Below are 72,089 nucleotides of genomic sequence, written 5' to 3' on the forward strand. Positions count from 1 at the left end.
TCCGCAACAACTTGATCACACCAGAGAGGCGTTTTGTGCCGATTGCCGCGGTTTCGCATGCGTAGTTAGATATGGCAAACAAAAATAATTCTACTTGGGACCGGCCACGTCTGTGGAGGTGCAAGCTCACTCGCGTAAGGCGGTGCGGGCTGCAATGACGACCGATTTCCGCGCTTCTTCCTGAGGCACGCGACCCGTAACGGGACGCCTTTTGTACTCTTTCTGCTTTTCTGACGACGTCCTCTCCACTCCTCCTCCTCCTCTGACAAAATCCAGTGCGCTAGGTCACGTGCATGCCGTCCTTTTGCCTCTTCGGTGGTTCCACAACGGCTGGCACCACAGCTGCATGGCAACCAGCCGGGCACCACGGGATTTCTTTGCCGCTCGCTGTGGACACATCCTATCCACGCTATTCATAAGCCGTGTAAGGCTTTTGTCTTGAACATTTACGCAGAATTAACCATGGTTAAAGCAATGTTTGTCCGAAAGCGGTACGGCGTTTCGGTTAAACGGCGCGAACCGCCGTACCGCTTTCGCACGAATAGATACTTTTAGTATAGCGTACACAGACACACGCAAAGGAATAGCGTACGCCAAAAATATCGTGACAGGCACTGCGCATGCGCTATACGATAGCCGAGACCGAACTGTTTCGTACGATAGGCCAGCGTACGCTGAAACTTGAGTTTATCGTACCCAGCCCTCACGTACGATGGGAGATCAGCGTTGACAAGATGACGGCGTCCAGGCCGCCCCCTTCAGAGTGAATTTGTCTTCGTTACCGCGTTTTTGTGTGCGCTGCTGCTTATAAATGGCACATGGGGTTTTCGCTTTGCCTCGTGTAGCATTGAGCACAAATAATTAGCGAATATTTACCTCTATTTTTTATTTTGCACCGCGGCAGCGCAGTCCCTAAGCCTGACGAGTAGCGTTGCTTTGTTGGTATGGCAACGCCATGAAGTGAATCGTCTTGGCTTGACTGCTTACACGCGTGTATCCGTAAAAATATGCTTGGCAGTACGGGGCTGAAAGGAGGCCGTTATGCACCATGACGGCAATACAAGGTAAAAGTCGTCAGCGCAGGAACACCAGCGTTAGGGAGTACAACAAAACTGCCACAGCAAAGAAACTAGCTCCGGTGCGACTTTGCTAGGTTTGGGTTGCGAGTAAAAAAAAAAAAGCCCGAATGTTTTTTTATTCTAAACCTAGATGTCGCTAATGTAGTTTGCGTTCGCGCTTTCGTACGGCCAACTAAAAGCGCCGATGCAACACGCGGAGTAGCGTCCCATAATTTTCTAGCGTTTATCGTACGAAAGCGTCCATACGCTATAATAAAAGTCTTTAATAATATTACGATTACGGTCACCCTCCAGCCTTATACAGTCACTTCTTCCGGTGTTTCAGCTGCTCGTGGCATCTTCTACTTCTCTCATTTTCTCTTCAGTCCTTCTTTTCACCCGGAGATAACTTCAGGATCGTTAAAATCATTTGACGGTTTAGCTTGGCTGTTTAGAGTTAAGAGACCAGCACACAGTTTGGTAGTGTTAAACGTCTTTTTTACGTCACACAATTGGAGGCACATATGTCGCTGCGCCACGATTTTGACACGAAAGAGGCAAACTCTGGCGCCACATGGAGTTAGCGATGCCGTACCAGCAAATGGTGTAAGAAGCAGTAGAGTACAAGTACCCTGTGCATGTCGTCGTCCCATTCGCCACTTCGGTGGCTCGACAGCGGTTAGCGTTACAGTTGCTGTGGTAACCAGCGAAGCGGCTGGCGTCAAAGTTCCTATGACAATGGCTGGAGTCATAGTTGCGCACCATTTGTAGCTATAGGCGAGACACTGCCAGCCGAGCGCCTATCACACCCAAGGTGACCTTGAGGAGAGGCCTGGCTGGATGAGTACTTTTGCACTAGTGTTTGAAATTGCGGAAAGGGCAATCTTCCACACCCGTCGCCCTTATGTATAGGAGATAGCCTTTTACGATGTGGGGAACGATCTCCCATCGTCCCCTTTAAAATCGGCTTTCTTCCCAAAAAATGACGTCAACATTGGTGGTTACCATTAACTTACCTATCGAGAGATGGCGCCAGCGTCGCGGTAGCTAAGAAGTCACGAAAGCCCCCCCCCCCCCCCCCCCCCCTCCTCCCGTGCACGCCGGAAAGCGAGCTCTCTGGCTGGGGAACTCGACGCGAGCGGATGCGCCTCCGCGGTCGCCGGCGAGGCGAGGCCTGGGGTGACTTTTCCCGCCTGGTCGCCCTGTCCGGCCTCGGAGCTTATCCCCTGCCCTAGCGTGGGTGAACATTCGCCCGTAGTCTTGCTGGTTAGTCAGACGACCTGTATTTATTAGCGTGTTTTATTGCTAGCTGGCATTGTTGTTTCTGCAGCAACAAATGCCTATTTGTTGTCAGCACGTGTTCCTTTGTTCCCAAGAGCAGGGCCCGCAGTGGTCGGCGTGCGCTCGGTAGCGGACGCGATCGCTGGGTGGGGTCGACTGTTTGGACTGTCAGCCGTGATTAAGCGGGGAAAACGCATCTATCCCCCGAGTTCATCCCCACAACGAGAAGCTGGAAAAATGGGAAACAGCAAAAACTTCATCACAAACAGGAAAGAGAAAACGATGCCGCATGTAAATAAAATTCCAGACGAGCAGTGAAATTCAAATGGCATATATTCGAGGGCGTTACTTTCTTACCGTCAGGTCAAGTCAAGTCATCTTTATTTCAACATCACAAGGATGCTAGGGGCGCAGCCAAAAAGCCTATTAACGGCTTGACGAGGGGCTGCGCCCCTTACAAAAACTTGGTAACTTCGGCGTATGAGTTGACTATGCAATGAAATATAATTTTAACAGAAACAACAGGGCGAAATGGCACTTTCATATAATGTTTAACTAAATACTGTAGAAAAGGTGACATACGATTGCGGCAAGGAAGAAAAAACATACACGCAGTGTGGAAAACATATTTACAGAAATGCACACTTTCAGCGAGGTAATAAAAATAATAGCGTTATCTGCACACTGTAACTATTGAATTGTGTTTAGAAGAAGAGGCAAGGTGTAACTAATGCTCTGCCGTCCGTAATTTGTTCGGGTTTCTGGAATGACGAAATGATTTTTTGTACGAGTGCTGTAATTGTGAGACTTGCGTTCAAGTCTGTAGAGTTCCATGAATACAGAGTTCCATGAATGAAGAGAGCACATGAATAATGCCATGTCTATGTCAAGAACTGAGAGAAGCTTTATTGCTCGTTTCTGAATCATTTATTGTGCAGTGGAAATTTCTGTTAAGGGGACATAGACCTTGTTGTGAAAAAAAAAAAAAAAAAAACTCGGATTGCAAAGGTCTCAATGTTTGTCATCTGCCAGTGGCGTGATTGTGATTTTTCGAGACTGGGGTGCTTGAAACGGTCGACCCGATGTTGACGGATAGTTTTTGTATACATGAGGTTATAGTGAAGCTCTGGCACTGCAAGCATTTCAGAGGCATGCTCGTGATTTTTCGAGGCTGATGGGAAGCTTTAGAGCAATGACGCCGCAGGACAATTTTTTTCGACATGTTGTTAGTAACTCTTCCGCGTTAATATATCTACAGTACGAAATAAGGTGGTTAAGCTATGAATAACGTGACACTAGAAAGCCATCAGCATGCCTTCTACTGGAAGAAAAGGAAAATTCAAGCTCTATGAAATTAATGCTTAGAGAGATTGCAGGGTAGGCGCCGGAGCGATCTTTCGTAGAATTACCAAAAGAGAAGGATGAAGATTGTTCGTTCCACTGCGCGTGGCACGCGGTCATCTTTACAGGTCTGGTTTGGCACTGTCTCCCGTCTGCGCATTTTGCGGTGAACAAGAAACATTAGATCACTTTTTATTGTTTTGCCGCCGCTTTACTACGCTGAGAAAGCAGTTGATGGAAAGGCCATTGCAACAGCTTGGCCTTAGTTTAAGCAGCCCGACATTGTTATCATTTGGCGCCACAATCCTTGGGCACAGTCACAGGTCTGTGTTAACTGCCATGCAAAATTTTTTACTGGACTCAAATCGTTTGCCTTGCTAAATATTTAAACATCACTTGCTCTAAAATTGTAGTGTCAATCTCCCGTGAGTGTTACCACTTTTCATTTTATATTTCACTTATCTCCCGTTTTGTTTCCTTTGCTCTACCCCTCAAATCATTTTTTTTTTTTTATGCAAGTATATTAAAAAAAAAAAAAAAATCTTTGCTACCCAATTCTTGGCCGATCCCCCTCTGTGGGTATGTGCCATAAGTTATTTGGACAACAACAACAACAACAACAACGTGTCCTCGTTCGACGCTAGCCACTAGGCAAACGGGCTGTTCTTGCTTCGAAGCTCTCCCGATATCTAAGGTGTACGTCGCTGCACCGCTGGACAACAGACACTTCGTGTTGTCTTCCGACCTTCAGCAAAAAGACGGCCTTTCAACGACCTCCTAACCGCGACTGGCGGCGCAGGAAGATTTCGCGGATGGCAACTTTGTCGCCCGGCACAACAGCGGACACCTACCCGCAGTGTTCTGGGCCGATAGGCAAGCCCAGTATTGCGCTCTCGACTGTAGTGCACCTCTGCGACTGCAGCAGTCGTCACGGAGCGGCCCCTTCGCGCTCTGTGCGTAGCTGTCGCGGAGCGAATGGCTGCTTGGCTTCTACGAGATGTATACTCTTCGTACCGAAGCAGGAAGAGTTCCTCTTGTCAGCGGCGCAGTGCAAGGTGAGCATTTCGCGCCTGATCCGGACCCTGGAACGCGGCCCCAAATTTGTACTGAAAAGTTTTCTTTTTTTCATGTTTCCTGGGTCGTGACCACGACAGCAAGCATGGACATATGGGCCGGGCCGGAGTCAGCGCTGTGGACAATGCCATCACCGTCCGCACCTAGCCATCGGGACTAATACTTTCTCACGGCTCGGGTCGTGACGATCAAGACGAAGAGCTGCTGGCCGGCACCGTCTCGGTACAGACAATTTTTGCGCACCACCCCCTGGTCTTCATTGCTACAAAGAGGCAGGAGAACTCGGAGACCTATGTCAAGGCCTCGGCCAGGCTTCTGCTCGCGTCCTTCGTTGCTCTTCAGACGCGCCTGTGCAGGCCTCTGAAGCATCCGCGTCACCTAGTCTTGACGTTGCCGACACCGTGGGGGAGTTGGAAGACATGCTGAAAGACATCGTGCAGGTTGTCGCCAAATGCCTCTCTTTTGACGCATGTGGAAAGCGCGGACCATCCTGCATCCGAAGCTTCAGGCGAAACTAAGAACTTGAGGTCATCTTTCATGGTTTCGTCCTGTCCGCTTCCATTTCGCTTCCCTTAGATCACGGTGCACCTGCTGGACGTCTTCCATCTGCGGTGTCTTCAGTGTCGCTATAGGAAAGAAGCGGAAGTGCTCCCCAGCAGGAAGCACACGGTTTACAACGGCTGCCGAAGCTGGTTGCTTGGCTGAACGTCAGGTAGTTGGCATAGGTCCCTGTAATACCTGTGCCGGGAGCTGGACATGTAGTGCTCTTGCCTGGTTCATTACTGCGGTCGTCACATATCATATACGACCGACTGAAAATGCTTGCAGTTTCCTCACGCCGGTTATACATAAGGATACGCAGTTTCTGTGACCACGATGCGGTCTGCAATAGGACGTACAGTTTTTTACCTATAGTTTGCTATAGGTAGCAGAATATTATGATAGTATGTTGCGCTATAAATGACAATTTATTAAGCCCATCTGTGTGTTTCTTCCTCGTCATGTTAGTGTGTCGTTGGGAACTCACGCAGTGAAGCGTGGAAACTGGTGAAGAAATAACATCTACTAAAGGGAGATAGCTCAGATTCGGAACATGAAAGTGAAATCACTAGAGCTAGAATGGGGTGGAGCGCATTTTGCTTATACTCCCAGAACTTGAATGCCAGTTTACCAGAGCCTCTCGATGACAAGACATTTAACATCTCTATCTTACGTGTACTCACTTTTGGGGAGGATGCGTGGAGGCTTATTTGATAACTTGCTAAGGAATTCAAGAGCGGTAGAAAATATTTGACCCATTTATAAAACAAAAAAATGCAAGCGTGTTGAAAGCATACAAGCCGTTCCGCAACACACTCGAAGTTAAAATAAGATAAACGGGAGTCTATCAAAAATTCACTGCGGCTGCTGATAACTATCCCCAATAATTTGTTATTAATGGTATATTGTTCTCCGGAGCATAGCTAACCAACAAATTTAGCTCGCATTTTCTACGTTCGGGCGTATAGTGCAGCCGTGCCCTAGTCGATCCATGAGAATTCTATAACACGTTTTAACATTCCCAGCATATCTGTTTACCCAAGATGCCCAAACGAGATAGTCGATGTCATATATTCACTAACAAAAAAATGTGCAAGCGAAGCAGAAGAGATAAGCACAAAGCCGATAAAATGTGCTGCATAAGCTATGTATAGCCCCCCTTTTACATATCTACAACCTATTGACTGGCGAATTTCCTCGACTTTTGAGTACCGCGCCAGTCGCAGCGGTACATAAGGTTGGCGCAGTTGATAATCTCAAATAACTACATGTGTATTTCAGTCCTTCCTATACTTTACAAGATATCTGAACTCCTGCTAAAGTGCCGATTATTTGGACACTTGGTGATAAGACATTTGATCCTGAACCATTTATGTTTCTGATGCTAAAATCTACAGACAAGGCATTTTTTGCATGCAAAATACCACAAAATTCACAATTTATAAAAAACATATTTTAACACCTTGAGTATTTTTGCACCTTCAGAAAGCTTTAAATTCAGCTAATCACGATGTGTTGCTCAAATATTTATCGTGGTATGGTATTAGAACTGTTCCGCATACGTTAAATAAAAGCTAACTTAGCGTTCGAAGAATTTCGTTTCCCTCAGGGTCTCGTCTTAAACGATGGAGTTCTCTGGGGTCAGTCGTGGTTCCCACGTCATTTCTTTTTTACCCCTATGGCACAGTGAACAACCCAAGTTTACCTTACAGACTTTTATGCTAACGACGCCACACTTTTCTTTTCTAGAGAAAGCATAGAAGTTATTTTTAACGCGGCTAACAACCTTGATGGATCACCTCAAAAACTTTTTAGAAAACCAATCTAAATAAATAGTGATAAAACGAAGTGTGTCCGATTTACACCCAAGAGAAAATTTGCTTTGTTTTAAGAGCTTTAACATCCCTGAACATCTCAAAGGCTATGAGAGACGCCGTAGTGGAGCACTCCGGAAATTTCGACCACCTGGGGTTCTTTAACGCGCACTGACATCGCACAACACATGACTGCCTTGCTTTTCCCCTCCATGAAAAAGCGGCCGCCGCGGCCGCAATTCGACCCACATCTCGGTGCGCAGCAGTCGGTCGCAGCTGGTATCCAAGGGAAAGCAGCTGGCGAGTAACCAGAATTCAATATTCGGGTATAATGTTATTGGTAGCGCTACGTGCACCAAATCACGGAGGCCTCTTTTTTCGGTGTAGATGTCGCGGGTTTTAATCGAATGGCAGCCGACAAAACGAACGTTTATTGCCGCGAAAACTTTAGTCAAAAGAGCTCTCCTTTCCTCACTTCAATTCACTGTACTAACACTGATAAAAACGACTCAATGAACGTCGAGTGGAAATGGAGAGCAGTATGGTGTGGTGGCAAATACCAAAAGTATTGAGTATTATGGTGTACGCACTTTGATTTGTAATTGGCTATTAAAATCTGCCTGAATTTTCCGAAATCAGGAAAAAATAACTGATGTCACCCACTAGTGCAGTTTCCGGAAAGGCTGGCTGAACGGGCGCAATAACGGGCTTCGCCCCCTGCCGGTCGCAGAAGTGACTGATAGCTCAGTTGGGTTTGGTTTATGGGGCTTAGCGTTCCGAGGAGACTAATGAGGGCCGCCGTATAGTGGAGGGCTCCTGAAATTTGGACCACCTGGGGCTTTTTAACCTGCACTGGCATCGCGAAGCAGATGGGCGCCTTGTTGACTGATAGTTTAGCTCGGTGGGTGAGCAGGGGTGCGGTTCTATGAAGACGCTGTGTTGTGTGTTTGATAAAGTTCCAGTCAAGAGAAAAAGGCATCGCTGATCTAACTAAAACGCCGCAAAAATGGGATAGTATAAGCTTCAAAACGAACGCCCAGCTGTCCAACTCGCCGAGTCTTGGCTGTCTCTTTGTCCGGCATTGGGCGCAGCCAGTGACATTAGCCTTGAGTTGCTATGTCCCTATAATAACTCAGGATAAGGTTGGGGTGTCTTGATGATCAGTTCCGTTTTCAGGGTGGAGACACTGCTCTCTCCAGAGCCATATTGTGTCCCTCTATTCCGTTAGGCTGCACTGAGCCCATTGCGGTGGCGGGGGATTTTGATGACGAAACTGCCGCTGTCGCATCGAATCCCACTAATTTAGTGTTCTATCAACACAGGGTGGCACCAGAGAACATTGCAGAAGAGAATAGAAGTTAGTTACATTTAATTATATCATGTTTCATGGCCCATGTGCCGATAAACTCGGCCTGTCGTGAGCAGCGCAAGCTTCGGGCAACTAAAGTAGTAAATTCCTTCGTTATTCGTTGACCTCAGCAGTCGTAATTACGAATATTTTTCGCACATTCAGGATGATTTATTCCAGCTTAACAAAGGCGTACCCTTCTCCCTGTTTACAAGGAAAGGATTAGGGTAATTCCAGAACCCGTGAGATAAAGTAGGGGTGCCTAACTGATCTGGCGAAATATTTTTAGTTCCAGAATCATGTAGACTAACAGACTAATAATAGAAATAGGGCTTTTTCATTTTCAATGATTATTTGCGATTTAATGTATATGGCAATCCTTTGTGAATCAAAGCTTGCCTCGGCGTTTTTTTTTTGATGCGGACGGTTTGTTTACCAGTAATTAAGGTGCACATGATAAATCTCGGACGGAGCTGTGTTTGTAGAAGGAATAGCTATTGTCATTAAAATCGATTGTGGTTTGGCGCTAAATTGAGCCTGAGGGCAGGACATTCTATGGTTTGCCTTTTGATGGCAGTTCTGGAACTTCTAAATCGTCACGGTAGTCAGGACATGATATTTTCTGCAAGACACGTTCTAGATTGTGTCCTAAATGCAGTTGATAAACCTACATTGACCGAACTTCTTTAAAATGTTCAACTTTCACTCAGCCTTAACTCACACTAAACAAACAGCTAACTACGGTCGTCATGAAAAAATACTAAAGTTCTCGATTAAAACCCATTATGAACTGAATGAGGTTTAACTTTATCGTTTCTATTTTTTTCAACCTATAGGTCCAGCGTCACTTAGTTATAAACCACATGATATGGAAGAAAGCTAACGCTCGTCGGTGATGCATGGTGAAGGCTGATTTCGTCAGGTTTCTTAATCTGTCACTTTTAATAGTTGCCACCTTGTTTTTCCTTCTTTTTTTGTAGTAAACAAAAATAACGTTCGAATGAAATTTATCCTAGATTAACATGACGTTTTGTTAGAAAGCAGCAAGACGCCTTCGCATCGAATCATGAACCTACCTGTAGTTACTTCTATCTATAGTTTCGTTGTGAAATAGATAATAAAGTAAACGCCCGGAAGATAGCTGCGCATAAGTGGTTACTATTCCCAGCCCATCGTTCCTGTTACTGATGTACCTGCAGAACTTGCCCGAAGAGAAGCCGTCACGTTCATGCAGCAAGTGCAGCATAATTTATGCAATTAGATGACCTTTATGCTCCACATTACGATTGCCAAAGAAAATAAGTCAGCCAAGGCCAGTATTCAATGCAGCCAGAGCACTGAGGAGCACATCAGATCGAGTTAGCTTGTCGATTTAGTTCCACTCGGATCGACTCCATTACGCTTAAAACGGACCGCGAACCTCCAGGTTATTACTGCCACGAGGAAAACAAAATGCACGGTGTCTTTTTGAAGTTCAGTTCCACTATTGCAGTTACCACGCCACCGCAGAAGCGACGTCGCAAGCATTTCTCGCTGCACGCAACTGTTGTGTGTGACCCACGCAACATGCCTCCGCGAGGGGGAAAAGGCAAAGCGGGGTAGTAGAAAGAGTGTCCACACCCTGAAAGCGGAGGCGAAGGCATCGAGGCACACTAGATCAGCCGCTTGACCAGTCTTTGCTACAACTGTACTCGCAGTCGACAGCAGTTTCTCTTCAATTGCAAGCAATGCGGATGTGTACTAATATGAAAATGTATTTAAAGAAATGGGCTACTTTGTGAGTGATGTCTACGCTCCACCAAACGAGTAGATTGCACACAGAAATTTCTTTTAGTCCAGCCCCCAAATACGAAGTGCCTATATTTCGTTTGTGTGCCTTTTCTAGCCTATAATACCTCCGTTTTGCAGTGAAAATCGGGTATTTGTCATTACAATGCTACAAATTCAGTCACCAATGTATCGTTGTCTTCAGTGTCAATTTATTAGGATGTATAGTGACCTATTGCAAACTATCTGCGGGATCGCAACGGAATATATATATATATATATATATATATATATATATATATATATATATATATATATATATATATATATATATATATATATATATATATATATATATATATATATATATATAGGGAGCTTGCATGAAGCGATGCCTACTGGGTAATCCGCCATGTTGTTGTCGTTGGCAGTAGACGGCGGGCAGCGCAGCCAGGCTGAATGGAGTAAGTGCCTTGTCGTTTCGGCGGTCCACCGAGCAAACATGCGTCTTTTCGTACGCTGCCATTACATACGTGCAAAATCTTGCAAAATATCAGTAAGGAACATGCGCGTCGATGCTGTGTCCGAAAAATCGGGCACGCTATGAAGAAATGCAAAGCAGTGCGGCGCGGACCTGTTCACGCTACGCGCAGACGACTGGCTGCACTATGTGTCTGGACCTGTGGCCGCCCGTCGACATCGCCGACATTCATGACTTCTAGTTCTGGCGACTAGCTTGATACTTTACAGGATTGCCATCAATCTCCGTGTGTTGGCCCGTGCGAGCGATTCGCGTCGGCGTCGCTACAGGGATCCTTTGCCTTCTCGCACTCGTGCAGATGTATCTTTGCATTTGTGAAGATCCCGCAGTCGGCCTGTCCGATCGCGCCAGCATCGTCTGCGCGAACTACGCGACCATGTAGACGAGGCTAGTGTGCCAGTGATGTGCTGCGTCGTCTGCTGCCAACGACATCATCATGGCGGATTACCCAGCATGCATCGCTTCATGCGAGCTCCCTATAAGGTGTCCAAGCTAACTTCAGCCAAGGGTTTAATAATAAAACATTTGGGATAGGCAACCAGTCATCTGGCCCACCGCAGGCAATTTTTAATTTGCAATTAACTAATTAATAATTAGATAATTCTAATTTACTAAGTATTGCCTTTAGACAATAAATGTGATTTGCAAAGTTGGAGAGCACCTTCTAACCCCCATTTCATTCATTTCCGGTAAAGAAAGCCTCATGTGCATCATTTTTCCAAGCTCTAAAGAAAACCCGTGAAATAAAAATAAAAACAAAAACAATATCACGTGACTGGCGCATTCGTGCGCCACGAGTGTGGTGCTCTTGAGTGAACGAAATTAGGTGCGGCCGTGACTCGACAGCCCAGTCCCAGCTGTAGGCCGATATTTGAATGATGGTTGCAGCCAGTGGGATGAGCTTGCTGTGACTTGCATCGTCACGTGCGCTTACTGCTTGAAGCCGACGAAGAAACCACCGCACACATTATCTGCCTGCCGCTGCAACGGCGCCGTGGATCCAAGGCCGAAGCTGATTTCGTTCACTGCAATCCAGGATGAGAGCAGCACAATTGCGGCGCACGAATGCGCCGGTCACGTGACATTTCTTCTATTTCACGGGTTCTGTTTAGAGCTTGGACAAACAATACACACGAGGCTTTCTTTATATCAAACAAATGGAATGGGGGTTTTAGAAGGTGCCCTGCAACTTTCCAAATCCATTCATTGTCTGAAGGCAATCGTTAGTCAATTAGAAAAAATATCTTAAATAATAATTACTAGTTCGTTAACTTAATTGCAAAATAAAAAAAAAATTCCTGTGGTGCGCGAGATGGATGGCAGCTGTATATAAGTGGTTTCTGTGGCCACCTCAAATGTTTTTTCATTTTTTAACCCTTGGCTAAAGTTAGCTTCGACACCAAGTATATATATATATATATATATATATATATATATATATATATATATATATATATATATATATATATATATATACATACTTGCTTGGATACCCTGCCTATATATAGGGTGCTTGGACAACCTGTATATATATATATATATATATATATATATATATATATATATATATATATATATATATATATATATATATATATATATATATGAAGGAAAGAAGCCAACAGTCGGTGAGGCCAAGGAAAGCATTGGGGATTGTACTTTGTCTTTTTTTTTTAAATTTTTCTGATAATCACATAAATTAGTAATGATTATCAAAAAAAAAAAAGACGAAGTACAATCCCCAATGCTTTCCTTGGCCTCGCCGACTGTTGGCTTCTTTCCTTCATGTATTATAACGAGCACCCTCATTTCCCCTATATATATATATATATATATATATATATATATATATATATATATATATATATATAGTGCTGCTCGCTGCCGTTGTGTCTGGGCTAACCCTTCTGATATTCTTGGTATCCTATATCACCGTGTACGTGACAATATATATATATATATATATATATATATATATATATATATATATATATATATATATATATATATATATATATATATACAGGGTGTCCAAGCACCCTATATATAAGCAGGGTATCCAAGCAAGTAGGTATGTAGTGTCTAGCTTGCAGACTGCCGTTTCCATTTTGCGTTCAGACCGGAAGCCTCTTGTATCGTATAAATCGATTTGTCGTTTGTGCCCACAGCTGGCGGGACATGGAGCATCACCCTCACTCTCCCACTCACGCAGCATGCAGAGCCCGTTCCAATCTCAGCAGACCATCAACAGAAGACACGTGAGTGCACCTTTCTCTGGAACAGCTCCGTATTTACATCATCTCAGCACTCCTGACTTTTGTACGGCTGCTGACTGTCATGTGGTCCAATAGTAACTTGAGACTGCTAGTTATTTGGCGCTTTCAATATACGAGAGCTCTTTTCTAATCAACGACCGTTGGATTAGAATACTCATAACTAGCGATCCTGTGCGGGAGAAAATGAAGTCGGTGCGCAAATCAACATGCACCCCCTGCCCCCCACCCCCTTAAGGAAAGCGAAATAAAACATCACACAGGCACCAAAGTAACCCGAAGTGGCTGTGCCATGGTACCTTGCATTTTTTTCTGCCGTGTAACCACGCGAAGTCAATTGCCTTTTCTCTGCCTATGCACAGCGGCAGAACATCCTCCTCGCATGCAAGAGGACCGGGGTTCGAATCCCGGTGCCGCGCAATTCTTCACCGGAAAAAAATATCCGCGTGTCGATGGAATTGCATAAACAGTTTTGGGGTGCGACCTGATGCCGGTGAACACCTCCGACAACGCACTCCCTCACCAGAACAGGAGTTGGCCACCCTGGTGCAGTAATTGGCCGCAACCTTCCATGATTAGTCCCATAAAACCCCGGCCCTCAGTCACCAGCGGCTGCGGAACAACTGACCAAGGCGGCGGTCAGACCTGTGACGCAGCAGGGGGTGCTAAGAATTCCTGGCTCCGCTGGACAGGCCGCTATTGCAAACTGACCCTGGCAACGTTTAACGCTAGAACCCTAGCTAGTGAAGCTAGTTTAGCAGTGCTGTTAGAGGAACTAGAGGGTATGAAATGGGATGTCATAGGGCTTAGTGAGGTTAGGAGGCCGAATGAGGCATATACTGTACTGAAGGATGGGCATGTATTGTGTTATCGAGGTTTACCGGAGAGGCGAGAAATACGAGTAGATTTCCTTATCAATAAATATAGCGGGTAATATAGATGAATTCTATAGTATTAATGAGAGGGTGGCAGGCATCGTAATAAGGCTTAATAAGCGGTGTAAAATGAAGGTTGTACAGACCTGTGCACCTACATGTAGGTATGATGACCAGACAGTTGAAAGCTTCTACGAAGATGTAGAATCGGCAATGCGAAAAGTAAAGACGCAGTATACTGTACTAATGGGAGACTTCATTGCCAAGGTAGGGAAAAAGCAGGCATAAGACCAGGCAGTAGGTGACTATGGCATTGGTTCTAGTAATAGCAGGGGAGAGTTACTAGTTGAGTTTGCAGAGTGTAATAACTTAAGAATCATAAATACCTTCTTCAGCAAACGAAAGAACCGGAAATGGGCATGGAAAAGTCCTAACGGGGAGACTAAAAATGAAATTGACTTTATACTGTGTTGAGCCCCCGCCATTATGCAAGATGTAGAGGTAATCAGGAAAGGGCGATGCAGTGACCACAGGATGGTGAGGTCCCCAATTAGCCTGAATCCGAAGAAGGAACGCCGCAGATTAGTAAGAAAAAAATCCATCAACGAACTAGCGGTGAGGGGGAGGGCAGAAGAGTTCAGGATCTCGCTACAGGATAGATATTCAGCTCTAACCGAGGATGGCGACATTAGCCTAGAAGCAATGAACAATAATTTCAGAGATATTATTACTGAGTGCGCTGTAGAAGTAGGCGGTAGGATAGTTAGAGAGGATACCGGTAAGCTGTCTGAAGAGACGAAAGATTTGATTAAGCTTCCAATCCAACAGACCAGAGAGAATTGGCCGAGATATCAAAGCTAATCAATAAGCGCAAAGTGGCCGATATAAGGAAGTATAACATGGAGAAAATTGAGCATGCTGTAGAGAACGGGGGAAGACTTAAAGCGGTGAATAAGAAATTGGGCATAGGCAAAAATCAGATGTTTGCGCTAAGAGACAAGGCGGGCAGCGCCATCACGAATATGGACAAGATAGTCAAAATAGCCGAGGAGTTCTATCTACAGTAGCCAAAGTAGTCAGGACCGTAATGAGATTGGCAGTAGGGAAAAGTAGTCAGACGTTCCACCAGTGATGAATGACGAGGTCAAGAAAGCAAAAGAAACTATGAAAATGGGGAAAGCGGCTGGAAAGGATCAGATAACTACAGATTTGTTGAAGGACGGGGGGGATATCGTGCTAGAAAAACTGGCCACCCTGTATACGCAGTGCCTAGTCATCGACGGCACCGGAACCATGAAAGAATGCAAAAATTATCCTCATTCATAAGAAAGGGGACGCTAAGGGCCTTAAAAATTACAGACCAATCAGCTTACTGTCTGTTACGTATAAGTTATTTAGTAAGGTAATCGCTAATAGAATCAGGACAACCTTAGACTGCAATCAAGCAAAGGATCAACCAGGTTTTCGGAAACGGTATTCTACTATCAATGATATCCATACCATTAACCAGGGGACAGAAAAATGCTCGGTATATAACCAGCCCTTATACATAGCATTCATTGATTACGAAAAAGCATTTGACTCAGTTGAAACCTAGGCGGTGATGCAGGCATTGCGAAATCAGGGGGTAGACGTGTCGTACGTGAAAGTGCTGGAAGATATATATAGTGGCTGCATAGCAACCATAGTTCTGCATTAAGAAAGTAACAATATTCTCACAAAGAAAGGTGTTAGGCAAGGAGACACGATCTCCCCAGCACTATTCACAGCTGGCTTAGAGGAAGTATTCAGAGACTTGTAATGGGAGCAGCACCCCGCCGGGGTGGCGCAGTGGTTACGGCGCTCGACTACTGTTCCCAAGGACGCGGGATTGAATCCCGGCCTCGGCGGCCGCTTTTCGATGGAGGCAAAAAGCAAAGCGCCCGTGTCCTGTGCCATGTTAGTGCACGTTAAAGAACCTCAGGTGGTCGAAATTTCCGGAGTCCTCCACTACGGCGTCTCTCATAGCCTGAGTTGCTTTGGGACGTTAAACCCTACAAACCAAACCAAACCAAGGATTGGGAGCAGTTAGGGATAAGGGTAGATGAAGAATACCTCAGTAATCTGCGATTTGCTGATGGCATTGCCCTGCTAAGTAACTCGGGGGATGAACTGCAAATAATGATTGATGACCTAGACAAGAAAAGTAGAAATATAGGCTTGAAAATCAATATGTAGGAGACTAAGGTAATGTTCAACAGCCTCGGGAAGGAACAGCAGTTTACGTTAGGCAGCGAAGCACTGGAAGTAGTAGGCGAATATGTCTACTTAAGACCCGCAGATCCGTACCATGAAAAGGAGATAACAAGAAGAATAAGATTGGGATGGAGCGCATTTGGCAAGCACTCGGAGATTATTACTAGCAGCTTACCGGTATCGCTCAAGAGGAAAGTATACAACAGTTGCATCTTACCTGTTCTCACCTATGGGGCCGAAACGTGAAGGCTAACCAAGAGAGTTCTACTTAAGTTGAGGACAACCCAGAGGGCTATGGAGCGAAAAATGGTAGGGGTAACATTAAGAGATTGGAAGCGTGCAGAGTGGCTCAGCGAAATAACTCAAGTTACCGACATTCTAGCGGAAATTAAGAAGAAATGGGCATGGGCAGGACATGTAGTGCGAAGAGAGGATAACTGATGGTCGCTTAGGGTAACAAACTGGATTCCAAGATAAGGAAAGCGTAGCAGGGGGCGGCAGAAAGTTAGGTGGGCGGATGAGGATAAGAAGTTCGCAGGGGTCAAGTGGATGCAGCTAGCAGACAACCGGGTTAATTGGAGAAATATGGAAGAGGCCTTCGCCTTGCAGTGGGTATAGTCAGGCCGATGTTGATGATGATGATGCACAGCAACTGAGTAGCGCTCTGATATGGGCTTTTCGACATCACAACACAGTTGCTGATTAGATATCTCTGCGCAACAATACCTTTGAGACACTATAGAAATTGAACGCACTGCTTGCTTCCCAGAACCTAAAACCACGCGTACAGAAACCTAGGGATGAAATGACGTAATTGGAACAGCGAGAAAATCTACTCAACAGCGCTGAAACACTCACGGCAGATTCATAATTGGAACGGAACAGCGACATCAAGTGATGCACTGTGGAGAGGAAAAAGTCGTGCGTATCACGCGCACATGCTTATCCCTTTAGGCTTGAAAGAACCGCAAGTTTCCAAGCACAGAGCTTCTCTTTTCGTGCTTCACGTATTTTGAGGTTCCCTGTGCCTAAACAACACTGGAAAGCTGCATTAACATGAGATGTACGCACAAAATTAGCGTACACAACTACAGGATACCTGTGCTATTGTTTTCGCCTAAGGTTAATTTCTGTTGTATGTTCCCTGTAACGGGTTTGGGGAGTTTTACGGCGCTGGCAGTTGCGGGAAGAGCGCCCGTAGCGTGCGCTTCCAGAGGAAAGATGAGGCCATAGTATTTTCCTTGAACGAGGGGAAAGTTTGGGGGGGATGTATTTAAATGCCTCAAGTCTTATTCGTCGTCATGAGCTGGGAGAACCTAGTCGTGAAGACTTGAAGAGATAACGATGAGATACTGATTTTTGTTTGGGCTAAAAATCTTTTTGAAGTGAACGCCATTGCATAGGGTTTTCACGAATCACCCAAGTGGCTTATAGGGACGACGTCAGTTTTCTCATTAAGAGAGTCGAAAACAGCATCGATGAATGGATCATATCGATGTTGGTTTTCTGAAAATGACCGCTACGCGCTGAAAGATCAGGAGCATATCATATATAGTCTTCAAGGATGGTCGACGGTGGTTCGACAGGTTGGAATGCTTGCGCCCGGACTTGTGAGTATAATGTCGAGTCTCGGTGAGAGGGTCCTTAAAGTCGGTTAACCAACACAAGGCATGGCGATCACTGACCACATTGAAGGGTGGGCCGCAGAGGTACGGACGAAACTGGGAGCCGTAGCTAACCATGTACCAAGATTAAGACTTAAGCAAGAAATCTATCGAAGTAAAATAGGAAGCCGTACCCAAGGCCTCACCTTTCTGAAACATTCAGTATATTTTTTTCGAACAGTACTGCTCAGGAAGAAAATAAATCTGCCGTACTACACTCATACCGGGTGATCTTCCCTACCTTTTTTAACTAGTTGCTCAAAACCACCGTCTTGGTCATCTTTCGTATTGGTTTTGTGGTTCCAAAAGTACGGGTGCATTGCATAGCAGCATAGATATAGCAAGGTTTTGGTGCATTCGTGTAATGCGACCTTATAAAGCATGAAATAAAAACCCTCGCATGTTTTTCCAAAGGCAGCTTTATGCAGCTGCACACAAAAGCCAAAAGGCGGCCAAAGCTGCCTAGCTCGTCGCTAACGCCATAGAAGTGCGGGTGAGCGCTATAGACGCCGTGTCAGACGCTGAAAGCAGCGACCTACGTCAGACGGTGAAAGCAGCGAGCTACTGTTAGCTAAATACCAGCACAGAAAAGTAAAGCCGTTGAAAGCGATGACACGTAAAGCATAAAAAAAAAGGCCAAGAATGCCAAGCGCTGTTCGGCTCAGAAAAGCGGCCAAGCATGGAAAGAAGCCAGTTGAGCCATGAGCGCTTCCCAGCTCGACGAACGGGCGAAGGCAGGAACGCTATCAGGAACCTTTGGTCGAGACCAGTGTGCGGCTACTACTGTATATGGGCCGTCCTAGAAGGTGCGTTCGTGATGTGCATTTCAGGTTTACAGCCGTTATTGATGGCAGGACAGACTACCATTGTTCACTGCAGGTTTTAGAGGAAACAACCTTGAGGTCACATCTAAATATCCCCTTTCTACAATGACCTTCTCTGGCTTTCTTTGAGAACTGTTTCTCTTGCGCAACAGAATATTATTATCATGGAAAGCATATAGCATATCAATTGATTATGCCGCTTATGTGGCCCACAAAAAATTCACCATGCTGAATAGCTACTGTGTGGGATCCGATAGAGCACGCAAATTGCCCAGGTGTTGGATAAAAGATTTCCCGCAATGGGGGGACTGCTGTGCTGCTTACGGAAGAAATTAGAAAACGCATGAAAGCGGTTCAAGCAACATCCCTATGCCATCATCGAGGACAATGAGACTTGGTTTTGACCCTTTAAAGGTCACTGAAATACGGGCAAATTCATTGACATGGATTTCGCTTGTGTAATTGAGAAATGGAAATAGTTACCTTCTCAGATAACCTTTGCGATAGGACTGCTCCAACCGTGCTCTGTGACGCATCGGTTTGAAGGATAAACTCCTTATTAAAGTCAGCGTACTTGAGTATTGGCGCTTTAACGAGCTTTCTTTTCAGATTCTAGAAAGCAGCTTGTGCCTCGGCCGCCCATTCGAAATGTGCGTGCTTTGCTGTTAGCAATGTCAGCTGCTTAGTCATTTGTGCAAAGTTTGTGATGTGACGCCGATAATACCCTACTAAGCCCAGACACTCTCGCACCTGTCTGACACCGCTTGGGTTGGGAAAGCGAAGAACCGTCTCAACTTTCTCCTTGTCTGGTTGCACACCGTTGGAAGACATCACATAACCGAGCTAATTTACTTTCGCCTTCAAAAATTGGCACTTTCTCGGCTTCAACTTCTGCCTGGCGCCTTTCAATCTCCTCAGCATTGTTTCAATATCTATCATGTGGTGCTCGCTCGTAGAGCTATCGATGGTTATGTCATCCCTGTACATTGACATATGTGGCCAGTCAACCCCTCGAGCACAACGTCGGCGGTTCGCTGCCAGACAGCCGGACTGTTTACTGATCCCATGGGCATTCTCGTCCATTGATAATGACCACTGGTCGTGTTAAACGCCGTTTTTTCCTTATCAGAAGGACCCATCAAGATTTGCCAGAAGCCAGAGACCAAGTGCACAACCGAGAAGTACTTGGCCGATCCCAGCTGTGACAAGGTCTCTTGGATATCTGGCAGCGGATACGAGTCCACTCTCGTGACACTGTTTAGCTTCCTGTAGTCAACTAAAAAACAGAATGACCCATCTGGGTTTTCAACCAATAATGCAGGCGAACCCCACGGGGACTTGAAATGTTCTATGATTCCGGTTTTCAGCATCTGCACTTGCTTGGCCACCTCTTCGCGCTGCGCATAGGGAACGCGGTAGGCCCTCTTGTACACAGGAGAGCCGCCCCGTGTGTCTATATGGTGTTTGATTGCCCCACATTGCCCAAGGTCAAAGTTGCCGCGAGAAAACACTTCAGTGTATGACCTAATTACCTTCCTCAGTTGGGCCAACTCCTACTCAGGTATGTGAGACACATCAAAGGGAGACGTTATCTCATCATCTGTCAATTCCTAACAATAATCTGTGACCGCAAGCACTTTTTCGTCTTTTGGTTCCTCCAGAACGCACAGATATGTAGCAATATTCTTATTTCGCGGCAAAATTATTTCCTTTTTTTGTGAAGTTTTCAAGGCAGACGGGAACGCGGCATCTTTCGTTTGGCTTCACTAGAGTCGCAGACCCTATCATGTGCCAAAACAGCATCAACCTCAACGACGCCAACATGGCCTACGTGCACGGGTTTCGCCAGCTTTTTCCAGCAAACAATTTGCGACAAGGCCGGTACAGTGCGAGGGTACGTCAGCCTCCCGGATATGCGTTCGGGCGCATCATCTACGACAGCTAGCGCTTGAGGGACCTCTCTCATGGTTTCAGCTCGCCAGGTTTTATTAGGAATTCGGCACTCTTGTAGATCCAAGACCTTTTCAGTTGTTAAAATATTATTTTCGGGGCCGATATGATGTCCTGCCCGATTATTCCGTCTACTGGGATTGCAGGCCCATCCGCAATCACAAAAAATAATAAAGTTATTTTTTCTAAGACATTTTACAGAGAGAAACCGCCGTGGATGCCCAAGTGCCCATTGCGAGCTTACCACGCTAGTAATTTTATCAGGACATCGCTCTTGCAAGCTCTGGTAAGCCCGTTCAGAAATGAGCGAAATTTGAGAGCCCGTGTAAAGTAACATTTCAGCTTCACTCCCGTTTATGTGGCACTGTACTGCTGGACTAGTTTCCTCCGAATATCGTACTACTGCAAGAGGATCTCCAAAGACCGCTGTACCCTTGTTTTGTACACTCTCTGTCTTCCCGTCTACAGCGGATATACTCACCGAAACCCCCCGTTTCTTTTCTTTCAGTTCAGTCGTTCAGTCATGTCCGACTCTTCGTGACCCTATTGACCATGTCACGCCACGCTTTCCTGTCTCTCACTATCTTCCTAACATCACATAATTTCATCTGCAGTGCCTCGAGGATGCCATCTAACCATCGCGTTCGCTGCCTACCCCTTCTCCGGCGACCCTCAACCTTTCCCAACATCAAATCTTTCTCCAGGGACTCCTCTCTTCTCATCAGATGACCAAAGTAGCTGAGCTTTAACTTTAGAATTTGACCCTCCAATGAGCAGTCAGGGTTTATGGTCGACAATATCGACTGATTTGACCTTCTAGCAGTCCAAGGAACTCTCAAGAGTCTTCGCCAGCACCACAATTCAAACGCGTCAATTCTTCGGCGGTCAGCCTTTTTCACAGTCCAACTCTCGCATCCATACATCACAACTGGAAAGACCATAGCACGAGTTATACGGATCTTGGTTGGCACACTAATGTCTCTGCTCTTTACTAGGCGGTCAAGGCTAACCATTGCTCTCTTTCCCAGAAGCAGGCGTCTCCTAATTTCATGGCTGCAGTCTCCTTCCGAGGTAATCTTGGAGCCCAAGAAGAGAAAATCTGTCACAGCTTCCACTTCTTGTCCATTGATGCTCCATGACTTGATAGGGCAAGACGCCATGATCTTTGTCTTTTTAATGTTCAGTTTAAGCCCAAACTTCTCACTCTCTTCTTGTACGCGCATCAGAAGTCTCTTGAGTTCCACTTCACTTTCTGCCATTAAAGTGGTATCATCTGCATATCTAAGGTTGTTGATACGTTTTCCAGCAATCTTTACTCCAGCTGAAGACTCGTCCAGACCGGCCTTCCTCATGATGCACTCTCATATAGGTTGAATAGGCAGGGCGACAGTATGCAGCCTTGTCTCACTCCTTTCTCGATAGGGAACCAATCAGTAAGACCATGCCCAGTTCTGAAGTGTGGCCTCTTGCCCTTCATACAGGTTCCTGAGGAGACAGATGAGGTGAATTGGAACTCCCATCTCTGGGAGAGCTTGCCACAATCTGCTGTGACCTACGCAGTCAAACGTTTCCCATAATCAATAAAGCAGAAGTAGATGGGTTTCTGGAACTCTCTTGCTTTTTCCATGATCCAGCGAAGGTTGGCAATTTGGCCTCTAGTTCCTCTGCCCTTGCGAAACCCAGCTTGCACGTCCGGAAGCTCCCGATCCACGTACTGCTGCAGCCTACCTTGGAGGATTTTCAACATCACCTTGCTAGCATGCGAAATAAGCGCGATCGTGCGGTAGTTGGAACAATCTTTGGCACTGCCTTTCTTTGGAATGGGGATGTAAACTGACCTCCTTCAATCCTGTGGCCACTGCAGTGTTGTCCAAATCTTCTGACATAATGTATGCAAAATGTTAACAGCGTCATGGTTCTTAGCAAGGCTGGCTAAGGCCCATTCAACTTCACTTTTCAGGATGCCCGGCTCGAGATCAGTAATCACAACAGTCTTATGTTGGGTTTGCACATTCGGGTCCTTCTTGTACAGTTCTTCTGTGTATTCCTGCCACCTCTTCTTTATCTCTAAAGCTTCAGTGAGGTCCTTGCCTCGTTTCTCCTTTATCACGTGCAGCTTAGCACAGAAGCTTCCTTTGATATCTTTGATTGTCTTATACAGAGCTCTTGTGTTCCTAATTGTCTGTTGTCCTCAACTGCTTGGCACTGCCTTTCTTTGGAATGGGGATGTAAACTGACCTCCTCCAATCCTGTGGCCACTGCAGGGTTGTCCAAATCTGACATAATATATTCAGAATGTTAACAGCGTCATGGTTGAGGTTTTGAAGCAACTCAGCTGGAATGCCATCAATTCCGCTAGCTTTGCTCTTAGCAAGGCTGGCTAAGGCCCATTCAACTTCACTTTTTTCTTTATCCCCTTCTAACCCGAAGTTAGAGGGGCGACCTACTCGGTTTTTGGAATGGACTGTTTCTTGGAGTGTACAGGCTCAGCACAGTTACGAGAAAAGTGACCAGTTCGGCAGCACACGAAGCATGTCCTAACTGAATAACGCGAATAACGCCGTCCATATGGAGCACTCGACAGTGGTGCAGTGAGCAGCCTCTCAATGTTCTCTAATCGTTTTTTCATTTCCTCAATCACTTTGCGAGATAAGCTTTCTTCCCTGTTGACGACTAATATCTCAGACATGCCGCCGCTGAGGAGTTCGTTTGCTTCCTCGTTGACAGCGCAGGCGACCGCATCGTCAAACGTCGACGGATCACGTGACATGACAAACCGCCGCCCACTGTCCCTCAGCCCATTCACAAACTGTGATCGTATTTGATCATGCAGCAATTCTTTCTTGATTTTGCTTTTATCGTCCTTTGCCTCAAGTTCATCAGCCGTTGTTGGCTGCGCTAGCTTCTGTACTCTCGTTGAGAAGAATCGGACGTCTTCGCTAGGCACCTGTCGGCATCCATAAACCGCTGCATGCGCAATCTCAACGGCTCTCTGTTAAGCCTCGCGATCATAACCTCTTTGAACTTGGAAAATGCTGTCACCTCCCTGACCGCTGTATCATGCCACACAAACTCTGGCATCCCGCCGGGGTGGCGCAGTGGTTACGGCGTTCGACTACTGTTCCCAAGGATGCGGGATCGAATCCCGGCCTCAGCGGCCGCTTTTCGATGGAGGCAAAAAGCAAGGCGCCCGTGTGCTGTGCGATGTCAGTGCATTTTAAAGAACCCCAGGTGGTCGAAATTTCCGGAGTCCTCCACTACGGCGTCTCTCATAGCCTGAGTCGCTTTGGGACGTTAAATCCCATAGACCAACCAACCGACCGACCAAACTCTGGCAGCGCCTGCCATCTTACACTTACAGAGACACAGCACATAACTATCGGCGCATGAAGAGATGCTGACAACTTGCTCTACAGTATTAAGAAATTCGCGAACAGGTCCGGTACCATCAAACATAGGGATCAAATGGCTAAACGCTAGTACATTCGACCCATGCGTCATGACCGCATCTTCAACTTTCGCGTTCATTTCAATGACAGTCTAGCCAGTTGGCCGGATTCCGTGCATTCCTAGCTCCTACTCTCCGTGACAAAGGGTTCTGATTAAGAGCAATGTCAGACCCGAAAATAACGTTGCCACCATTGTGATGTCCCGGTTACAGGACTCTTTTCGGGGTGGAGAACAGGACTCACACACGAAATAAGGCCAGTAACAATTTTAATCAGAGCTGAATGCCCCCGCTCACCCGATGGTCTTGAAGTTGCTTCTGGATGCCACTGCGATGATCCGTTGCTTGAGGTGGAAGATCATGGCCATAGCTGCAGGCAGCGCTGATGGTGACGGTTTACACGGCGAGCTCAATATACGCGCCGCCAGGACTAGAGAGCTGTCTTCGTATTTCCAGGCAGTCGTCACTCGGAAGACAAGGCTGAGTCGACCTGCTCTAGCACGTCTCTCGTTCCTCCCTGCCCCACCGTCCTTCTGCTGCTTTCCTTGTGACCTCGGGTCCTTTCTTCCAGTTCCCGGAACCCTCGCCATCCCCGCAACAGCGCACGTGCAGCCGTCATTAGCACGTCGTCCCCGCATTCCAGCGTGTTGTCCAGCCACCCTTCTTCGTATCCGGTATTTTGGCCTTCGGACAAAAGGCGACACGAGCAGGCAAAATTGTGGAGAGATCGGTGGTTCCCGGATCCCCACGCAACCCGTATCCCAAGTTCCGGCACAGGCAATTTAGCCATCACTGCTTTCGACGGGCTTAATCAAGGGGCCCTATTTTCGACAATTCGTCATTTTGCTCAAATTGTGACGTACGCGTGATGTGTGCAGTAGGACTATGCCAGGTTACGCAAGCGTACAGTCAGGTTACGCATTCTGAAGAAAAACAAATTAAGTGACAGATAAAGTGCGCTGTCGTCGATTACTATATATTGGCGCCAAGTATGAAAAACGACGGTGCCCCTGCAGGAACCGATACGCTGCGGTGCATTCCGCACGTGATTCGGAAGCCTCGGGTTGCAGTGTGGTCGAGTGAAATATGTCGTGGCATTGCGGTATCAGTATGTCATGACATACTTGTGGTCGAACATTTGGCATCAGCTACGCACAGAAAGGCTGCATGAGTTACATCTGAAGAGCAAGAACGGCAATGGAATATTCGCAGTGGTGCAAAATGGGAGCGGAAAGTAGCATTGTTGTTCATAAGCGCCGATGACCTCTCACATTCACTTATCAGCGGATTTAAATGCAGGAATTAAAACGTTTGAGGACTTCGTCGTAAACACAAGGGATCGAGAGGTTTCCAAAGTAGCTCCAGCACTGACGAAGAGGCGCCGGCGCAGCCGGCATTGTCCATGTCTGAGGACAAAGCTCGCAGTCTCAAAGTATCAATTACTGTTAGGTACTGGCTGTGCTACCCACCGTTTTTGAAAAGCCACGTTATGACCAGCTACCGTCAGGTCACAAAGTTAGCTTAGGTTTCTTATTTATTGTGTCGGCTTGAGTTGGTGCAGAGCGAGGAAAGCAGCGCAGACAGAGATATGGAGGGAGAGACAGAGAGAGAGAGAGAGTCTTCCAAACGCACACACACACACACACACACACACACACACACACACACACACACACACACACACACACACACACACACACACACACACACACACACACACACACACACACACACACACACACACACACACACACACACACACACACACACACACACACACACACACACACACACACACACACACACACGCACGCACGCACGCACGCACACACACACACACACACACACACACACACACACACACACACACACACACACACACACACACGCACACACACACACACACACACACACACACACACACACACACACACACACACACACACACACACACACACACACACACACACACACACACACACACACACACACACACACACACACACGCGAAGTGGAAGGCATACGCTGGGCCTTACACCTTGTCAGTTAAATTTTCATGCGCTGGCGTGTGAAAAGCTCTTGCGAAACGAAAAAAACGTACAAGATAGAGAAAGAAAGAGAAGAACGGAACAGCAGGAAGGTTAATCAGGAGATGCCCAGGCTACCATGCACGTGCAGGAGGGGATAAACGGACAATGAGGAAAGAAAGCGAAAGTTGACTGAGGAAATCGTGGTATGAAGCTAGGGCGGCGCCGCACACGCGTATTCCTCACTGTCGAAACGGTAAAATGCAAATCAACAAAGGGAGAATATTTTTTGCGGCTGTATTAAAAAATTGGCTGTGGCTTAGCTTGGCTAAGCCTGGAAGATTGCGAAAGCAACGCCTTGGTTCAGCTGGTAGTTTGGAAATGGTTGCCCGGTATGGCTTATGCATGGATTCACTCTGGACACACCATGTTTCTACTGTAATTTTGCTTTATTTAATCCGATGAATACGCTTTGGTGATCCGTGAAGAAATGACTTTTGGTCCGTACATCGGTGATCACATAGTCGTCGGAATGCCGATACATTACTAAATTTAGACTGCTACTCCATTGGGCGGTACTGTTTGGCTGCAGGGGGCATAACTGGAGACAGTACTTCTCGTCAAGTGCTTGGATGAATTGAGGGTCTCTTGTAGGATCCTTATTGTAGTCTCCCGTGCAGATAACCATCCTAATCATCCGTTTATCGCTTCGCCTCGGCAGCCCGTTGGATAGTATTGCAAGAGCGGCGTCGTCTCCTGTTTGGGGAGAGATATAGACACCAGATACAACTAGGTCCAAAGCATGCAGCTGTACACAGTGATTCTCCTCGGTCTGTCGGTACCGGCGAGGTTACTACGCACGGTGTTTAGCTCGCCGTTCTTCCCGCTCTTCGTCTGTTTCTTCGGCACGGTGCCGTCGCTTGGCCGCAGCAGATCGTACCAGCCTCGGCTTGTACACATCATCCGACATAGCGCACTGAGAGGAGCGCAGCTGCAGCCCCCCATTTTATCCCGCTCTAGAGAGCGCTTACTCTCGGCAGCGGCACAGCCGGCCTGTGAAGCCTCACCTCCGCCATCAATGACGCTAGCTGGGTCCCAGTCTCTCGGTCTGTCGTGACGTCACGCGGTCACGTGGCAACGGCGTGACGTCACCGCTCCGGCTCTTGTGAAGCCTCACCTCCGCCATCGATGGCGCGAGCCGGGGCCCCGTCTCTCGGTCTGTCGTGACGTCACACGGTCACGTGGCGCGCAGCTGTGTGAGGAGGCGCCACGACCATCAATGACAGAAAGTGCAAGCAGTATTACTTTCGCAATAAAAAAGCAATCAACACAAAATTTCATTCAACTACATCATATGATTAGAGCGTACCGTCATAACGTGCTCCGGAGTACTTGTTTTTTTCTAAAGGAATAAGCAAATGAAGAGCCCGCATGCATATTAAAACAAAACTTTATATATGAAACGCATCACATGTGGAAAGCAAACATGTGCCATGTGAATGGAACATACATCCCTTTATTAAAATAGAACCAGTGAGTATTTTGCTTGCTTTTCCCTTAGTGGAAAGGCTGTTCAGTTCATTAACATTGCAGTGAGTGCCAAGTGAAAGGCAAAAAAGGCAGTGGTTAGGGCCGACGTTTAAGACAGTCTTTGGTGATCCCTCGCTGCCCGTCGCGCGAAGTTCCTGCAGCCATCGCACCATATGACCCCTCAGGTTGTACTTACGAACCGACCAGACAGATAAGTAAAAAGCATCGCTGTGCTCTCTGAAATTTATGATGGCTTGGTGGGCGCTGTTTAACACAGAGACAAAGAGAAGAAAACACGGGACTGGCGCCTTTATTTCTCTTCTTTTTTTGTCCCTGTGTTAAAGTGCGCCCACGATGCCATCATGAAGAACCTGCAACTCGCCCAACTTTCCCTTCTGTTGCTCTCTGAAATGCCTCGTCGCGCGCAGATCAACCGCTTGAGTTAGCGGGCCGCATCACTGCGCCTGGCAACGACGGCGCGAATCGATGGTTTCTCTACGAGAGCAACGCATGTTTGCAACGGGAGGGTATACTCATGTATTTACCCCACACATAGACATGACACCTCGTGGTATAAACCAAAGTCAAGGTACTATACACGAGGTGTTCATACGCCTCGCGCATTTTCTAACATTTTGATAAGAAACGACCTGCCGTGGTATACGGTGCAGTGTTTAGGATGCTCAAGAATGTGGGATCGAATCCCAGCCTCGACGGCCGCTTTTCCATGGAGGCGAAAAGCCAGGCGCCCGTGTGCTGTGCGATGTCAGTGCACGTTGAAGAACTCCAGGCGTTCAGTATTTCCACAGCCCTCCACTAAGGTGTCTCTCATAGCCTAAGTTGCTTTGGGAAGTTGAACCCCACAAACCAAACCAATCTTTCATAAAACAAAATCAGCCAAGAACAACTTCATCGTCGTAATGAAAACAGGCATCACGATGATATGTTATTCAGCTGCTGCTTACAATTTCTCTCTTCAGCATTGCGAGCACTTGTGTTTTTTTTTTCTTCAAGGAAGTCTTTTGTTTTGCTATTTTGGTGGTGGAAACCAGTTTGCAACCATGGTGCTACAAGCGTCGCTGGCCACGCGCTGCCACCGCGCGAACGCCTTCTCGCCGCTACGAGCAGGCACCGTGCATGGAGGCAACCTGGCTACATTGAGTCGGTTGACACGTTGGAGGCCTCTACAGCACGTTTTAAATGAAGTTATACTGCACCCTCATAAAAATTCGGACTTGGTAGCGGCTGTCAATCGAAGCTAGATCGCCTTTCACCACTGTAAAGAGACCCTTGCACAGCTCGTGAAATTTGAGCGCGCTGAATATTAAGTTAGAGGCCAACTGCCACAGTATTTGGTACAACGTAGTGCAGTTCACAATTTTGCTATGACCACTCTTCATGTGGAACGCAATGTAGGTGCACAGCCATGGTTTCAATTTCAAAATAGAGGAGTGAATAATAGGTCTTCTTGCTCGTTACTTTCTCTATGTGGTGCAAACTCTTGACGAAGCAAACAGTCGAAAAAACAATAACGAAAAGTCTCTGTGATTATAATTAAACACTGGACTGCTAGAGGGATGCCATCCAGTGCACTATTGAAACTGGGCCACCGAGACAAATAGCATCATACATGATGGAACAGGATCGTGCTTACGACTTGCGTTTGCACCCAGAGTATATATGTATACATACCTGCCAATATGGCTCTGTTATATACTTTTGCAGCAAGCTTCGTTATAATATAGACACAAACTTTATAGCTGCCTTAGCGGGGCTTAAAAAAGAATTTAGCCATGTATACGCGGCGTATCCAATTTTAGTCACGGTAACAGACCGATTAACACTATCAATGTTAACTGAAGTTTTGAAGCCTGGGTTGTGGTTATTTTATTGGCTCGCAAGCAGCGGTGATAGATTGTATGCTACCTCAGATCACCACTTCGCCATCTTCCTTTTGTACAAAGGGTAAACTCATAATACAACGAAAGGAAATCGAGCACATTCAAAAAGCGCGCTCATGCAACTTCACCACAAACGCGTCTCGAACAGTGTCGTGCGGAGGCGCATTCTGAGCCTGCCTATAGGCTAGATTCTAAGAAGCATTTTTTGGTGCTACACAGTCTGCTGCACTCTGCAGGGAATCGATGCTGCATCACAATTTCATAAGCGCACAACATACCATTAATATTGTTACGGCCGAAGAAGAAGAAGCGGGCAATGGCTAGGTCCGCCATCATTCATTAAAACGTCATCTACCATCGCCATCGATCATGTTCTGTCTCCTGTCTTCATCGGCTTGCCGCCCTGTAACATTTGGTTGGAGGCGCGGGGTACATCATCATCACTCGTCATCCTGGCCCGGAGCTTCGGCGCCCTGTGTCATCTTGCGCCGTTGGCAGCGGGTTCCTGAGACGATGCATCTGGCTGTTCCCCAGCCTGCCGGACCCCGACGCCACATTGCCGGTTTCCACCCCCGCCCAGTCCGCCGCCCTGACCAAAAGACACGGAGAAACACAAGCAGCCCAACTTTAGGATCCCACCGACCCGAGACGCCACGAACACGTGCAAGGACGCATCACAAGACACAGCCCATGAAAGACTTGACCGAAGGATCCGACCGACCCGAGACGCCAACCAGACGAACCCACCGACCCGATACAACACTACAGATGAAGACATCGCCCCCGCCTGTGTCGTTTGATACCCAGCCATCAAATCCTGGCGACCGGTTCAACGAAAGCTTCCTGGGCCAGGGTCACGGTGCACCGTGGCCAGGGTTCATTGATCACCATGGCGGCAAGCCGTTACCTTCTTTCTCTTCTTTCTTGACCAGTCCGCACAAGATCACCGTCATGTCATAAATCTGATCAACTTTGACTTCTTCGTTCACCGATCGAGATGATCGCTCGGTGGCCCCGGGTAGTGTTACGGCCGAAGAAGAAGCGGGCAATGGCATGGGCAGGCGCGCTTGCGCTAGGTCCGCCATCATTAATTAAAACGTCATACCATCGCCATCGATCATGTTCTCTCCTGTCTTCATCGGCTTGCCGCCCCGTAACAATATTACTGAGCTGTAACTCAGCACAGAAATCAGGCAGTTTCTGAAATTATAGCGTGGTCATCAACCTGACTTTGCCTAAATACGACACGATGAAGGCCTCTCCCACGTTCATCCAATTTTTGAAACGAGAGCTTCACTACGTCATGTACCAGCCAGAATCAACATGACAGGCCGCTTCACCTTCAGCAAGCCAGAGGTCGTAGTGTGGCGTATAGGTTAACCTTGATATGACCTATGTTGTTAACCTTGATATGACCTATGTTGTATCGTCACTTAACCTTTGGCCTTGTGACGGCAGATAAAGCATCACATGTTCCCTCTTGTAGTGGACGGCGTCCTCGATTCCATAGTCTTGGCAATTTAATAGCAGCACAACCATGTCTGCCCCTGTCTTCCCACGCTTAAACCTAAGCCAAACCAAGCAAAACGACACTTTCGCTTTGTCTAACTAGGTTTAGCAGGGTAAATTGTCAGCCATTTTTTACCCAGTCCTGTGTTTGCTTTGGGTACCTGATCCCCGCGAAAACTTCCTGATCTTTTCACTCATCTAAATTTAGGCTGCCCCTTCTACGTGCCTTTCCTTGGAATCCAGTCATTTACGCTTAGCGACCAACGGTCATATTTTGCCATCGCGTTACATGCCCAGGCCCATTTCTGCTTCTTGGTTGCGGCTAGGATGCCAGCAACTCACGCTCATTCTCTGACCTACCCAGGTCCATTCCTGTCTCCAAACGTTACGCTCGTTGTTTTTTCTATTTTGTCGGCAATTTAGGTTTGTCCCACATATGTGTGTCGGTAACTTTCAGACATATACTCTCCTCCTCAGGGCCACTGGTAGCCTAACTGATGATTTGAGAGTATGTGCTCAATGGGCTCCACACAAGTCTAACTATTCTATTTGTGTGTCTTCTAATGGCATGTTTCCTATGCTTTGTCCGTCGTCCTGGTTTTACGCTCTCTCCTAAATTATGGTTCTATGAAATGTATGTATTGGTTATACTCTGCGCAGTTTTTTTGTGACATGATCGATAGTGTGAACATATTATATTGCCAGACAGCCTTCACGAAGGACTACTTGGTCCTTTGGTTGAACTTCATGGTTGCCCTGATCCTGTTAGCGGTTACCTTAGTAAATACCGTGCAGGCAATAAATTTTAAGCTAATCAGGCTATGGTTTTCAGTGTCCTAGACATTCCCCTTTTATGAATACAGATAATGTTAGCTTTCTTAGAAGATTCTGATACGTTCAAGGTCACGAGGTATTGTCTAGAGAGGATGGGCAGTTTTTATATTCAAATATTTCCATCATCTTTCAGCAGAGCTGCCGCCACCTCATCCTCACCAGGTGCATTTTTTCTTTGCATGGCTTGTATGGCTGTCTTCCTCTTTACTACACTGGCGCGATGTCTATCTTCTGGGCTAATGTATCTTGCATCATTGTCCTAGCGGATTACGTGGGCTGCTGAAAAGGTCAGTGCAAAACTCCTCGACTACTTTGAACAATCTATCCATATTGGTCAGAAAATAGACCTCGTTGTCTCTTAGCGCGTACATGTAATTATTGTGTCTCAACACCTTTAGACTAGCTTCCATCTTTAAAACATGCTCGATTCTCTTCGTATTATACTTTCTTAATTCGGTTATCATGCACTTATTCATTAATTTCGACCGCTCTGCCAGTTTTGTTTACTTTTTTTGTAACAATATTTATTGGCTCAGGGTATCATATGGGGTATGTGATGAATGAAGAAATGATTAAATGAATGGAAAAAGGTTGGCTGATTTTATGAACTCCATTAGTGAGAGATGATGAGGCTTCTGCGTCCAGGCGATGTACGAGGCAGGATTGCTTGCTGAAAGGCCAGCTATCATCAGGTGCTTGTCAGTTCAGTTGCTAGTCAGCGCTGGTCCCGTCTTTACTCTTGTCTCCGTTGTTGCGTTGTTTTTTGTCTAATCGTCAGGTGCATTGTACATTCCGTAATGGTACTCCTAATTTATTACTTGACCACTAATGTCGTTACTCTTGGTTATAGCCGAATACCTGTTTTCTAGAGAGGTCATAAATTGCTCCACTTCCTTCTTGCCAATAACTTGTTGATGGGATTCTTTTGTCTTTCTTTCATCTGCTTTAAGTTCAAGCCTAGGGTAATTCGAGGCACCACCACCCAACCTTCACTCTATCACATATTTTCTATACCCTTCATATCCTGCACAACAAGGTGGGCGCAAATGGTGAAGTCTATTGCATTTTGAGTCTATCTGAGCTCTTTCGCGGTAGCTTCCTGTCCCCCCGTTTGCAAAAGAAGGTATTCATTACTCATAATTTGCCCTGTGAGTTTTACTAATATTTCGCGCTTGTATATTCTGGAACACATACCATAGGCGCTCATATTTTCTTTACTTCCAGAACTACGCCATACTTTCCCTCTCAAGCTATCTTTATGGTGGGCTTCTTCCTCACTAGTTCTTTTCTGTTTCCTCTTCAACCCAACGGTATTATGAGACCTTATTAGCTTACAGTCGCTACATCGCACATTTCCGAGGATTGCCACGTCCACTACGATGTCCATGAGAGCGCACAGTATGAAACGTATTTGATTAGTAGTCTTGGCCTTGGTGCTGAATTCCATATCTCCTCCCAGTTCTTCTGTTTGCGGAAGGAGGTAGTCATGATTCGTAAATTATTTATTTCTGCGAAGCCTGCTAATATCTCTCCCTGCTGCTTTAGAGCACATGCCATAGACACCCAGTACCTTGTCTCCAGCCTGGTTCCTGTTTGACTTGTAATTAAAATCCTCCACCAGTACAGCATACTATGTTTTTACTTTACTAATTGCAAAATCCACCTGTATGCACTATCTTGTCATCATGGCTAGATGTAGACGTTTAGGCTTGTGCCACCTCCGATTTGTTGCTGTTAGTCTAATTACGAAAACTACCACCCGTTCATTAATTGTACACAATTCCTCTACGTTAATAGTTATATAGATAATGATCACGACTCTCACGCCGATTTCTCGTCTGTCTGCTTAACAGCGACAACGTAGGATGTGCGCATGCTTCCTAGCCTCACTAAGCTCTACGACATTCCGTTTTAACACCCGCTTTTTCCTCGAATAGCATCTCTAGGCTAGCCTCACTCGACAGGGTTCTATAGCATTAAACTTTGTCAGGTTCATTTTGCAGTTCAGTTTGTAACTTTGTCCAGAGGGAAACATTTTCGTACATTTAGTCCTTGATATCTGCAACGGGGCCGCTTCATCCTGCAGTTAGCTTTCTCGCTGAAAAAAAAAAAAAAAAGTACCCTCCAGCCTGTAATCACCATACTGATCCGTATGCGACTGGAAGCGGCTATGGGACTACAGCGGGAGACTGTCATGCCACTGAAGTCAACGTATCCCTTCCCGGACACGGCCGCCGATGTAAAGATGAAAAGGCGGCTTTAACGAACACCGCTTAGCAGACAAATGACGGTAATTCGTTTCGACATTACGGCATTACGCATAGTTGCCTGTGGAGGACAGGCAGATGAGGTGGGCGGCATGCTCCCACTGGCTGCAGTCGTGGCTTTGCGCTCACTGTGTATTTGCGTTCTGCAGAGACGGCTGTTGGTGTGCATGGGCTGTCTGTTCGTGCTCTTCGTTGTGCTCCTGGCGGCGGCGATCGTGTACGCAGTGGCTCCAGCTTCTGCGACGCGCCAGTCACTGGTGGGCGCGCGTCGCTGCGGAGACATCCCTACTTGGGGCGAGACCAGCCTTAAAGGTAAGCGATGCCTTCGCGAGACTTCGCGATGGTGCTGCGTGCTTCGTGTGCGCGACGCGATGAAAGTCGGCTAAAAGAACTGCAGCCTTTCTCGTACACACCTCATACTTGAGGTTACGAAAGAAATACAAACCTAGATTCTGGAGTATTTTTTTGTCAGTCAGCCTAGTCCACCGGTAAAGAACGGATTAGGTGTCCCGTATTTTAAGCGAGCTTATAACAAAACATGTGCCTACTTATTAGATGAAGACTTCGTCCAGTAAGTGAAAATTAAATTCAGGTTTTTAGACGTGGACCATCCCTGGTTCTCTACAAAAATATTATGCCTCATCGCCAGAAAAATGTGGCGTCGGCTTCCAGGTAAAAGGTTTGGTTTTATGTTGTTTAACGCCCCAAGGTGACTCAGGCGATAAGAGACGCCGTAGTGGAGGGCTCCAGCAATTTTGACCACTTGGGGTTCTTTAACGTACGCAGACATACGGGCGTCTTGCTTTTCGTCTCCATCGAAAAGCGGCCGCCGCTGCCGGGATTCTTTCAATCCCGCATCCTTGGGCACAGCAGTCAAGCGTCCTAACCTATGCATGACCGCGACGGGGCAGTAAGAACAGAACAAGAATAACGGAAGGTGACTAATACGAGCCGGTTGCAAACATCCTTACTATGAGATTATTAATACAATAGTCAAGTATTACTCACGTACACTCGGGTATACCCAGGGAAAAGGGTTTCAGGAAACGTCAAAGTTGTCATGTCAGAGTGGACCTGTTGGCCCTCCTGAAAAATTTAGTTGTCCTGCAGTACTAGTGCGTGATTCAAACCAAAATTCGGGGCTCTATTGCCAGAGTTTCGGGTTGGCCCAGGTCAACTCTCAATATTGGGGGCCCAGCTCGAATCCCCAGAATTTACAGAGCCAACCATACATTCTAAAATATTTGGGGGTCCACTCGAAAATTCAACTTGCCCCCCCCCCCCCCCCCCCCCCCTTAAATTTGGTAAACTACTACAGAAATTTTGAATTGACATGGGACAACTACCGAAACAATTTCAGGTTTTACACTAAAAAATAAAGGACAACCTGACAACCTTGGCCGACAACCATAATTTGACGGGGCATCGCTAAAATTAAGAATTGGCCCAAAACATTCCCACAGTGCCTTCACATATACCGCTCCCGTAGTATCTTATGTGCCCCCAATATTTTTTTGTGAGATGGTTTCGAAGACTTTCAAATCCAGTAAAAGAAAGCAGTCGAAGGGGAGTGCGCGGTAAGGTGGTATGAAACTATTCGCAGTTCGTTATATTCACGAATGTCCTACAGGTTTGAGAACGCTGGACAGCTTTTGGGCGTGCGCGTTGTGCTCTCGGCGCCGAGAAAGCCGTAACGTCTGTGTGCGTCCGGCAGTTAAACATTAGGGTAGACGACAGTGGTGCGTCGTAATATGTTATCAAATATGAACATGTGACTTACAGAGGAAGTAGCCTAAAGATTCCACGTATGCATTGGCCAAACGAGCAGGCGTGCGAATGTTCGACTTGCAACACATGACAGCTCCCTCTGATGGCACACCTACCTCATACCACGCTTATTAACAGTTATTGCCATGTGTGACTGCTATTCCGCGGTTCGGTGTCACTATATCAGTCTGTTTCGTCACATGAACACCCTGCTTAATAATTATGGGGGTTTAACTCTTCTGACCTAGATACAGAGCGAGAGCTTTGTTTGGCTCGGTTACGCTTGTTGTTAAGCTTTCATATCAAAGTTCAAGATCGTCGGAACAATTGGTCAACGAAATGTTATGTGGTCTACTTAACTTATTACCATATTGATTTCCTGGCTTCAAGTCAAATTGTGTCACATGATGACCTTGGCGAAATGGGGCGTAATAGAGCTCTGGAGGCTGACCATTCAGTCAAGAAGCCTGAAGAACCCACAAAATGCCTATAAAGCGTTTCTTTAGAGCTTTAAGACCCTTACTTCCGCATTTCGCCGATGGTAGCTTGTCTGCGCAGTCCTCTCTTGACAGTGGAGGAGAAACAGCTGTTCCCCAGGCCTCGTACGCGACATGTGTGTCGCGTCAGTGTCACCATGTATGAAGCGGGTTTAGCTTAAGGACACCAGGTAGACCCTATAGCTTCCGTGTACTTTAATGAATATTTGTGGCCTCTTTTCTCAGGATCTGCTGAATGTAAAGTAATCACACTTGTATTATTGTGACCAGCGATCCTGTTATGTGGAATATGTACGATAAATGCTAAAGTTTAGTATGTATTAGTGTTCAAAAGAATAAATTTTGTGCTTAAAGAGAGCACTGTACGTACGTTTCAAAGCAGAGGAAAAACAAAACTCACGAACGGCGATCATTCCCGTCGGTTCAACAGACTTAGAAGGCGTCCTGAGTGGTCGCCTTGCTAGTGTGAACATCAGTAGTGGCGAACTGCTCTAGCTTTTCGCGACCTAAACATGTGAATGGGTCTTTATTGTACTAATCTCTGGGGCCGAAGAGACATTTCCAGACATTTTACTATATTGTTTTTATCCTTGTTCCATGAGATATGTAAACTCATGGCAATATGAGGAGAACGTCAAAGAAAGAGAAGTGCAAAGATAACATTCATAACGGATTTCAGATAGGGAAACACGATCACTTCAGTACTTGTGGCCTCACGTTTACAGGAGGTGTTTAGAGAAGATGACTGCTGATAAAATAGTGATGGAAAGTATCTCATTAATGCCTGATTTGTTGTTGATATTGCCCCGTTGCTAAGTGACTGAGAGGAAGAATAGCAAAAAGTATCAATTGTCTAGAAAGGATAAGTACAATAGTGGGTCTCAATGGGAGAATAAGAAATTTCTAGGAATGCGCAATAGTCTCTGAAGGCCACATTTCACTATATCCAACGTAGTGTTGGACGAGCTAATATAACTTTTCTACTTAGGCCAGCAATTGGCAGCTGATAGAACCCCGACAGCGAAATAACTAGAAGTATAAGAATGCAGTTAGTTGCATTTCGCGGTAGACTCCAATCACGAATAGCAAGGGGCCAGTATCCCTCAAGAAGAACCTATGCCGATGCACTGCATCTTGCAAGTACTCTCCCGGCCCCGCCGGGGTGGCGTAGTGGTTACGGCGTTCGACTACTCTGCCCAAGAACGCGGGATTGAATCCCGGCCTCGGCGGCCGCTTTTCGATGGAGGTGAAATGCAAGGTGCCCGTGTGCTGTGCGATGTCAGTGCACGTTGAAGAACCCCAGGTGGTCTAAATTTCCCGAGTCCTCCACTACGGCGTCTCTCACAGCCTGAGTGGCTTTGGGACGTTAAACCCCACAAACCAACCAAGCCAGTATTCACCCGACGGGCCGAAGCTTGGAGGCTAACAAACATGCTTGAAAAGAAAATTCAGGATAACGCAGTGAGCTATAGATAGGAATACGATTGGTGTAACTTTAAGTGATAGGAAAAGAGGTGGGTTAGGGTACAAACTCTATTTAGTCACATCCTAGTTAAAATTAAGAACAAAAATCGACGTGGGCAAGAAATGCAATTTGAAGAAAAGGTAACTGACGGTCTCTTCACGATAACCGACTGGATTCAAATTATGTGGTGGGAAGTGTGTCAGAGAGCAGCAGTCAGTCAGCCTCTCGTATGGGTTTAGAAAGTTTGCGCGGGTAAGGCGACATCAGTTCGGACAAGAAAGGGTCACTTGAAAAGGTTTGGGAACTGCCTCTGCCTTGTAGCGTGCGTATAATAAAAAATAATGCGCATGCCATTCTTCTGAACACTGTACTGCACCTTAAAATCTAGCTGTCGTTGATGACGCTGTCTTGGTGAAAGCGCGAAGGCTGCTGTTAATGTATTTAAAGTGTCAGAAAAGTCGTCTTGAAGCTGTAACCACTGCACGGATAGCCTATTTCAAAGATTTAAGCGTAGGCAGCGCCAGAAGTGACACAAGATGGCTTTAGTAACAGTTGTTCCATAGACCACAAAACTACGCTAATACAAGCGTGAGAGCGCATCTCTGAAGTTCGGTTGTTCCTAAGGAAAGCTCCGAATTTACACGCAACGCAGTTTATTGGTTAATGTTACACAATAAAAATGAGCTTCGAAACGAAACTAATAAGCTGGGGGAAACACCACAGTGTAAATGTAGGACAGATAAATGCATCACGATCGAGTGGACAATTATTTTTGAGTTACGAACGTGAAATAAAATGAAAACTGTTTGTGTCAGCGCGGTCGATATCCGATTTGATTCGCTTCTCAAAAATGCGCCCAGTTCTAAACACAGCCTTTTATTTTCGCACATTTTACTCAAACAGTCGTCAAGTAAAATTGTTTAGCGAGGTAGCACAATTGCAGAAGATATTCTCATTGACGTGACGCCTATTTTGGGCAAAAAACACTGCTATGGCTTGGTTCATGTAGAGAGACGTTTTTCAGGAAGCTTTACGGACACGAGCACAAAATTGCATTCTACGACATGAGCCTCGTGTACTATTTTTCCCGCAGTGGCGGGGTCGCTGATCTTGAATGTTTTTCTAAACGTGGAAGGGGCAAAGAAGAAGCTTGGTGGAGTGGACCCAGTTACAGAGGGACGAAAGGCAACGTGATTGCGAGAGAAACGAGTGGACGCATTGATCTTTGCTGCAGTGTCACAGGCGGGGACCGCTGAAAAGCGAACGACTCTGTTCCTTTTTTTTTTTCTTTTTTCAGACAGTTACCTCCTTTGCGCGCAGAACCTTTGCACCACGGCTACCTGTGGTCCATTCAACGACACCGTCTGTGCCATGAAGACGCCCACATTTGACGAAAAATGCTCGTGCTGCGACTGGTGCCTTGTACGAGCTGTGGGTGAGAGCATGCTGCCCTGCCCTAAAGGGAGATTGGGGACAAATAGAAGTCAATATTAACCACATTGCAAGTATCGAGCAATGTAGAGGAGGAACATAGTTACAGCGAAAGGCAGGAAAGAAGTCACTTTTTTTGTGCCTGGCATGAGTGGGTAGCGGTTACCGTTTCGTACATCGAAAAGCTCTCCTTTCAGCCGAGTCTACCTGCTGCAAGGAGCGGCGGGAAGCTGCCGGCTGCTATGAAATTTTTGCTTCAAATCTTGCGATAGCCATATTTTCGCATCCGGCACAATATGCGGCACTCCTTAGTACAGGCACTTATTAGCAATGTTTGCCTTGAAAAAAAAATGACAGTCTCGGCAAGCATGCATGCAATTATTTTTGTTCAATGTACTGGCACGGCCGCTTGCGGATGGCCTGAAGTCCTACCAAACGCTTGAAACTCACAGGACGTAAGCATGCTGGAAAACGGGTCAATACAGCCATATTACAAGCATCATTTTCTTCCTTTTTAATCTTTACAAAATCGACTGTGAGCCCCACGAAGCGTAGGAACTTACGAGCGAAAACAGCAGCGCACGCGCGAGCTTCGTGTTTGGCTGGATGATTTCCATTCCAAGTACATACATTTTTAGTTTTTGTTATGTTCGGCCAGACAAAGAAAAAATAAATTATTTCCGCCTAGTCGTGTAGTACTGTCACGAAAACTGTGTTACAAGGAAGCTAGCAATAACACGCGAATAAGTCCCGTGGTATGGAAAGTAACAAAGCCAGATTTGTACCACAAAATAACATTCACGCAAGGCGCACAAATATTCATAGGGCGCTTAAATGATTTCAGTAAAAACACTTTTCGCTTGGGACACGGTAGCTTTTGAACGAGATATATAACGATTCCGTCAAGGTATGCTATTGTACTTCTGCGATCATGCCTCGGCATGACCTTGGGAGCCATTTGGTGAACTGAACTGAATAAATTGGAATAAATTCAATGCCGAGCAAGAATTTCTAAAAGCGCTGCAATTGATCGCATGCCGCCCGGGCTTTTTAGAGCGCGATTGGCCAGCATTCAGCACGATTCGTTTGGAAGGGCAATAAAGCAAACTAATAAGTGCTTGTTCTTTTTCCCAGAATTACGTGAACGCACTTGTATACCAGAAAAATGTGCTTACGGTCACTGGCGCACGACATTTGTCGCTTGGTTCTTTGCACAGCTGAAAAACACATTTGGACCGCGTATAGAACGGAAGAAACATGTAGTTGGTCATCTGCGATCGAATATTGCATCACACTACGCGGGATCTTGACGGCGTTGCGAAAAACACAGTAAGTTGTCACCAGACGAGACCAAATCCTCCGCACCATGCCACTAGCAGCGGAATGTTTGCCCACCACGGGGCGGCCGCCGCCCCCTTCGCCCCTCCTCCGATACGTCATTCGTGACGTAGGCCACAGAGGTCTATTAGAAGCGCGTGTGCTAATTCCCTGGCTAGGGAGCATAGGCGGTTGAGCTTAGACCGCGTCTGGCGTTATCGTCTGCTTCATCGCTCCGTGTAAGAAAAAAATAGTCATCGTCAGCCGCGAGGACATCGGTTCTGAAAGACCCGATGAGCTGAGCCGCAGTTTTAGATTTGTATTCGCCACTTCTAGGATGGCTGCCTGGCGAGCTCGATTTGAGTCGTCATCATGAATGCATTTACTCATTAGGTTCAGCTTCCAGTTTCGTATAAAGCCTGCATGGGATAAACGGTATCCGAAAAAGGAAAGGTTTGTCCGCGTGGCAAGGGAGGCTTGTGCGGCAGTGGCTGTATGCTATCAGGCTGATGTTAACGCTGTTGTTGTAAGCATGTGTTAGCCCCTGTTTTTCAAAAAGCGCAGATGTTTGCATTTGAGATGCCTTTTTGCTTTAGGTGCATATGTGGCAAGGTAATTGCAGTGCCAGTGTTTCAAATCATTTCAATGTGTGGAAGTGCGGCCTGAGGTTACAGCGTCACGTCGCGGCGTATTAACTGTGGAAATGTCCTCGCCAGCTCAACTCCAATACTCCTTAAAAGCATTAATTGTTGGGCTAGTTGGTGATCAGTCCAAAAATTCATCTTGTTTAGCTCAAAAGGACAGGACACACACTAAGAAGATACGTACACCACTACTCCACTGCCGGAAATGTGGAGATTGTGATCGTTTATTTCAGCACGGAAATGGACGCGGAGCTGGCGTCCAGACTGTATGCTGCCTGGTCGTCTTGTGCCGACTCGTACTAATTTCATATCAATATTTATTCGATTTAAGAATATACTGCATCAGTACATGTTCAAAACCGGAAAAGTCCAGGGAGTAGAACCGATCATTCTGGTCTGGCATTGATGTCCTCGCTTATGTTTGTGTGTCAGGTAAATTTCCAATGGGTACGCAGCTAGCGTGGCTTCAGTTTCGAGGTCAATTTCAAGATACAGCTGCCACCCACATCACGTGTGTCTTCACCAGGAACCGTCATCAAATGGCTTTTATAAATGGCTCCATCGTTATAAATTGTGCCTAATTAAATGTGATGAACAACCTGGATTTCTGAGCATTAATGCTTTGGGCAGACGAGGTCCAATTTTGCAGGGACTCGAATGTCATTTTGCGCAAGGGCCATTATTGGTGCGACAAGAACCCACTTTGGCTACGTAAGCGCAAGAACCCTGTAAGATGGTCAGCAAATATTAGGTGTAGATATTGTAACAACCGTATTTTCGGTACTTCATCCACAGAAGCCTTAGTTGGGAAAAAATAGACAAGCTGTGGTCTAAAAGGCGCTGTCTCCAAATTTCCCCCAGAGCTACCAGTGGTCGTGTGAAAAAAAAAAAAAAAAAGAATTCAGCATGAGACTTTTTCTTTCGCCATTCCGGGCAGGCACCTTTCCCAACCAAGGGCAGGGCAAGTGAGCGGGGGGGGGGGGGGGAGGGGTTGTCACCATTGGATACCCTCTGGGAATATGCTAAGAGCGAAGTTTTCAAGACAGCGCCAGCGAACCTGGAAGACCTGAAGCCGCATGTCAAGATATCAGCTGAAGGGATTCCCGGAGAGATGCTCATTTCTGCATTGAACTTCTTTAAAGGCTGCATTTTTGTGTTCATCACAATCGAGAGCAATAAGTTGAAGCACGTCACGTGAAAATCGTGTCCTGTCCTCCCAAGTAGAATTACTTTCGTGGAGTATGCAAGTGGAGCTGCAATCCGGTTTATTCCTGATTTTTATACACGCAACTAGAAAGTGCATGCTTAACATCGGCCATCAAGGCCTACCAGCTCGTAAAACATGAGTCGTGGGGTATTCAGCATACAACAACCGTATCGAGCTAGCATATGCAAGACAGAGTAGAACGAAAATAGCAACGTTTTTAGCAATCATCAATTTACGAAGACATTCCTGTTTATTTTAGCTGTCAAGCCAATACCGCGTAAAGGAAATAGACGCTCGACACAAATAATCATATCAATATATCGGCACCGTATGTCACAGAAACGGGGCGTTATAACTTTCACAGGGCTAGCGACGAATTTAAAAAGATAAAAAGAAAGTTCTTTCCCAAGGTAACCGGACAGGCAGAGCGCCAGACCAGAGCTTATCAGTGTTTCCAAAGCGACATTGTTATAGCTGACGATGAGTATCCTCTTCCTTACTTTGAGCGACGAAGCAGATAATAGCGCCGGCCGCGGTCTAAGCAAAGCGCTTAGGCTCCCTAGCCAGGATAATTAACACACGCGTTTCAAATTGCGTGCTGCATTCATTGCCGCGCGTCATCAGCTGACGTTGCGCCATACTTCCAGCTCTCCTTGCGCGCTCAGTTTCTGTTGCGTGCGGAAAAAAAGCGTAGGATTTCATCAAGCTGCATGGCTCTAGAAAATGAGTTTTTTTTTGCTTGCAGAACGTGGTTTGGCATCGTCTCGTTCTAGGTGTCAAACTGCCCATTGATACTAACCACCCAGCTACAGTAATTAAGAAGTTAATTATTGAACGTTTGCTAATATCCCGAGAAACATCCGTGGCATCTTGAAGCATGTTATGTCCACTGATGCAGAGAGTGTGTTCCTGCAAATATTTTGTGTCAGTTTTGAAATTTATTCTTTTTAATATTACCTAAAGTCTTCCCTGAAACACCCCGTATATATAGGGTGCGCCAGGAATCCTTTGCTTCGACATTTTCCGGTGGTATGAGATATATATATATATATATATATATATATATATACTATAGGCGAGAAAGTTGGAACTAAAACCCTTTCATTAGCCGCTTCAAACTAGTAACGCATTAAACGAAAAGGTCGAGTTTCCAGCGTTTCGAACGGAATGGCAGCTTAGTCTCACCTCTGCGGTCCCTGGCCAAACGTGTTTGACGGCGTTCCTATTTTAATTACTTGGGAAATGAGCCAGTGAAGGCGGAACGGCTGCGCTTCGCTTTTTGGTCTTTTTCTGGCTAGCTCCGTTTTCGGCAAGATTGGTTTCACTGTCATTATAGGTTGGCCGTTTTTGGAAACACGCTTCCCCGTTTCCACAGTGCTTTTTTTTTTATTTTATGAGGCGAGAGACTCTCCTGGAAGCTCCGATGGGCTGCAACATCATGTTCACGTCTTCGTAAGTGTTCGCTATGAACCCATTCCATCTTTCAGCACGCCGACGAAAGTAACTCCACCAAATTGCACATTTTTTTTTCTTTCTGCTCTGATGCTGTCGGATCACTAATCTGAACCAAGCGGCCTCTTTTGTTCTGAGTGCTTAGGTGTAGTTAGATACGCGTTTTCAACCAGTGGAATTTTTTCGCAGCCTGCAAGACCAGAGAGGACTCGGACGGCGGAGAAGAGAAGAACGTACAGCGGTACTTTTACTGTCAGCGCCCCTGCTACCCTCTGCGGCCTCGCAAGCCCGTGTAGTGCGGTATGCGGCTTCTATACGCTTCAAATAAATATGCAACTGGCTTAGCGCGTCAATTTCTCCAGTGGTGCAAATCACAGTGAGCGACTTAGCACAGCGCAGCGGATACGTGTGTTGACGAAAAAGCCGAGGGAGCGGCCTTCAGAGCCCTACACTGTGAGGACATATCGACATTTCCCTTGCACTACTTTTACTTAACTTTACCAAATCAGCGGCTTTGCACGTAACTGCAGCCGCGATAGGAATCCAACACATGACCTCTCGCTCTATTGTAAAACGACGTATATATCCTGCGAGCGGCGACGTTAGATAAAATGGGCTTCAACCGAAATGCAACTAATAACAACAACGGCAGAGAAAAAGCTCTTTATTATGACGAATGCAAGAGGCCCATTTTGCAGAAGGCGAATTGTTAATATGGAACCTGTAGTCACACCTACAAATTCTTTGCACCGCACACCGGGTTAGGATTTTCTCTACTCAAACTTTAAGGTATCCAGAACAGCAGCTTGGGCTTGTTGGCTATTCATCTTCAGGTAACAGCGCAAAAAATAGGGACATGACACAAGAGCAAGAGTACGCAACGAGCGCTGACTTTCAACAAATTTATTTCGAGGCATACATTGCTTTATACACTGTTGCGCACCGCACGAGACACTGACACGTGCCTTCTGCCACACGTATCATCATTGTACAATATCCAACAGCTCCAGTTCTTTTTTTTTTTTGTCAAAAGTACAGATGGTTTGCTGACACAATCTCCAGCTGCTCCACGCCGAGCAGCTGGTCCGCGAGAAAATTGAAGCAGCCGAGATAGCAAAGCTTGGAGATGATTGTACAAACAGCCGAAACAAAAAGGACACAAATATATGTAGAGGCGAAAGCGTAGTGGTGCTTTGGCAAAGGGTCCTTATATAGTCTTCGTGTTCTCTGCAGGTACTGAGTCTCTTCCTCATCCTTGTCAGCCTAAATACATCCACTGCCTACGAAGGCCTCTCGCATATCCCCTCAACTATGTTTGTCGTGCGGTCGCCTTACCCTCTCTGCCTTGCAAGTGTGCCCGGTCTCCTGGGCGCGTATTAAAACACGAGTTTCTCTTGAAAAGGGCTCTTTCAGCAACGCCTGATTTATCGGAAGCGCAAGTTAGTGTATTGCGAGTGCTAGCGGCCGCAGCAGTAGAGGCGTTCGAAGGGCCGCTGCCGATCGCTGCGAAAACGCTTTACAGCACTTTTGTTCTTTGTCGACAAACGAAACACGACAGAAAGAAACTTCCAAGTAACGCATCAGCCGTGACTGTAAAGAGGCAATCTGAAGTTACTCCGTTCGCTCAATGTGGCTAAATAAGCACAAGCTATTTTCAACCTATATAACGGCCGGACAGGCACTTTGGAAAGTAATTTACCCAACGTCTATGGCTCTACACTGACAAATGGCGACCTCTGTGGCAGCCGATCGATGATGTTAAAGGGACAATAAAGGAAGTATTAGGTCAGGCTAGACTGATAGGTTAGCATCACTTGTTATCGGTCATGTCGTTGTACAAAAAAAAAGTGTGCAAGCGAAAAATTGCCGAAAAGCGCATTACACGTGGTGCCTTCAATTGCACAATTTTTCAACTGCTGCTGGTAACATATTCATTTCATTTTCTTAAAGAAACCTATTTCGCTCCCACGGGACATTGCCGGAATAGAACGAAGGTAGCGTCGAGAGCGTAACCAAGAATGCAAAGAGTCTCATAATTACCGTATTTACACGATAGTGAGTTGACTCGCATGTAAATCGAGCCCCCTAACCGAATGGCTGAGAAAAGAAAAATACACAGTGTACTTGTTTTGGCTTCAATCGCAAGTGCATTAAACTACGTCTCTAACGACATCTTCGAGTTTCCGTCCTTCGAGGCGCATGGCAACAATCAGCCCGCGTTCATCGCTCTCTGTCTAGGCGTTCTCCCTTGGTTCTCTCCATCTGCACGTGCAGACGCATCATTGTAGCAGAAATTGCTAGAGAAAGCCGTTACACGTCGAGTGTAACAACGAAGTCACCACCAGAACTGTGTAAGTCATTCAGTGCAGCCACACAATTGGATCCGTATAGGCACCAGTGCGCGTTGTCATGTGCTCTGCCATTGCAGGACCCGCAACGGCTGGTCATAAGCCCATTTCGGGCTTACATCTGCTCTTCTAGATCACGGGGGTCGCAGCGGTTTTCTTTTTGCCGGCGGTTCTCCGTCAGTTTCTTCTCATAGCTATAACGCGGCTAAGCGTGCCAACTAAGCTTTTCGCAAACTTCGCATGCTGCCGTCTCTTCATCTCCGAACCTACGTCATTTTGACGGACGCAAGATGGTCATGAGAAAATTTCCGATACCGACCGATAAGCTCTGCGATTGTTATGCTTACCGAAATCAAGCAGCGCTGTTGATTCCGGGGGTTCCTCTCTTCCCAAAAGCCGATGATAAAGGTTTCAGGCAGCTTAAACCCGTTTTCGATGTTTGCAGACAAATACGGGTGCACTGATGATGCCAGTTGGCCCAAAAAGCCTCCGTTTTTAATGGCGTGGTGTATGAAAAGGCATCGGCAACGAAGGTGCAGGCGACGCGTGTCCCACAACCCACAACGCCTCTGGGAAAAGCACCGATGCAAATGACGGGTATTTGAAAAGGCTTCGACGCAGTGTTTTCTATAAGGTGCAGATGGCGTGTCAGGTTTCGATGTGCGTTCTCGCTTCGTTTTTACGAAAAAAAAAAGTGATTTTGGGGCTCAGTTGCAGTTGTGCGAAAAACGTTTGTCGAAACCGTGCTTGAGTAAAGTTCGCTGATTGGAGGAAGCCTATTTTCACGGGCGAACTTCCCACGAGCCCTCATTTCTTCATTTCACACGAATTCGTGGCTTTGCTTGAAAGTGAGCATGTAACGAGGGACAGTCGTGGAAATTGATCAATCACTTTGCAGTGACTACCATCCACGATACACGCTAAATGGGATAAGAACAAACATGTGCTGATAGGCTTAGACTGTGATCGATCACTGATTTTCGCTATGCTGCGCACTTACAACCTTTCTTGAGGATACTTTCACATTTGTGGCAAACACTTCAATTTTTTTTTGTCGGAATTTCCGATTTGTATTTTTTTCTGCTACAAAGTCGCTGTTCAGAGATGCAACGTTGATAGTGCGGTGGTACAAGCTCCGCTTGGAATAGCTGGCGCGGCCATGTGCGAACTCTGGGGTGGCTCACGCTTGATTACGATACAGAATTGGCGGTCGTCTGCTTGAAAAACCTTTCTCTGCTAGTGGGACCCCGTCTCATGTTATCTTGGCTCGCCTAGAGATTCTACAATCATGAGGACGTTTACACGCAGATCATTTTCTTTAAAACAAGCCCCCAACAATTATCGGCGAGGTGTCCGTAGCTGTCATCAACGACCGCCTGGATTGTTCCTGAGCAAGACGTCTTTACCACCGTGTGTACATGCTTTGTGTAATTTGAACAGCCCCAATCAGCACGTGGAATCATTTCCTTGGTCCTGGCGAGCGCTTCGGTAGGCGACTACATCTGTTTATCGCAAAACTTCATGATAATGTGAAGCTGAAGGGTCCCCCACCATGCCCCAAAACCGGTTTCTCAATCGCGCTCATACATGCAGAACGTCATGACTAGAGTATTTTGCCAAGGGTAAAAAAATATCTGATGTAGGCCACGGAAACCAGCTGCCAGCCTTCTTTTGCACCACATTAATTTTATATTGCAATTAATTTATATAATTAGTCTAATTTATAATTTGCTAAAAATTGGCATTAGACATTAAATATGATTTGCAAAATTGGGGAGCCCCTTCAGAAATTACCATTTGAAATAAACAAAGCCTGAAGTGTATTTTTTTCCGAGCTCAAAAGAAACCCAGCAAAATAAAAATGAAGTCCCGTGACTAGTCGTGACCACCTGCCCGAAATGTTCTACACCGGCTGCTGAGGTGGATGTTTGCCACCTGCTGTGGACGAGGGCGTCAAGAACACGGATTCGCCAGGAAGTGGGACTGTCGGCGACAAGGGACGAGGATTTGTCGAAGTGGAAAACAGACAACACCAAAAGCAAAAACCTTCTCCAGTTTCTGGCAGAAAACGAGGTACATGACTTTCTATAGTATGCCTTATGGTAAGTTAGAAAAAAAAAAAGACTAGCGCATTTGCGCGCCGCAATTGTGGTGCCCTCAATTGGGATTTGAGCGAACGAAATCAACTGCAGCCGTGACTCGAAGGTTCCGTTGCAGCGGCAGGTGCATATGTTGGCGATGGTTGCAGTGAAGTCACCGCGCTCGTTGCAGCTTGCACCGGCACGCTACCCGGCTGGCTGACGGGGGCTTGGAAACCACCGCAGTTAGATTGATCTGCCGCTGGAAAGGGGCCGGGGAACCACGGACGCAGCTGATTTTGTTCACTCAAACCACGCCTTAGCGCAGCACAGTCGAGGCGCGCGAATGCACTACCCTACTGAAAAACCAAAAGTTCTACGGGGCAATAACCTCATAAAATCTCATTTAATCGCATAGAGTCTCATAAGGTGCACATCATTATCATAAAATATCGTACATAATTTATGATAATGTACAAGAATCTATGAGAACTTATGCAATTGTATGCGACTTGTACGTGATTTCCTATGTGAATTGAGTGAGATTGTGTGAGAAAATGTGAGGTTATTGCCCCTTACAGATTTTCCAGTAGGGTAGTCACATGATTTTAACTGCATTTCGTGGCCTTTCTTTGGAGCTCAGGAAAAAAAATGCGCGGTAGGCTTGCTTCATCATAAATAATGGAAAGGGGGCTTCCAAAGGTGTTCTCTAACTCTCTAGCTGTCTAAGTTGATATTTAGTGCATTAGGGAAGTAACATATTTAACTAATTATCTGCGAAACAAAACTGCCTATGGTACGCAAGTTGGCTGGTAGCTGTATACACAAGTTCCCTTCATGGATCACTGCCTTGTCGTGGCGGAGGGGCTTACGAAACTCGATGAAATCGTGAACTCTGCTGTGTAGGGCCACCCACGATAGACAGGTCACGGCAGAGAGTTCTGACAAAATGTGATTCACTGGAGAAGGTAATGGCAACCCACTCCAGTATTTCCTGCCAAGAAAACCCTATGGCCAGTCACAATACCAATAATGATATGGCGCCGGAAGATGAGCCCCCCAGGTTGGAAGGCCTCGCACATTTTACTGTGGATGAACAAAGGGCAATTCCTAGTAGCTCCAGGACGAATGAAGCGGCTGGGCTAAAGCCAAAAGGACGCTCAGTTGTGGATGTGTCGGGAAGCGACCGGAAAGTCCGATGTTGCAAGGAGATATATCACATAGCAACATGGAATGTAAGATCTATGCCGCAAGGTAAACTGGATGTCGTCAAGCGAGAAATGGACAGATTGAACATTGATATCTTGGATATCAGCGAGCTCAAGTGGACCGGAATGGGAGAATTTAACTCCGGCGACCATTATGTCTTTTATTGTGGGCACGAGTGCAAAAGAAGGAATGGGGTCGCCCTCATAGTAAACAGAAGAATGGGCAAAGCAGTGCTAGGGTACAACCCCAAAAACGACCGAATGATTTCACTTCGGATCCAAGGTCACCCTTTCAACATAAAAGTTATCCAAGTCTATGCACCGACTACTACTGCTGAAGAAGCTGACGTTGAGATATTTTATGCGGACCTACAATGCCTTTTAGACCGCACCCCATCATCAGACGTCGTTTTTCTCATAGGAGACTGGAATGCTAAGGTAGAGAGTGAAGAAATATCCGGAATTATAGGCAAGTTCGGTCTTGGCGAGCCAAATGAAGCTGGGGAGAAGCTAGTAGAGTTTTGTCAAGAAAACAACCTGACCATAGCGAATACTCATTTTAAACAGCACAAGAGGCGCCTGTACACAAGGACTTCACCGGACGGTCTGTACAGGAATCAGATCGATTATATTCTTTGCAGGCAGAGATGGAGAAGCGCTATACAAGCAGTAAAAACAAGGCCTGGGGCCGATTGTGGCACCGATCATCAGCTTCTTGTTGCCAAAATTAAGCTTTGATTGAGGAAAACGCAGAAAACTAGAAGGCCTTTCAGGTATGATCTGGATCAAATTCCGTTACAATATGCTGTGGAAGTGAGGAATCGATTTCAAGAATTAGATCTAGAAGACAGAGAGCCCGAAGAGATGTGGACTGATGTTCGTGATATAATACAAGAAGTTGCTACTAAGGTAGTTCCAAAGCAAAAGAAATGCAAAAAAGCAAACTGGTTATCTGAAGAGGCTTTGCAAATAGCTGAGGAAAGGAGGATGGCAAAAGGTATGGGGGAAAGAGAAAGATACAAGGTTCTCAATGCGGATTTTCAGAAAATAGCAAGGAGAGATAAGAATGCCTTCCTGAACATACAGTGTCAAGCAGTTGAGGACAACAGCCAATTAAGGAACACAAGAGCTCTGTATAAGACAATCAAAGATATCAAAGGAAGCTTCTGTGCTAAGCTGGGCGTGATAAAGGACAAACGAGGCAAGGACCTCACTGAAGCCTCAGAGATAAAGAAGAGGTGGCAGGAACACACAGAAGAACTGTACAAGAACGACCCGGATGTGCAAACCCAACATAGGACGGTTGTGATTACTGATCTCGAGCCGGGCATCCTGAAGAGTGAAGTTGAATGGGCCTTAGCCAGCCTTGCTAAGAACAAAGCTAGTGGAATTGATGGCATTCCAGCTGAGTTTCTTCAAAACCTCAACCATGACGCTGTCAACATTCTGCATACATTATGTCAGAAGATTTGGACAACCCTGCAGTGGCCACAGGATTGGAGGAGGTCAGTTTACATCCCCATTCCAAAGAAAGGCAGTGCCAAAGATTGTTCCAACTACCGCACGGTCGCGCTTATTTCGCATGCTAGCAAGGTTATGTTGAAACTCCTCCAAGGTAGGCTGCAGTATGTGGATCGGGAGGTTCCGGACATGCAAGCTGGGTTTCGCAAGGGCAGAGGAACTAGAGACCAAATTGCCAACCTTCGCTGGATCATGGAAAAAGCAAGAGAGTTCCGGAAACCCATCTACTTCTGCTTTATTGATTATGTGAAAGTGTTTGACTGCGTAGATCACAGCAGATTGCGGCAAGCTCTCCAAGAGATGGGAGTTCCAATTCACCTCATCTTTCTCCTCAGGAACCTGTATGAAGGACAAGAGGCCACAGTCAGAACTGGGCATGGTCTTGCTGATTGGTTTCCGAGTGAGAAAGGAGTGAGGCAAGGCTGCATACTGTCGCCCTGCCTATTTAACCTATATGCAGAGTGCATCATGAGGAAGGCCGGTCTGGACGAGTCTTCAGCTGGAGTGAAGATTGCTGGAAAACGTATCAACAACCTTAGATATGCGGATGATACCACTTTAATGGCAGAAAGTGAAGTGGAACGCAAGAGACTTCTGATGCGCGTACAAGAAGAGAGTGAGAAGTTTGGGCTTAAACTGAACATTAAAAAGACAAAGATCATGGCATCTTGCCCTATCAAGTCCTGGAGCATCAATGGACAAGAAGTGGAAGCTGTGACAGATTTTCTCTTCTTGGGCTCCAAGATTACCTCGGAAGGAGACTGCAGCCATGAAATTAGGATACGCCTGCTTTTGGGAAAGACAGCAATGGTCAGCCTTGACCGCCTAGTAAAGAGCAGAGACATTAATCTGCCAACCAAGGTCCGTATAACTCGTGCTATGGTCTTTCCAGTTGTGATGTATGGATGCGAGAGTTGGACTGTGAAAAACGCTGACCGCCGAAGAATTGACGCGTTTGAATTGTGGTGCTGGCGAAGACTCTTGAGAGTTCCTTGGACTGCCAGAAGATCAAATCAGTCGATATTGTCGACCATAAACCCTGACTGCTCATTGGAGGGTCAAATTTCAAAGTTAAAGCTCAGCCACGGCCGCTCGATGGAAGCGCACTGGGTGCGGCCTGCTGCGTCGCGCCGCCGTCAATGGGCAAGCGTGTCCTTGGGGAGTTTACAGTTGCGCCCGCTATTTCTGCTGAGGGCGCCACTCTTCGGGGACACGTCGCCGCCGGAGTCGCCGGCTCTGAGCGCGCGGTTTGCTTCCTTTCTGGCGCGTTCGCCTCGCGTTTGCGGGTAAACGCAAACTTTTTTGTGTGCGCGTGTGCAAGCACGTTAACGTTGAAACTGGATGCGTTTGTTTTTTAAGGCGAAAGCCGTTCTAGGCTCATGGAGCGAAAATCTATGCGCAGAAGCTGTGCCTGTTATCTGTGTTATCTGTGGGTCGCATATGTGCATTGGTGTGCCAGTCGCAAAAGTGGACGTGCAAGGAGGGAGATTAAGAATGAAAATGATTGATGGTGATAGGTAATCAATAAACGTTATGCATAGACATAAATAGAGGTAATGACTAATACTAATGACTAATAATGTTTAATAATGACTAAAATGATTTGTAATGATCAGTATATCAAACTAACACATGTAATGACCGCAAATGATTAGAAATGAGTAAAAGTGCTTAGCGATGTGTGGTAATCACTATAATAGCTAACCATGACTCATTATTACTGCTAATCACTACGAAATGACCAATATGTGAAACGATGACATGTAATGACCACTGCTGATTCTAAAGGAGTAACCTGCTTAGTTATGAGTGATAAGGGCTGCAATGACTACGCAGCCAGACTCATCATGACTGAGAAACGACCAATATATCAAACGACGACTTGAAATGACGAACTGTTGCAAACGATGAGAGGAAAATGATAGGAGAAGGGTAGGCTTTCGCCGTGCTCCGCTTAAGAGACATCTAAGAGACCCGCTAACTTTATCTGCTGAGCTCGGTTCAGGCAAAGACAGCAGCGAGGAGTGGAACTGCACTCGCTTCCTATGAAATGAAAGCGGCGTTGAGGTTAAAAAGTCCAGATGCTGAAGCATAATGCCCTATCAGCTGCCATTGAATTTGCTACAAGGGACAGCAGATTGGACTTGTTGGTGATTAATTATAGGTTAAACGTGCAAACAACGTGACGGGAACACAGGAGAAGAAGACGGCACAACCACTCTAATTGTGTCGTCCTCTTTTCCTTTGTTCCCGTCACGTTGTTTAACCTATTTAGTTATCAGGGAGCTGGCCCGTGAACTAGGATTTTTAACGATGTGTTGTGAAGCAGATGAACACGATGAGGCAGCACCAGAAGCTTTTCTCGTAGGTTATGTTGTGAGAACATATAAGAAAAAGCTGCGAAGGTTCTTTTTTTTATATAAGCATGCAATTTGTTCTAAATTTTGCCGCGCTAGTTTGCATGGCCTTGCAAGTAAAGGAGCCTGTGCATACAACATTTGTTTATACTGTTGTGACTGTTTGAGCCAATGCGATAAAATGAAAAGCCACGTTCCACAGAAAATTCGGCGCCCGCTCTGTTGGCGGAAAGTCGGAAAAAAACCTCTCTGGTAAGAGGCACTTTATTTGGTGATATCACCAGACACCTTCGGCGCAATGAGAACACATGACATGTTCAATGTGGCAGGAGCTGCCAAAGAAGAGAGAGTCAATAAGATGTAAGGGTGAACTGGGAATTATTGAAAGCAGGACCCTTAGATCCCAAGTCAGGCACACTATACTCCTACAGGGCACGTTCGTTGGGCTTCGGTAAAGAGGGGCTTTATATATAGCTATGTGTAGGGTGCTATTTCATATAATGCGGTGGCTTAAGGCTGCATTCTAGTGATATGCGACAGAGGCAGCAATTACGGGATACGGTGAATAACCAGGTAGCAAAGTGCGGGCACTCTAACGAGGCTCCTCAAGGAGACTTAAGAACCCCAAGTTTTGTTTATCACTACCAGGTTGTTGCTTAATTTATTCGATATTTAGTAATGGTTTTGAGGCGACATGCCAGTCGAGCAAGAGCCTGTTGCAAGAAATATGAGTCAACTGGACCAGTTACAGATTAATGAAAATCAAAGACGATGGAGACTTGATGTACCCCGCAAAGGAAGTAAGTAATCAAGCTTTGTTAGCTTACGAGCACCTTCATTAACAGGATGATAAGTCTGAAGAAGTCCGGCGAAGAAGCAAGCTGTGTAAACGTTTGGTTTCATCATTGTTTTCTCACTGTACAGAGTACCTGCAGCTAATCTATAAAAACAATGATCGTGCCCATGCTGAGGCGCTATGCAAGATATCATTAAGTTGCTGCCCCCACTGATAGCGAGCTGGGTTGGAAATGTCGACTCAACAGTGGAGCGATGTTTATGGCTATGGGATAAACCTCTCTCAAGAAAGGCTTTCCGTCTGCAATTGGTAATTTTCTTCCTTTTTTGTGTGTGGCCATTAAATAAACGTACTCGGCTGATCGCTGAATCTCGGCTGCAGTTGCGCTCTGACGCTTGAACATTCTTGTGATAAAAGCTAAGAGTTTCACAACAGCAAAACTAGATGCGCGTTCTTCCATTGAAAATTACGAACTAGCAAAATTGTATGGGTTTGTAAGCAGCCAATAAAAATAGTAAAAAAAAAAACTTTCGGTGCATATACGTAGCACCTTGAGGCAGACTGGCTCTATCAAGCGCGCTTACTTTGTCCGGTCATGCAAAATGCGGGAAGCCATGACGGATACCGTTCTGGCGTACAAAGTTTAAGGTCTCCAACTGAGTCGAAGATCCCAGGTTATTATCTAGATTTAACCTAATAAACGTCTGCATATTTCCACCGTAAAATTTGTCACAATGAGATAGAAAGGTTGGTTGCAGTCGCATTTTCACAGAGGTTGCTCATAGTAGGACATTTTTTTTATTGGATAGCGCTGGCAGCTTACAATAGGTTGACATCAATTTGTGTATAAAAGCTGTATGCAGGAATGAGTAAATGGTGTGAAAATGACACACGGAATTCGCGACATAGCTAATCAAGTGGTTATGCATTAGGCTACTATGGCAGCGGAACAGCTTCGAATTGTTCACAGCCGGATCACATTTTAATGGGACGAACAACTGGATCCGAATGCAACATCACGGTAATGCGAGCTCTCCAATCGAGTGGCCTTGAACCACCGTCACTATAAGCTTTTCGGGGAACACTCCAATATACACCCTTGCCGAGCAAGAGCTAAGAGCTAACATGGTCACACTAGACATGACAGTATATATTAACACTTGTTGCCAAATTGTGTGAAGCGGAGCTCTTATATCCTTAAAATAAAAGGTTTCTACCACGCCGACGCTTCCCTCAAAGCGCAGCCAGGCGCAGCTCTCCGCGCGCTGCTGTCCCCGAACGGTGGCGCCGCGGCGGTGGCGACTGGAAGTAGGCGCCTCCCGCCGGTTTCGGGCGACGTAGCAGGCCGCACCTAGTGCGCTTCCATCGAGCGGCCGTGGCTCAGCTACTTTGGTCATCTGATGAGAAGAGAGGAGTCGCTGGAGAAAGATTTGATGTTGGGAAAGGTTGAGGGTCGCCGGAGAAGGGGTAGGCAGCGAACGCGATGGTTAGATGGCATCCTCGAGGCACTGCAGATGAAGTTATGTGATGATAGGAAGATAGTGCGAGACCGGAAAGCGTTGCGTGACATGGTCCATAGGGTCACGAAGAGTCGGACACGACTGAACGAGTGAACTGAACTGCATACCAAAACTTGAAGTTGGGCTAGATGGTGCATTGTAATTTGACTGAAGATAAAGCGCACGGGAAGACACACACACGAGAAGAAGAGAAGAAGAAGCGCGTGTCCTGTGTCTTCTTCTCGTGTGTGTGTGTCTTCCCGTGCGCTTTATCTTCAGTCAAATTACAGTGAACTGTATACACAAGTGGTTTCCCTGCCTCAAATATTTTTTTCATTTTTAGCGACTTGGTCTAGTTAGCTTTATTTTATTTGGTGTCCACGTTTCGACAAAAAGCTGACCTTCATCAGGGCGTTCCGTGATGGAGGCAGCTTTACATTCACTTTGCGAGCATGTTGAAGCTCGCGTGACCTGCTCATCGCATTTGAATACCAACATAGTAAATTATGAGATGTGACACTGTACCAACTTTAACCTGACCACGAGTAAATGAAAATGAAAACTATGCTTTGACGGAGCGCAGTGTTTTGCGCTTGGTCTGCTCGACCAAGTGACGTGGAGACCTCAGAATTTGTTAGAGGTAGTTCAATACCACGCAGTCTGAAGTATACTAAATCCTCTGTTGTATGACTAAATTGCAAAAAAAAAACTTGTCTGTGAAGTTTGGAGCTAGATGGCCAATTTCGGTAGGTATAGCACCATGTCGGCACCCTTGAAAGAGGGACAACTTGCAACCCATTACGGCCGCGACCGCCCCATTGCTTTGCGTGCCATCGCACAACTTTCCATGTTTTCTCTACGTTACTGAGCTACGCTTCTTGTGCAGATTGCTCGATAAATACTCTTGTAATCAGCTGTTTCATTATTCTGGGTGTGCGCAAAAATGCCTAAAAGAAAAACATGAGCAACATCTTTTTAATTCCGTGCGCGAAATGGCGGTTCTTACTAGGCACTGAGCGCAAATTTCTGGAAGGAACGATCGCGCAGACAGCCTGAAAAATTAGAAGAATCTTAAAAGAAACAGAGCGACAGTGACTCGCTGGTGGCCTGATTTTTCAGCAGAATTTCAAATCTGCTGCCTGCTTCAATGATCAAATCTATAGCGGAAATGACAGCTTGGGAAGTTGTGCGGAGGCCTCGGCCAAAGAACGTGCGCACGCGCTGATGAAAGTTTCGCACGGCTCTTCAACGAGCAATGATTACGACTTCAACTCATTGTCTGTGGGCGCTTCTAAAACAAGAAGCAAAGTGGTAAGTATTCTTTGTACCTTGCAGGCAGCGGTAAGAACTATATGACGTGCAAAGTTTGATTTTAGTGTGAAAACACTTTTAGCCCAGCACAATTGTTTCGCCAATATCTCATTTACGTCCGCCTAACCAAGTGTTTTTCGCAGCAACCAAACCTATCGATGGATTGGGTGGTTCTTCTACGACTATTGCTATGAGCAACCATGAATACCACGATTATAATCTGACCATGAAAAAGGTAAAATATAACAGTGAAATAGGCAGTAGAAACCTCTAAAATGATTTTTGTTTCATATGCGGTCGTCAAAACTTGTGCCGAGTCTTGTATCGCTCAGAGCAAATCGGAAAAGTACTATCGCGGCCAGACCGCCGGCTTGTTCGTGCTCAAATTCCGCACCAACTGGCGCGAGCACCGATAAAAAAAAACGTACTTTAAAACAAAGCTGACCACAGAATTCCACCCCTGTGCGCAACCTGTACGCGAACAATCTAGCGGATTGGCCGATAGAATTCCTCAGAATTCTTCTTCGATTTTCTCGGAGTGACTCATCATTCGAAAGGCTTGCGCTGCAGGTTTAGCATTCCAGGTAGGAAAACACATCAAGGTTATACCTGGACAAGGAATTCTTCTCGCTGCTAGCTTTGTGACGCTGCTAGTTGCACCAAACATTGTTTGACCCCGCTGCACTGCCACGCTGTGTGGGTACTATTGTGTGTGTGTGTGTGGGGGGGGGGGGGACAGAATGCTCCGAAGTTTGGCAAAACTAACAGGGTGCCTACTAAACTGGTGTGCGTTCCTTAACGATCGGCTCGTGAATGCCGTCATGACGCTTTTCCAGAGAGCGCTAAAAAACGGCAAGTGTGGACGAAGCCGGGTCGGGAGTCTTGTGCCTGACGCATAAAGAGCATGCACTAAATGCCCCGTGCCGCTGCGAAGCACGGATTTATTAAGCCTCGGTGCGCGATGTTGTTTATTCAGTGTGAAAGTTGGTTTGTCCCTCTTATAGGCCAATAAAGTGCAGCAGGAGAAGGCATGAAAGGTCGAGGTTCACAGGGAAACTTAAGTGACGGGAAAAGGTATATATTTTTTTCTTCTTACGCAAGCTTGCCGTGAGGCATATTATAGAAAGTCATGTAAATTATTTACAATGATGATTTGCTCTGCGCAGATAATTTCGAAAACTGGGAAGAAGAATTATTGGAAGAAGGATTAGATAGGATTGGAGAGGAATAGGCAGCCCAGCGCCAGGCACACATGCTTTAGCTACGTATATCCTGTCCTAGCTGAGCTGAGCTACGCCACGGCCAATTTTCAACCACGCTCTTCTTACCGTTTGGTCATCAATAACGCCTGCTTTAATTTGCGAAATTCGCAGTTAGTGCGCCATATTTATGTCCAAACTAAGGAAAACAAAAGAATGGTACTCTTTTGAGTTAATGTGCGATATTCATGCCCATAACGAAAAAAGAGAAAACAGAAGCTTTTTTTTGAAATGACGCAGCACTGCCCTGATAACACCGGCAGCGCGCGCCATTGCCGCAGCCGGATTAGACAAATGCATGGGCCTAGTTCGAACTCAGCAGTCAACGACAGCACTCGCTTGCGCAGACCGGAAAACACAGCTCGAAAGCTATTTACAAGAGTTACGAGCATGTGCAAATATGCGCAGCACGATCATTAATAGCGCGAAAATCAATAAACAACGGCGCTACGTTCTCGTTCACTGCAGATCCAAGGCATCACCACGTAGCTGCTCCGTTATAGCGCCCGCCGACGAATGAAGAGGAGGCGCTGCGATCTGTGTTAGAGGAAAATAAAGATGTACAGCGCGTGCTCGGAGCGCAGGCACGGCACAGGCTGTTCAGAATGAGAAGCTTGCCACGCTGGTCTCTTGCTCTGGTGCTCCGCTGCGACCCTGAAAATTCGCAACACCGGCTTTAGTCAACCTTGCCTGCACGGTCCTCGTGGCTCAGCATTTAAATTTATTTAAACGCTCTAGTAGCACTTTTAAATATTTCTCATCAATATATTTTCATCTCTTACTTCTGCTCAGGTCCAAGCTTCCAGGCGACCAGAATCCTAATGGAGCTGCTTACAAGCAAGCCGAATCCAATCTATAGTGTAACCCATGGAGGAAGGAAAGAACTTAGGCGAGGCCCTGACGACGCTGCAACGTCTCTCCTTCTCCTTTACCCTCGCATTCTCTTTCTCCGTGACGCTCACGTATCTAGGGCCCTTAGCAACGCTGTTGCTAGTGGCCCGAGTTTTCATAGCAACAGCGTCGCCGTTGCTAATGCCCCGACTTGGCTAACCCTAAGTTTTGACGTCACTTCCGCTACACTTTCTCCAATGCATTGGGAACGGCAAGGGCCTCTCCTAAGCGGTTTCCTTCCTCCATGATGTGACCACACTGCCCTTCGTAGGCTTCGCTGGATCGGATCGGATTGGTAGACAGTACAATCACCCATTGTGCGGCAGAGATCTGGGTTTTGCTAAATTTAACGATAAAAACATCGATGAGGAAGGTTTGGGGCAGTTTTGTCGCCATATTGCTTCTGGCGCTGGATGATGCAGGGCAAGCAGTTTGGAACAGGATGGGGTGAATGGAGTACCGCTTGATACCCTGCACTGTCTACCAATGTGCGATGTGGGCCTTCTCCACGTCTTCGCCCACAAGTCTCGGCTGCGCTGCAGTGACCCTCATCGTGCGGTGGGCGTTCCCGCTAAAGTACGGTCATCTTGCGCATCTGCACTTTTAGGCAACGAACCAATATTGGCACCGGCACTGATGCAATGATGCCTCCCAACCAAATTTTTGCTGTTCGCTCGCACCTGTCGTGCGGCGGCTGTTCCTCCTGCGGTCCTCCTCCTTTGCCACCTGTAGTTATATTTCATACCCTGCTTCGGCCTTCACTTCATCTTCATGTCATGGATCTCATCGACGTCGACAATCTTCCTCGTCCACGATGGGGACGATAGCTCGGTAGCCCTGGGTAATGCTATGGACGAGGAAGGAGCGGGCAGTGGCGCGGGCACGAGCGCTCGAGCTAGGCTTACCGCGATTACTTAAATCATCTCACGGTCATCGGTCACCTTCTCTCTGTACTCTGTGTTCATCGGCTTGCCGCCCCGTAACAATAAAGGTAGTCTTCTGAAAAAAAAAAATGAAATCATAGCTGAGCTAGGCGTGGAAGAATGCTTCACATTGGTAGCCAAGATTTTGACAAGATGACTCATTTCTATTTGGACATGTCCAGAAATTATTGAAAAGGGTCTATTTGTTTTTCTGTTTTGTTGTTTCTGAATCATTTATTATTTACCTTACTCTGGTCATTTATAATATCATGGGATTCAAAATTCGAGGAACCTCCTTTCACTTGGAAGCAGAGATGGAAACGTCTCTCATTCTTCTATCTCTATTTCTTTTCCACCTGTTCTGTCTACCCCTTTTGAATTATTAATCACTGCACTTCACCACTTCCTAACCATTGCATTCCAGTCTCTTGCGCATCGTTGGCTTCGTTTGAACGGAGTGTGTGTTTCGTGAGCGCCACTAGGCGCCACCTTCTAGAGAAATATGCGACAGCCGCTTTGCCAGTATTGCCTTGGGCGGGCAGACTTTGTGGTTCCGCAGCGTAAGTCATTGCAGGTGGTTGTGGAGGGCTTGCAAGAAGCAGTGAGGCACCCAGTGCTTGTTGCACTTCTTCACGAACAACATCGGTGACCGATGCAACTTGTGACTGTGCCGGCGTAGGCAACAGTTTCGCCAGCTCTTCACGCACAATGGCTCCAATGGTCTCAAGCAGTGAGTCTCCTTATGACACGGTGGATCCCCCAGTACATGTGGACAGCATCGACACGGTCTTGCTCTCTTACTGCCGCGCCCACATGTCAAGCGCTCTCTAGATGGAAGTAGCTTCCGTGACGAAAGTATCCACGGTCACTGGCGGACTGCGAACCAGGCCGGCGAAGAGCTGTTCCTTCACAAGTGCTTCACCTCCTCCGCGTAATACATGGCATTTTAATTTGCATGCTGGATGCGATTCTGCAGTAGAAGATGGGCCTTTTCTTTTGGAAATGTGCTAATAAATGCTCGCAGAAATTTTGTTTTGAACGTGTCCCATGTTTGCAGGCGAGATTCGTGGCTAACGTACCAGGTCTTCGCCGAGTCCTCCAGGGCAAAGTAGACATGGCGCATCTTCGCGTTAGCGTTCCAGGCATTAAAGGTGGCCACCCGGTCGAACTGGTCCAGTCAGTCCTCGGCGTCTTCATGAAGAATATCATGAAAATGAGGGAGGTCTCGCTGGTGAAGCAAGACATTGGCAGCTACCTCTTGTTTCACAGTGACAGTCTGTCTGCTTGTAGACTGTAGATCAGGAAGCGGGTCGAATTCGAGAGATAGGCTACGCAGCCGTTGGCTGCCGTGGTGAATAGGAGTTTCTACCCTGGGAGTGCGTCCTTGGCTGGCGTTGCGGCTTGAAGGGGGCGTCCGGCACATGAAAGATCTAGCCAGCACCTCCACCAGATGTCACGTTGGCAAAAAGAGGTGCGGAGGCCGCAGAGCCGGTAACACAGAAAGCTGCTATTGGCGTAGTCCAGGGACGTCCGGTCCAAACGCGAAAGCGGGGACTTCGTCGTCTTCTGTTTCTCTTCCTTGTCCTCTTCACCCTGGCATCAATATCATCATGTCAGTGGAACGCCAGGTACGGGATTGTTTGATTTTGTGCTTGTGATTTTCGAAATCCGTCCCTATTTCGTGACGCTTCCTCTGTTTGGTTTCAATTCCGAGGCTTGTGCCGACCGTCTAGCGTCGTGAACCCTTTGCGGGCTGGCTCAGCACAGTCGTGGTGGAGATTACCCTTTTCATACTTGCGACCTTCGTATGCGGTGAGGCTCGGTCTTCAAGGAGGCGCTAGCTCGCGTCTTTTTAGATTCCGAGGCACCACCGAAAGGGCAGCATTTCAATATGGACGGCACCGCCTCTTCGAAACTTGTTTGAATACGATTGGGACCGAAACACGTACAGTAATCAAATTCGACACGAAAAATAGACTATACGCCGTGGGAGGCCGTAAACCGAGCACAGAAATCCAAGTGCACTGGTGATATATGTACGCAATTTATCTATGTTGTATTTTCACAACTGCTGCGCGATTGTTAGAACAAAAATTCAGTTCACGTGGAAATGCTCAATAAAAGAGATGGAAGTGTGCATTCACGTACTTGCGTACTCCCTTAACACTGCCGAGATTGCATGCAGTTTGTGCTTAAGGGCGAACTGTCGCCAACGCACTTTCATCATTTTGTCGCCTACTTTGACACTGCTGCTGCGAGAGGGTCGCGCTTAACCTGAAAACATTAATCGCGATCAGCTCACAGCAGCAGTGGCGAAGTGGGCGAAAAATGTAGTAAAGGAAGCTGGCTCGCGCAAACGACGTGCGACTTCTGGAAAGAACATACCAATCACGCCTACTTTCCCCTCCAGCGCGCTTTTTGAGCCGCCCCGCTGTGTGACCGTACCCCGCCCCCAGGCCTCAATGTTTGAGTCCATAGTTCGGCCTCCAGACTACAGAGCTTAAATAAAGGAGGACTCGGCACCAGCGTCTGCAGTTCATGGTCGCTGGACAGTATAGGAAGTTCATCCTCCCACAGGTACGAGCATGCATTTGCTGGCTGGTCGACATCGTAGATTTGCTCAATACATTTATTTGCCGCGGCCTTATAACCAGGCAAATGGTGTGTTATTTTTTGAAAAACATTTCCAAACATTCAAAATTCTTTGCTGAAAAACGTTGACTGTCGCGCTTGTGCACACGTACTTTTTTATGAAGTTGGGTTGCGATGAAATGGCAACATGTTACTGGGAGACGCGTGACAAAGTATACATCAAAGCTATTAATTATGCTTACTGTGCGCAAATTTTATTTTAGAGTTTATAACATTTGTTTATAACCCTGGCTCGCCGAAATTAGTGCAAGAAGTTTACAATAAATCTACAATTAAAGTTCGCAGTTTATGGCGGATTCTCTACTGATATATTGACCATGACAGATTTACTGAACAAATATTTCCGCTTCTCTCTGTAAGAAAATAGACGTGCCCTTTAGTGCAAGTCCACCTCTTCTTATGCAAGAATTACTTGGCTTCTAATATTTTTTCTGGGTAAAAATACTTAAAGGCTCCTTTCTTCCAGTCGTTGATTTGGCTTTTAAATTATTAGGTAAATAAAAAACGCCAATTGTCCAAATTTTGTATTATTGATATGAAATGACACTTGGGCGCATATTACAGCATAACATTTAATTTCTGGTGCCCTGAGATCAATACATAAAATGAAACCTAAGTTGCATTAAGAAGCCCCTGTTCCACTGCCATAGCCATTTCCCACACAAGTTGAATGAGGTAGCCGGTAATGCATTCCTGAGGCGATGGCATAAACTTCTTGCTCTTCCTCGTATCATGCAACGAATTAAACGCGCTTTTACTTGCAGTGCTGAGGCTCAGGGTGTCCTTTAGCGTTCGACATGAACGTGATTTTAAATTACGTCAACAGCTCAAAGCAAGGTGTGCTAGTCTATGAAAGACTGCCTTAACCAATGCATGCGATTTGAACAACCGGATTGTTCAAGAGTGTAATGATGTGACGCCCCTTACCCTTGTAATAAGGGTAAAATCCCTAAATGCATTGACGTCATCGAAGACAGTGTTCACAAGGGTGTTTTCGCGCGCAGAAGCCACCTTTCAGTAATTATGTATATGTGTTGTAGAGAGTTGTTGTCGGGCTAGTTGGCTTGAATCATGTAATGCCATTAAGGCTATGAGCAAAGAGGACAACACAAAAAACAGAGGCAACGACAGGACGAGCGCCTCGTTGCCTCTGTTTTTTGTGTTGTCCTTTTTGCGCATAGCCTTAATGGCATTACATGTGTTGTAGACACGCAAGAATAATGAAAAAGAGATTTTTATGCGTCCAATGTGTAGCGTCTTTCGACAGCTACATTTCTTTTATCCCCTACGAAGTGGGCGCTTTGCTGTTGCATGTGAAAATTCGTACCGTACGTGTATTCGCGCAAGTAGCGAATATCCACCCAAATATTCGTTTTGTCTGTACATTTAGTATTTGGCCCAGTTTATGACGTTTTTAGCATATAAAACCTCCATGCGGCTGCCTATTTAGCTCGAGCTCGAACCATGAGCCAACTTCTATACTTATTTGTAAAAACAAACAAAAAAAAAATCAGGAGTGGAGCACTTTTGCCGCAAGCACCATAGTACTCGGAAATCTGATTCACTTGAAGTGAGCCATCGATTCGCCCGCCTACTAATAATGCCTACTAATAATCTGAGTCTTGTAGCCGTGTAAGGCCCTCCACCTCAAGGGCTCTTCAGGTGGTAGGTCAAGCAAATAAACTACTCGACTCGTATTCGATTCTGCAGAAAAGCGATTCGTATTTGATTCCATTTTGAAATGGCGCCAGTGGCACACCTCTAGCAAATATCCAATAGCAATCTCATGTGTAACTGAACCCTCGCGGTGACTCAGTGGCAATGGCTCTTGGCTGCTGACCTAGATGTTGTGGGATCAGATCCCGGAAGTAGTGAACATTGAACCCGAGATAGGTTGCCCCTTCCCGTATCTAACTGCCTTAGCCAAAGCGCCAGCGTGACGTGACCTCCAGAGTATGCTGTTCGAAGAGCTGTGGCAGTCCGCCTTCTACCTTTCGAACGAAAGAAGTAGGTTACTTCACACCACATCTTAGGGCTACTTAAAGTTTATAAGAAGGAAGAAACTTGAAATGGTCATGAAACCCAGATTTTTAATGCAAACTACCTATTGCAGCTCCTTCTGCATTATAACGTACTACGCTACAAGGGCATGCCAGGCTCGCGCCGTCTGGTGTGTGCTGATTAATAGCTTTACTCAGCATAAGTGTAAAAAGCTCCGAAAAGCTGGGCTACGTAGTTTTTAATAGCATTTTGAGACATTATTCCAGTGCGCAAAAACACACGAATGAAGGAGAGTAGACACCACGCGGTTTCTACTCACCTTGCGTCAGTATGTTTTTTGTGCTCTGGTATAATGTCTTATAATTCTGTCGCGGTACTGAGCTGCTTGAATACCATACATAGCAACCATGATCAGTTTTTTTGTTAGTTGTGGGAAATAAAAGCTGCTTCTCTTTTCTTATAGATATCAGCGTGATATACGAGTTGAGTAATATGTTACGAAAAACGGGCATGACCATCGCGGCGGTTTTGACAGTGCCGAGGTAGTAGAAACCATCTGTCCTTGATGTGCGTTTTGTATTTATGCTATATATGAGTGGTGTTTTTTTATTAACCCGATTCGGTCCGCATACGTAACACACTGCACTCACCGCGCTGTCCTCTACGGTTTTGCGTCTTGAATGTGAAGTATTGCGGCGCCTTGCGTTGGTTGACTACTATGTTGCAGCCCACAACACGTTCGGCTTTACGATGTAAAACCCAGATTAGCACAAACACCGAAAATTGGGCGAGTTGTTGTGAATTCATACTTTTTCGGTATGAACAAAAAATGAATTAGAATAACAAAGCATTCGAGTCACTACTGCAGCATGAAAGAAGCCCGGCAAATTGTCGAATGCAGCGACTTCGACTATGTGGAACGTCCATTTTTGGCTCTAGCTTAACCCTATTGTAAAGCACAGAAACACCTGTAACCAGTTCACTAGTGCCATTTTTCTAATTATATGTGGACCCCGTGTGCCGCTGGACATTTGGGGCTGGGCTCTGAAAGAAAAATGCGACTCACGAAAAAAAAAAGAAAGAATATACATTAGGCATACGAATCGTACGCGAACATTCGTGTTAGAAAATTGAAAAAGAAAATAAACTTTATTTTAACCAACACAGAATAGAGATCGAAAGAATTTGATCCAACTTTCGAAGAAAAAATTTGCTTTCAAGAGCTAAGTAAAAGCAAAAAAAAAAAAAATAGTACAGGTGTGATCACCATTGCCAATTTCTGCAAGGCAACTGACGGGCGTCAGAAATGTCACGCGTGAATCCCTGAGACTGGGCTACATTGCAGTGACCGCAGTTAGCCTCATTCGCCTTCTGTGATCACGGAGGCATTTGAGCCTTGACGTCAATAGCTTGATTAGTATGTTTGGTGAAAGAAACTTCTAATTTCTAATCGATTTTCGGAGTAATAAAATTTCATTGCTTCCTTACAAGTAGCACAGGAAGAGCCGAATAATCAATTTTTACCTGAAAAAAGAAATATATATAAAAAGACGGAGCTGTTTCCATTGTGCATTGATAACCTTGTAGGAACATTCGCTGTGTTGCCGGTACTTCTACAGTCTTGAATGTGTCTTCACCGCAAGTGCGCTAGTCCCAGCGACTTTTTTTTTCATTCGGGATTCCGAAAGGAATGTGCGGTGCGGCAGGGGAAATGGGCAGTCATTCTGTAGAAATTGCTGGGCGTGTTCGACCAGAATATTCACGCGTACCCCGCGGAGGAAATCCTCGCCCGCGCCAAAGCTTTACGCCTGTGTGGTGAACCGCGGGCTCCAAATGAATTTGGCCGGCCTACGTCTATCCCGAATCGTTAATGGCTTCTCTGGGCGCGTATAATTATCACCGCACAACGTAGAGAGCGCCGATTTTGTTAACACCACTGGCAAGGAGGGAATGCTGGTATGCGGCTTTGAACTCGCCTGGGAGGATATTGGCTTTTAATACCCCTGCTTTCTTGACTATTTGCGCGTGACCTGCAATCAAGTGTAATGAACTGCTTCGTGCTGTACAGATTTCTCCGAGGCTTCCAAAGGAAGAAAACCGTACAACTGCTTTCTTTTTCTTCTATATAAAAGAAAGGCACAAATAAGATATTCTTCAGCTTTCGTTTCTGTTGTAGATTTGGTCACAGAATGCGGAATCATTGCGAGAGAAGTATCATGAATTCGGGGTTCCAGTCACCTTTTTTAATCAGCAATGAAAGCTTCAGTTGCCTTTATTCGCACGCACGAAGACACGGGTCCTTTCTTAATATGCAGCTTTTTTGTTTAGTGATATCAGGATACGTGTGAGGGTTCCTTAATTAAATTGCACTTTGAACTAGTTAGGTAATTTTAACTTCTTAAAGAGCGTTCTTTTTTTTTCTGCCGAGAATCTCAAAGCTAAGTGAAAACACAGGTGCTAGCATATTCTGATACACTTTAAATTTGCTGTCGAGCTCCGAACATATTCATGGTCTCCGCAGACTGAGACCATCCAGGACAAGAAAAAAGTCCGTCTTTAAAGTTTTTCTTATTATATAAAAAACTAATCAAGAATGCAATGAAAGAATAAGCGGCTTATCTCGATGACATGGGTGAATGTCAGTGCGATATTACGACAATGAAACCATCGAAAAAAACAACAACAAAAAAAAAAACAGCGAAACCAGGCTCTCTTAAAGACACGCGTGTTCATCATCATCATCATTTATTATTCCCTTAAAGATCCCTATCAGGGACATTACATAAGGGGGGGGGGAGACAACGGTGAGAAAGTGTCATATATTGGCACTTGTAACGGTGTAACGGTGTTGTAACGGTTTTCAGGTACGTTGACGATTTTTTAGTAATTTGGAACTTACCCGAAACTGACTATCTTGCCCTTGTGGCAGATGAGATTTTAAATATTTCACCACCTGTTCTAAGATCTTAGTTTTTACAAATGAGATTCCTTTTGACAAGACCATTAGGTTCCTTGATTTAGAATTGACGTTTTTACTCAATCAACACCTGTGTGCTGGAAATATGCGCCCAGATCTAAAAAGGCACTTTTGCCGTATGGATCAGCCCATTCTAGGTTAGTGAAGCGCAGCATTTCAAACTTGAGTTTCTTGAATGCTTTAAAGAAGATTTGTCCTTATGTGATGCAGGAAAGTGTGACAGTGCAAGTTGAACGGCTACAAAGTTCGAGGTTTCCTCCTTCGGTTTTGCTCGCGGCGGGGGAATCCTTGGGGTTGCCGTATTATCACTGTTTAGTTTCGAAACACATATTTCAATGCATTCACGATGCATGGCTTACTGCAGAAGGTTGTAGGAGGAAGGAAGTCCGTAGGAAACTGAATTCACTCAAGCTTCTGACTTTGTGTCACGAACTCGTTTAGTGCATCCTAATAAAGCAATTAAGTGCACCCTACGCTTCTATTAGTTGCCTTTGTACGGTAGCATTGCTGTGAGCCGCTCAGCGCTTCTGGTGCAGATATTATGCCGTTGTTTTTTAGTTGCGAAATAGAATTCTTCACTTCTGATAAGAAGACGCATTTTCTCAGGAAATTAAAACTGTGGCGTCCCATAACTCGTGTCCGTATTTTACTCAGAATGAGAAGTTAAATTAATGAAGCCCTTTCGGTGGAATATTGGTTAGAAATACTAGTCCGCATGGTGACTCCAAGGTCATTTGGGAGACTAATGGCTGTTCTTGTTTACTGAGTGAAAATTGTAGCAAAAAGAAAATGAAGAAAAGCGTGAAGAAATCTTTATGTGAGCGGCAGAGGTATTTTGCCAAAAATGCTTAGTGTGAAGAGGAAGAAGTGCACAAGGAACATGCCAGTCAGTGGCATCGTGATCGCTGCGCGTGCTGGATCTGCCTGTGTTCGCTGCCGCTGTGTTCGAAGCTGATCTGCTCAGTCCTGCTGATCAAGTCCTGTTGATCCGCTGAATAAACCCCCCATTCTTACATTTGGTGGAGCTGCCGGTCAAGATCTATCCTCTCGCCCTGGAACTCCGCAGCCGTACATTACCACCTCCTGCGATGCCTGAGGACGTCAACCACCAAGCCGTACAAGTTGGCTCTGCCATCATCTGCCCCGGCTCCCTCCGCCAGCGTGACCCCGCCATCTTCAGCGGCACTGACGACCACGATGTCGAGGACTGGCTCACATCCTATGAACGAGTAAGCGTTTACAACAAATGGGACGCGGAAACAAAGTTAAGCAACGTCATTTTCTATCTCACCGGCGTAGCAAACCTATGGTTTCGAAACCATGAAGCGGACATTCCATCATGGTCCGCGTTTAAAGCCAGCTTCTCTGAAGTCTTCGGCCGACCAGCTGTGAGGAAACTCCGCGCTGAACAGCGCTTGCGTACGCGGTCTCAGCAAGCTGGCGAAAATTTCACGAGCTATATCGAGGACGTCGTCGACCTGTGCAAGCGCATTAACCCACACATGTCAGAGGCCGAGAAGATCAAGCACATTCTGCAAGGCATCGATGACGATGCCTTTCAGATGCTGTCGGCTCGAGATATCCGCACCGTCGCACAAGTGGTCACACTGTGTCAAAGTTATGATGAACTGCGAAAACAAAGGGCCATAACTCGCGCGAACACCATGCACTCCGAGTCCCTTGCTGGCCTGACAGATGCATGTGAACATTCTGCGCTCCTACCACAAATTAAGAGCTTCATTCGGGAAGAAGTTGCTCGACAGCTCTCCCTTATATCCTGCCATCAAGAACCTTCCTCAAACCTAGCTCCTAGTTTGCGCCACATTATTCAAGAACAGGTAGCTGAATCTCTTCCTCCAGCCCCTCAACCCATGCCTGTTACAGCGCCGTTAACTTATGCGGCTGTTGCGGCCCGACAGCCACCTGCATATGCTCCACCGCCACCAGCCTACGTTCAGCCGCCTCCTGCGCGTGCGCGAGAACCTGCGCAGTTTATGCGACCGGCTCCAAGACCACGTAATCCCTGGCGCACGACGGATAACCGGCCAATCTGTTACACTTGCGGGCTTGCTGGACACATTTCTCGTTACTGCCGCAACCGTCTCCCGGTGTCGGCACCACCTACTCATGGTTCTGCATACTGGTCTCCGACGCCTCAGTATTCCGCGCCTACTGAGCCTCCAGCTGGCCCTCAGTTCTCCCCAGACCGCTCAGCCATGTTCGACCGCCGTTCACCGTCGCCGCGACGCCGCTCTATCTCTCCGATGCGACGTCGACAGAACGCTTCACATGAGGAAAACTAGAGGCCGCAGTTCCTGAGGCGAGAACTGCGACCCAGTCGAACTTCCCAAGTCCTCATCTGTCGCCGACAAACCTAATTGAAGTTTTCGTCGAGGGTGTTGCTGTCATGGCTCTAATTGACACTGGTGCTGCGATTTCGGTAATGGATGCAAAACTATGTCGCACTTTAAAGAAAGTGAAGACGCCAATTGCGGGACTTTCGTTGCGAACGGCCAGCGCTCAGCATATCAAGCCTTTAGCAGCGTGCACCGCTCGAGTAGTTATTCAAAATTCCCTTTATACGATTGAGTTCGTCGTGCTGCCAAGTTGCTCGCACGCTGTAATTTTAGGCTGGGATTTCCTGTCGCGTCATGCTGCTATTATCGATTGTGCTCGAGCTGAAGTGGGGTTCTCGACTATGCCCGATGCCTTACCAGACGATGATCAGTCAAATTCCGGTGCTAAAGCCCTCGTCGCCGAAGATATCGACCTTCCTCCCTGCTCTTCAGTGCTTGTTCGTGTCGCTTGTGCATCTCTTAGCGATGACACCGTTCTCTTCACACCAGCCCATACTTTCCTGCGCCGCAAGTGCCTTCCATTGCCCTACGCAGTGCTCGCTATTTCCGCTGGCTTTTCCATGTTATGGGTCTCTAACCCATTTAACTCCCCTACTGCTTTGCGCCATGGCGAATGTCTCGGAAGTATCCAGCCAATCGCATCTCTTCTGATCTCTGAGGAACCTGACGACGCGCCGCACTGTGCCGTGACTGCGCTCAGCCCCCCTTCAATTGCGCCCGCTCCCCCCTCTACAGACTTGTTTCTCCGTTCCATCGATGCCGATCTTCCTCCAGAGCAGCGCACTCAGCTTTTGAACCTACTACATCACTTTCGCTCCTCCTTCGACTCTCATCAAAGTTCTTTGGGTCAAACTTCTACAGTCACTCATCGCATCGACACCGGCACCCACGCACCACTACGACAGCGTCCCTATCGTGTGTCTGCAACCGAACGCCAGGCTATAGAAGAGCAAGTCGACCTAATGATCCAGAATGGCGTGATTCAGCCCTCAAGCAGCCCTTGGGCCTCACCTGTTGTCCTTGTAAAAAAGAAAGATGGTTCTATCCGCTTCTGTGTCGATTATCGCCGCCTTAATAAGATAACGCGAAAGGACGTCTATCCTCTCCCGCGCATCGACGACGCTCTCGATTGTTTGCAAGGCGCCGAACTCTTTTCTTCCCTAGATTTACGTTCCGGGTACTGGCAAGTCCCCTTGGAAGCGGCTGATCGCCCCAAAACTGCCTTTGTAACTCCCGACGGCTTGTACGAATTCACAGTTATGCCGTTTGGCCTTTGTAATGCTCCGGCAACATTTGAGCGGATGATGGACACCATTTTGCGTGGCCTAAAGTGGAAGACATGCCTCTGCTACCTCGATGACATTGTCGTCTTTTCTCGTGACTTTGACACACACCTCTACCGTCTGAAGCACGTTTTGACCTGCCTATCTGATGCCGGACTGCAGCTGAATTTGAAAAAATGTCGTTTTGCCGCCCGCCAACTCAACATTCTCGGCCACGTTGTTTCCAAAGAAGGTGTATCTCCAGACCCTGCCAAACTTCGTGCCGTAACAGCCTTTCCCAAACCGACTTCCATCAAAGATCTACGTAGCTTCCTCGGGCTGTGCTCTTACTTTCGCCGCTTTATTAAGAATTTTGCTTCCATTGCTGCTCCCTTGACAGAACTTCTGTCCGGCAGTTCCGACCTTTCGTCGTGGTCACCAGCGTGCGACGATGCCTTCAATGCTTTACGACATATCCTCACGGCACCGCCTGTCCTACGTCATTTCGACCCCACAGCGCCTACTGAGGTCCACACAGACGCCAGTGGTATTGGTCTCGGCGCTGTGCTCGCTCAGCGCAAAGCAGGTTATGCTGAATACGTGGTCGCCTATGCTAGCCGTACACTCACGAAGGCTGAATCCAATTACTCTGTCACTGAAAAAGAATGCTTAGCGATTATTTGGGCTCTTACTAAATTCCGCCCTTACCTCTATGGTCGCCCTTTTGACGTAGTGACGGACCACCATGCGCTTTGCTGGCTTTCCTCA

At 46.4% G+C, this 72,089-nt stretch overlaps 1 protein-coding gene across 1 annotated transcript; it reads left to right on the forward strand.

Annotated features, from left to right (window-relative positions):
- The first annotated feature begins 30,004 nt into the window (after positions 1-30,004).
- On the forward strand, positions 30,005-44,190 carry LOC146183322 (uncharacterized). Its single transcript, XM_084608353.1, has 5 exons — positions 30,005-30,386; positions 31,968-31,996; positions 34,251-34,413; positions 39,128-39,265; positions 44,071-44,190. The coding sequence occupies exons 1-5, from the start codon at positions 30,005-30,007 to the stop codon at positions 44,175-44,177; spliced, it is 819 nt and encodes a 272-aa protein (XP_084464479.1). The 3' UTR covers positions 44,178-44,190.
- The last annotated feature ends 27,899 nt before the right edge of the window (positions 44,191-72,089 follow it).

Source organism: Amblyomma maculatum, chromosome 7 (assembly GCF_055883805.1).
Source record: "Amblyomma maculatum isolate TAMU_Amacu chromosome 7, ASM5588380v1, whole genome shotgun sequence".
Classification (NCBI taxonomy): Eukaryota; Metazoa; Arthropoda; class Arachnida; order Ixodida; family Ixodidae; genus Amblyomma; species Amblyomma maculatum.

Bases quoted from the DNA above. Each gene is read 5' to 3' on its own strand.
- LOC146183322 (XM_084608353.1), top strand. From the start codon at position 30,005: ATGCATCTGGCTGTTCCCCAGCCTGCCGGACCCCGACGCCACATTGCC. The intron at 30,387-31,967 runs GCAAGCCGTTAC...ATCATCTTTCAG, and splicing joins GTTCATTGATCACCATGGCG to CAGAGCTGCCGCCACCTCAT. The intron at 39,266-44,070 runs GTGAGAGCATGC...ATTTTTTCGCAG, and splicing joins GTGCCTTGTACGAGCTGTGG to CCTGCAAGACCAGAGAGGAC.